The sequence below is a fragment of the Colius striatus genome, chromosome W (genome assembly GCF_028858725.1).
Source record: "Colius striatus isolate bColStr4 chromosome W, bColStr4.1.hap1, whole genome shotgun sequence".
NCBI classification, from domain to species: Eukaryota; Metazoa; Chordata; class Aves; order Coliiformes; family Coliidae; genus Colius; species Colius striatus.
In genome coordinates this window covers 8,830,629-8,900,061 of record NC_084789.1, presented here as the reverse complement: position 1 = coordinate 8,900,061, position 69,433 = coordinate 8,830,629, and the positions used below count along the sequence as shown (strand labels likewise).

The window sequence follows — 69,433 nt, the reverse complement described above, 5'->3', positions numbered from 1 at the left end:
TAATTTTGGTGATGATATCCATTGGGATATGCCAACAACCATCTTGCCATTTAATTCCTAAGAATTGGATCTCCTGTGCAGGCCCTTTGACTTTGCTTTGTTTTATGGCAAAGCCAACATTCAGTAGTATTTTAACTATTTTCTTTCCTTTTTCAAAAACTTCTTTTGCTGAATTGCCTCACACAATAATGTCATTAATATATTGTAGGTGTTCGGAGGCCTTACCCTTTTCCAGTGTAGCCTGGATAAGTCCACGGCAAATGGTAGGTCTGGGTTTCCACCCCTGGAGCAATTGATTCCAAGTGTACTGAATGCCTTTCCAGGTGAAAGCAAACTGGGGCCTGCACTCGGCTGCCAATGGAATTGAAAAGAATGCATTAGTAATGTCGATAGTAGCATACCATCTGGCTGCCTTGGACTCCAGTTCGTATTGGAGTTCCAGCATGTCTGGCACAGTAGCACTCAGCGGCGGCATGACTTCATTCAGACCACAATAGTCTACTGTCAATCTCCACTCTCCAGTAGACTTTCATACTGATTATATGGGGCTGTTAAATGGTGATCAAGTCCTGCTGATCACCCCTTGGCTCTCCAATTGACAAATCAGTTTGTAGATTGGAATCACAGAGTCATGGTTGGTACAATATTGCCGCCGGTGCACTGTTGTGGTTGCAATTGGCACTTGTTGGTCTTCAACTCTCAGCAACCCTACAGCAGAAGGGTCCTCTGGGAGGCCAGGCAGGCTGGACAGCTGTTCAGTTTCTTCTGTCTCTGAGGCAGCCACACCAAAGGCCCACCGATACCCTTTTGGGTCCTTGAAATATCTGATAGCTGTTGCTGGGAGGGATGCACACTGGCGAGAAGGGATGAGTTCTCTGTACTTCCACTGATGTTTCTGTTTCCTGAATGTAGTTTCGGACTTTTCTACAACTTCTTTAGCATGCTTATCTGTGAGCATTATCTGTGAGTTGGAAATATCTCTTCATCAGTAGAAAACACACCAGTTTTGCTTTCAAGTTTCCATTGGCCGTCTTGTTAAGTTCTTCAATTCTTTTAATGCGATACAGATTGCTGGAGGAATTTACAGCAACATGCGTAGCGCCACAGTTGACAGGTTTTATATTTTAATGGGGTGATGGATTGAGGGTGGATCAATTGGTTCTTTCCTCAAGATTGTTTTTTCCATTGATCTTACAGTTGTTAAGTCCTTTTGGTTGATATGGCTTGATCCACTTTGCCAGAATCTACAAGGGACCTTGATTTGTAATGACACAAGCATAGCCTCTTCCCCACGTTAACAGATCTGCAGGTCCTTGCCACTCTCCAGTAGAAAATTTGTCAATTATTGGCCCCATAGGTATCAATAACAGAGCTGCCACTATCTTGTCAACAATTTAATTGCCAACTGATAGGCCATCTTTTAAGCCTGAATGGCTTTGAATATGTCCAATATAATAAGCAGTTTGATGTTCATTTATCTGATGCCAGAGCTGCAGAAATAAGTTATACAGATTCTGATTAGAGATTTCTTTCAACAACGCTCTCTCTCATCAAGTGACAGCATCGACCACATAGAGGGAATCAGAGATGATGTTTAATGGGACATCTGGCCATTTGAAGTATTCATCACATAGGGTCTAATTTGCACACACCTATTTTATTCATCCTGTATTGTCCTGGTTTGAGCCAGGATAGAGTTAATTCCCGTGAGGAACCAGGAAAGGGCATAGCCTGAACAGCTGACCCAGGCTGGCCAGCAGGTATTCGATACCATCCTAACCGTCATGCCCAGGGTATAGGTGGGGGCTGGCCGGATGAAGCTCTTCCCCGGAATAAGCTTCCGGTGGGCGCGGACCCTTGGTCGCCGGTCCGGAGCGGTCGCTCACGTCGGCTCCCGGATGGTGAGCAACTGTATCACTCACCAGTTTTCTTTGTAATATCCCCTTGTCTTTGTTATACTTGTTACTCTTCAATTTTTCCCCAGTAAACTGTTCTTATTTCAACTTACGCGGGCTCTTTTACTTTTTTTTTCTCTCCCTCTCCGATCCCCTCCGCATTCCGTCGAGAGGGGGAGAGGGAGGAGTCGCGGTTTTCTTCCCCTTTGCTCCGGCTGGGAAAAACCACGACATTTATTGGCGCCCAACGTGGGGCCCGCGAGGTTGAAATAGAACAGAGTGGGTTTAAACAAAATCCTTGTGTACACTCCTGACACTAACTGATTGCTGATCACAATGTTGGTTGATATGCTCGTATGGAGGTATTACATGTCCTCTTATCTGCATCACGTATGTCCTGTGATAGTGTTTCTCTTCAGTGAAAAATGTATAAAAATTCTCATGCTACTGCACTGGATGGGATTGGCTTATGATATGATTTTGTCATGGGTTATTAAGTTGGGTTGGAATGTGTACATGGCTTTTCTGTCTCTTCCACATTTTCTCCTAGAACTTAATAATAGCACTCAATTTATGGGAAAAGCTGACATGTGTAATTCCTCTCACTATGTCACCCTCATTTCTTCAAGGTGCTTCTAATGGATTCTAACAATAATACTTGGAATGTTCTAATTACCATGTTTGTATTATTTTCCCATGTTTTTACCTCGGCTTGGATTGTAAAATTATTTTGAGAGCTGTGAGGAAAGGCATACAGAATATGGGCAGGTGTCCAGGGAGCTTTTTACCTGTAAAGATTTGGAGAACACAGGAACCCATTCCTAACTCAGCTGTGCCAGAACCAGTTGCTGTTCCAACTTCAGCAGTGGATGTTGCAGTTGCAGCTGTGAACACTCATACCCAGACTGCTGACACCGTTGCTGTTACCACTGTGGACACTCATACCCAGACTGTGAATATCGTTGTTATGTCCACTCAGACTGCTGCTACAACTGTGGATGCTCAAACCCAGACTGTTGCTGTTACAACTGCGGCCACTCAAACTGAGACAACTGATACAATTGCTGTTGAATCAGAGTATCAATCTGTGCCAGTATCAGTTGCCCCTGTACAGAAAAAGAAATACACAAAAAAACCAGTTCGCAGCACTAAGGATGAAGATGAACAAGGGATATCACAGAGGGAAGAAGAGTTGGAGCCAGAGATAATCAGCTGGTCCTTGTCCCTGAGTGAACTGCGAGATGTGCGGAAAGATTACAGCTGTCACCCGGGTGAGCACATTATCACCTGGATGCTCCGATGCTGGGAAAATGGAGCCCACAGTTTGGACTTAGAGGGCAAGGAAGCCAGGCAATTGGGCTCCTTGTCCCGGGACGGGGGTATTGATAAGGCTATGGGAAGGCCGTCACAGACCCTCAGCCTCTGGAGGCGACTTTTGTTGGGCATGAAGGAAAGATACCCCTTCAAGGAAGATATTACAAGCCTCCCAAGTAAGTGGACCACCATGGAGAAAGGCATTCAATATTTGAGGGAGTTAGCTGTGCTGGAGATTATTTATAATGACTATGCACCCACAGACCCAGATGAAATCCAATGCACACGAGTTATGTGGCGAAAGTTCCTACGAAGTGCACCACCAAACTATGCCAGTTCGTTGGCAGTTGTCTCCTGGAAAGAAGATGAGAGGCAAACAGTGGAACAACTAGCCGCTCAACTTCGGCAATATGAAGAAAATGTGTCTTCTCCCCTACAGGCTGTTGTTTCAACTGTAGAGAAAATGTCATGGAAGATTGACCAATTCATGTCTCGCTCTCCACCTGCCAGTACTCCAGCTTTTAAGAATTGTCCTGGTTTGAGCCAGGATAGAGTTAATTCCCGTGAGGAACCAGGAAAGGGCACAGCCTGAACAGCTGACCCAGGCTGGCCAGCAGGTATTCGATACCATCCTAACCGTCATGCCCAGGGTACAGGTGGGGGCTGGCCGGAATAAGCTCTTGCCCCGGAATAAGCTCTTCCGGGGGGGCGCGGGCTCTCGGTTGCTGGTCGGGAGCGGTCGCTTACGTTGGGTCCCGGGTGGTGAGCAACTGTATCACTCACCAGTTTTCTTTGTAATATCCCCTTGTCTTTGTTATACTTGTTACTCTTCAATTTCCCCAGTAAACTGTTCTTATTTCAACTTACGCGGGCTCTTTTACTTTTTTTTTTTTCCTCCCTCTCTGATCCCCTCCGCATTCCGTCGAGAGGGGGAGGGGGAGGAGTCGCGGTTTTCTTCCCCTTTGCTCCGGCTGGGAAAAACCACGACATGTATCCATACCGAAATCAGGTCTTTGCTAATTTTTGTCATCTGTGTGCCTCCTATTCCGACAACAGGGGTCTCTAAACTCTCTAAAGGCCAGCTTTTTGGCCAATAGGACAACAGAACAATGTTAACGTTTCTCCCGTATCCAGTAACATGTTGTACCCAACCCATGCATTCTAATTTGCGTAGCTGAGTTAATAAAGCAGATAGTCCTACACCTGGAGCAAATATACTAGGTGCTATTATTGCTGAGGGAGACCAAAGGGTAACATCGTCATCACATTCGCTAGTAAATGAGTGCACAAATCATTTTGGACCACGATGTTTCCAAATCATTGTGTGATTAGGCATCAAGATCATCAGTCGTCCCAAACTGCACGGTCCCCCTTGTCATCTCAAGGGTATTCCAGGACATGCCTGGTCCCCACAAATCAGAAAAATTCCCTTTGGTAACTGTATAGGCACAAGACAAGACCTGGATCTTTTTGGTGAAGTATAATTGCACCAAGATGTTGTGTTCTTATACACGCCCAGGATGGGATCCACGTTCTGTCTCAATTTTTTTGGTATGGCTGGTAAAATTAAACATAACACAAAAATCCATCTTTATAGATCCCAATAATTCTAACTCCTGTGGCTCTGTTGTCATTGTTGGTAACCATGAAATGATCAAATCCCAGTTGTCAACTTTGCCATTACCCTTAACTAAGGGATTGATTGCTTTGGCCAGTGTAACCCACATGTTTTGCTTGGGTTGTTGAAATTGCCTAAAACCATTTACCACAATCATTTGAAGCATCAACAGTATGACAAAATCCATTTTTTACTCCTGATAAAAAAAAAAAATCCTTCACCAATGAGTCCAAAACACAAACCACTTTTTATAAACCTTTTTCACCCTTTTTTTTTTAACGTGTCACTGACTTCTCAATGCCAAAATGTTCTATTCTTCCAAGTTCCATTCCTGACACTTAAAACACCTTTGAAAGTTTCCACTGTAAGAAAACCACTATTCATCATCACATTTACAGTAAAATGCATGACATCACAACCAACAGTTTTTACACTTGTTGAGGCAACGGATTGAGGATGGAAAGGATGAGCCCAGCTGTCCGTGAGGGCTGAGGCCGGTGGTGTCGGCGCACGGGGTGGAGGGGGGCACTCCAGAGACACTGACGGGGCGCGGGAAGCGGCTGCGCGGCGGCGGCTGCGGATGGAAGGGGTGGGGGGGGGTCTGGCTCACTCCGTGCCGGGCCTGGAGAAGGTGCCGGCGTCGGCGGCGCCGGATCCTTTTCGCCTCCTTGACTTTGTTAAAACTGTTATGTAGAGGAGAACTTTTTTTTTTTTTTTTCCTCGCAGCACGCCCCGCTCAGCAATGGGCTGCGCACCGGGCTGTGTTTCAGCAGCGACGGGCTGTGTCTCAATGGTCTCTAGTCGCTCCGATTTCTTTAATACTTCCTGCAGGAGCTTGTCCGTCTCCCTATCTGTCTTTTTCATCTTCGATGTAGCGGCTAACGCCTCGGTTGCTGCCATGGCCACACGCTGTTCTGTATTTATCACATCTCTCCAAACGAGACCTAGATCTTTACTGATCTTACTATTATCCTTATCGTCACTAATAGTGGCTTCCCAGAGAAGGTTTCCCACCTCTCTCCATTCTTCTGGGCTAAAGATCAAGGGTATATCTTGCATATGACCTCTCTCTCTTGCCCATTTAATCAGCTCATAGAGTTTCTTCGTGCTAGCCAACAACTGCACTGCCACCTCAGTCTCCATCCCTCAACTAGAATTCCCAGGTGCTGGGGGGGAGGCAGATTTCCTACCTTACAGGCGGTGAGTCGTGACCTCACACCCGGCTTCTGTGGCCCACTTACCACACAGTGCCAACTCCTGTCCAGTGTTCTCTGACCATCCATCACTTGCTGCAATTTGCCTGCAAGAGTCAATAGTCCCTGTTCAGGTGCCAAATGTCGGAGAGAGCACCACCGGAGAAATGATGAACATCAATATGGCTAGGTCATAACTCCCATTCTACTAACAAGCATCAGACTTTTATAATCAGCAGCAAAGCTAGCATGTTTATACTACTTCTAATTGGTCCTTTCTCTAAAAGCCAGCTGCACTTTTCTGTGATAAGCCTTGCGTTTTCATATACTGCTTCAGCCTCTGCCTTGCTGGAGCTTGTTATCACGTAGGCATTCTTTCTTCTTCTTTTCTCACATTTGAGAGCTGCTCAAGGACAATCCGCACATTAGTTCTCAAAGCATGGGTTGTTCACTGTTACCAGGCCATGGCCTCTTTCACACAGAAATTCCTCCACAGTCCATACCAATGGTCTGGATCGACATTGTTTTTTCACGTCCCATTTTTCTGCAATTGAAGCATTTTGGCCTCTGATTTCCTTTGTGCTGTTGAACTAATGGTTTCAATGCTGCTGCCATTACTTCAGCTAAATGTGCTGATGATCCTACTCGAGAGCAGACTTCTATCATGTTGACCAAAGTTGCTGTCTGTGGGAGAGCCTGCAGGATCTTTTTACAATCATGGTTAGTGTTAGCAACTGCCAAGTGCAATCCCATTTCAGCTTTTACTTCGGCTGACATATTTAGAACACGATCCAGAGCTGCTCTTAAAAGGTCTAGGAAAGTCATAACAGGTTCATCGAGCTTTTGTATGATGGTTGTGTACGGGGGAACTGGCACTCCCATGTCAGGGACGGTCTTAAACGCTTGACGAGTCAGTGTCTGTGTTTGTTGTAAAATAGCTTCATGGAGTTGGGCTTGTACCTGAGGGTCAGCAAACGGTCCTTTTCCTAACATCATATCCGCTGTGACGACTCGCCGGGGATCTCCCTGCTGTAAGTCCATATTTTCTACTGTTGCCACATCGACTCTTTTTCCCATTCAGATTCCCATAGTAATACCCGAGTGGGCTTCAGGAAGGTTTCTGCTAGCTTCCTGCAGTCAAATGGAGTCATTAATCTGCTGCTGAAAATGCGATCTAATAAGGTTTGAACATATGGATTGGTCAAGCCATATTGCATCACAGCTTTCTGGCCTTCCCTTACCAACTTCCAATCCAAAAGTGCCCATTGATTGCGGAGGCTTCTGCAATCAGGTGCAAGCCTCCAGTGAATCTAACAAGCCTTGGACCCTGGTTACAAAAAAAAGAAGGACAAAGGCTCGTCTTCAAAGCCCTCCTTCCAGAGTGCCCACTACAAACAAGTATGAGGCACTGGTGACAAGGGACTTCGATGAGCAAGTTCCAAAAGGGGAAAACCCATCAAACAACCCAAAAAAACAACCCATCAGCTGCTCCACCTGCAATAGGTAATGGACACCGTAGAAAGAGGCGACGGGTGCTTGTTGTGGGTGACTCACTGCTAAGAGGCACTGAGACCCATCTGTGGAGCAGGTAGGGAGTCGAGAGGTGTGCTGCCTGCCAGGAGCCAAGATCAGGGATGTGGCCGAGAGAGTGCCACGGCTCATCAGGGATGCAGGCTACTACCCCTTACTTGTGTTCCATGTAGGTATGAATGATGTCATGAGGCGTGACATCTCCAGGATCCAGAAGGATTTTAAAACCTTGGGGGAGCAGGTAAAAGGTAGAGGGGCTCAGGTTATTTTCTCCTCAGTCCTGTTCACTAAAGGGGGAGTCTGCAATGGAAAAATCAGTCAAGTGAACTCCTGGCTGAGAGGCTGGTGCCAGCAGGAAGGCTTTGGGTTCTTTGACAATGGATCCTTCCTTGGGGACTACAGCTTCATAGGACAGGATGGGATTCATCTCTCCCGTAAAGGCACTGGAATATTTGGGAGTAGACTAGCAAACTTAATAAAGAGGTCTTTAAACTAAGGGACTTGGGGAGTGGGGAGAGAAGAAAAATAGAACAAGCTGTCCCCTCTATCTGGGAAACAGGACAGGACAGGGAATGCAATGATAAGTGCCCTTCATCTGCACACTGAGCTGAGATGCGGAAGGCTGACCACCCTAAGAAAGAGCCAAACCGGGGAGGAACCTCCTGCACCCACCCAGGGAAACCTGTGTGTTTGAGTAAGCCCCTGCACTGCCTCTACACCAATGCACGCAGCCTGGGGAATAAGCAGGAGGAACTGGAGATGTGGGTGCGGATGCGGGGCTACGACCTCATTGCGGTCACAGAGACGTGGTGGGACAGCTGCCATGACTGGAGCACAGCCATGGAGGGCTATGGATTGTTCAGGAAAGACAGACTGACAAGGCGTGGAGGTGGAGTTGCTCTCTATATGAGGGAGCAATTAATGTGTACTGAACTGTGCCTGGGTGGGGATGAGGGGCAGGCTGAGTGCTTATGGGTAAAAATTAATGGGCAGGGCAAGGCAGGTGATATTGTTGTAGGAGTTTGCTACAGGCCACCTGATCAGGAGGAGGAAGTGGATGAGGCCTTCGACAAACAGCTGAGAGCTGCCTCACGATCACAGTCCCTGGTCCTCATGGGGGACATCAACCACCCTGATATTTACTGGGATAGCCACACAGCCAAGCACAAGCAGTCCAGGAGGTTCCTACAGATTGTTGACGACAACTTCCTGTTGCAGGTGATTGAGGAACCAATGAGGAGGGGTGTGCTGCTGGACCTAGTACTGACAAATAAGGAGGGCCTGGTTTGGGATGTGAAGGTCGGAGGCAACCTCGGCTGCAGTGACCATGAGATGTTAGAGTTTGAGGCACTAGGGTGAGAGATTGACAATCGGGACAAGTTAAGATTACGTTATAAGCTTGTTCTGTGGGTAATTGAAATTGTTTTTGCAATGCTCGTCTGTTTTGGTGAAAAAGGTAATGTGAAAGTTTAGCTTGTTGAAATAACTGAGGAGTAGCCAAAGCTACTGTAGCATGACCTGCAATACGATTACCCTCTGCCAAAGGTCCAGGCAAAGGTGCCTGTAATCGCACAAGTGATAAAATATGAGTGTGAACACCTTGAAACATAATCCCACAATCTTTTAAGCTGGATAAACAGTTCAGGATTATTGACTTCCTTCAAAAAAGAACCTTCCATCCGCTTCACTATACCTGTAACATAAAGAGAGTCAGAGACAATATTAAGGTTAGTTTTTGGAAATAACTGAAATGCTCAGGCTACCGCAAGCTCCAGCACTTGAGGTGAGCCTTTGATTATCTGAATGTCCTGATTCCAGTTGTGTTTCTGTCCTCCAGAGCACCACTGCACAATACGTTTTTCCCAGACCCATCAGTAAATACAGTGATACCTTCAGTAAGAGGTACATGAGACAACAGAACTTTCGCTCCTAGAGGAAAATCATTGAGAGAACTTAACGATACATGTTTAGGTAAATGTCCAGACATTTGCCCAGTAAAATCTGCAAGAGCAGTCTGCATGGTCAGTGATTCTGCAATCATCCAGTCGAGATGCCTTTTTATTACTAGGTATATAAATGACATCAGGATCTGATGCTTACAAAGCATGCAAATGGAACCTTCCTTTCTGGATCAACACAGAGTACATCTCTACTCGTGAAGTGATTGTTTTTTGAAAAAGCACGAGGCAAAAAGACCCATTCTATGATCAAAAGAAGATCTCTGCTTTCTGGATTCCATTGACACAAAAGAGCATAAGGTTGAAAATAATTTGGAATTAAAACCAAATTCACTGGTGGTGGCAGTACTGGCAGCGGTTGTACTGGCCGCGGTTACACTGCCGTTTGTCCACCACACAGTCATGGTTGTCGCGACAGGCGTAGATCACGTCCTTGCAGATGATGCGTTCAAAGAAGCCCTTGCAGCCCTTGCAGCTGTACACCCCGTAGTGCTTCCCCGAGGATCGGTCCCTGCAGATGGTGCAGAGCCTCTTGCGGGGTCCGGAGGGGGGAGTTGCGGGGAGGTATGACCCTGCCCACAACCTTGGAGGGGGCTTCATGACCTCGGAGCTGCTCGGAGGGGCAGGGGGTGGGAACAGCCCCATAGTCGAGTTGATCTGGGGGCTGCTGAGAGGGCCGTAGGCGATGGCAGGGGCCACAGGGAGCCCATGGACGAGCTGATCACCGGAACGGGGAGCCCAACGCCGTCATGGCCGAGCTCAGCACCGCGGGGGGGCCGCGGGCTCGGGCGGCAGGGGGGAAGGCGCTCAGGGATGAGCTGTCGGAGCTCCGGCAGTCGCGGTCGCTGTCACCCATCCCGCGCCGCCACCGCACGAACCGCTTGTGCTTTCGGTTCCCGGGCTCCTTCCCGCCGCACTGCTTGGATGGAGCGAAGTCCACGTCTCCCAACCGGTTAACATCTCTAGACTCATCATTGGGAGGAAATAAATCCTGTCCTTGCTCAGAATCAGTAGAGCCAGGGTCAAAGGGAAAAAGATTCTCCTCTTTAGAATCTGAGAGTCCCACTGCCTAAAACTGTGGCCGCTTATCTTTCGACTCTACGCATTTGCTCTAAGGCTTTGGACACCTGGTGCCACACTGGCAGATGTTGCACAGCTTTTTTATCTGTCCCAGTGGCTGCATCCCAGAGCTTTTCACCTATTTTAGTCCACATTCCCATGTCAAAAGTACCCGTAGGAAGGAAATCCAGCACATTCTTTTGAACACAATCAAGAAAAGTTACTAAAGGCAGCATAGGCATTGGCTGCTGATTGTCCAAGATGTAGTGTAACATGTAAATTTATTTGTTGTTCCCGGGTGACTGAATTCCTCATGACTCCCATTCCCAACCATTCACCTTCTGTCCTGCAGAAAGGTGTGGGCACACGTGCTGTGTGATCCTGATCCCCCTCATTAGGTCGATTAACTCTGTCCTTTTTCTGCATCATTTCCAGCATTAATCTCCAAGGAGATAACAATTCCACAGCAAGTTTATCTTCCCATGTCATGCGGTCCCATGGTCTCACCCCAGCTTCATCCCATATAGGAGTCATAAAGATAGAAATGGCATCAACCCCAGGGACCTCAACAAAGACCCATTTCAAGAGTTTTCCTAGGGTATTTGGGACTATGTGCACCTTATGCTTAGATAATAATCCTTCCATCAGTCTCAGGACCGATTTTTCTTCAGATGATAGGCTACAACTCATCGTCCACCACAGCTCACCTTGCTCTCCCCGCAATGGTGAATTGTGCCGGCGCCAGGCTCCTGATTCCTTTCAGCAGCTTCAGTTCTGTGGGGCTTGCCACTGGCTCAGTCTTTGACTGCAAACATTGTCCCCTCACATGGAGACACCATTTGTGTCAGCATGGGCATGGACAGGTGCAGGAACAGAATCGTTTATTGTACAAGCAAACCCTTTACTTATACCCCCCTTAGATCATTCTAATCAGGATTGGGTTTGTTCAGTGGCCTTCAGAGCAGCTGTGCTGATACCTTGTTTGCTACTTGCATCTCCTGTTCAGGCAGAGGCTCCTCCAATCAGCTACATGTGCTCGCTGTGTTCACATACCAGTCCACTTCTTTCTCTGGAACATCTTTCATATGAGGAAAGACTGCAGAACTGGGGCTGTTTACTCTAGAAAAGAGGAGACTGAGGAAAGATCTTATTAATATTTACAAATATCTAAATGGTGGGTGTCAGGAGGTTGGGGCATCCCTTTTTTCTATTGTATCTAGCAACAGGACAAAGGGTAATGGGATGAAGCTGGAACACAAAAAGTTCCATTTAAATATAAGAAAAAACTATTTTACTGTGAGAGTGCAGGAGCCCTGGCACAGGCTGCCCAGGGAGGGTGTGGAGTCTCCTTCCTTGGAGGTCTTCAAGACCCGCCTGGACACGTTCCTATGTGACCTGATATAGGTTTACCTGCTTCTGCAGGGGGGTTGGACTAGATGATCTCTAAAGGTTCCTTCCAACCCCACCATTCTATGATTCTATGATTCTCATGCTGTACTGAGTCCTGCATCTTGGTTTCCCACAGGGACAGACAGACTTGTCTGTGTCCTCAACAGTGGCCGAACTGGCCACGCTGAAAACTGTCGTGGTTTTGCCCAGCCGGGAACAAAGAGCCACGAGGGTGCTCGCTCACTCCTTCCCCTCCCGGTGGAGCGGGAAGGGGAACCAGAGAAAAAGGGGGAAAACCCGCGTAGGTTGAAATAAGAGCGGTTTAATAGAACAACAATAAGAAGAAACAGGTTCAGGGGGAAAAAGGAAAAAACAGTTTTAACAGTAAATGAGGGGGATATACAAAAGGAATGGCGCGTGCCGCGGCTGCTCACCACCCGGGACCCGACGCGACCCCTTCCGACCGGCAGCCCTGCCTCTGCTCCCGCAGCCCCGCCCCCGACTAGCTCCCTGCCTATATGTACTGAGCATGATGTCAGTATGGTATCGAATACCTGTTGGCCAGCCCAGGTCAGCTGCCCATGCTGTGCCCCTTCCTACTTCCTCATCAAAGTTAACTCTATCCTAGCCCAAACCAGGACAAAACTGGACAGTTTGTTACCCCAGTGCTTTGAGGTGAGGTCTAGGGACTGCAGCAGCTCTCTGGGTTCCCTGTTTCCCCCCGGCAGCCTCTTTCAGTCCTGCCTGGGAGAGGGGACACACTTCCTCTGTGGGCATGGTGCAGCCATGCCTCCTCTACACCATTGTCCTCACTATCTTGAAGGACTTCCCAGCGGAAAGGCTGTCCTTTCCGGAGCCCTCCGGGAACACCAGGTCCTCCTGCTGTCCCCCCAGGCTGCAGATCCTAGGCTCTGCTGCTACTTGGGGATTCCCAGCCTCTTCCCTGCTGGGGGGGCTGTTTGTCTTGGGGTGGATAGAGGGTTTGTTGCCCGTTCCCGAAGGAAAACACAAAACAACTGAAGTCGTTTTATGCGGTGCTTTATTGAGGGCCCTAGGGACCTGAGGACTAGTGTCCAAAGTCAGAGCCCCCTTTAACAGAAAATTTCACAGAGTTTATATACTTTTCAAAAATGATTACTTCATCAGGTCCATGTGCTGTTTACCAGTTTTCCTAAACTTTATGATTATATTGTGCTCTTTCATGCAGTTACTTGAGACTATAATTCTTACATGCTTGTCTAAATCCACAGTCATAAATTCTATAGATAACAAACGAGTAATCATTCGAGATAACGATTTCTTTGAGAAAAACAAGATTCTGCGTTCCGCATGCTTCACTAATCTCTTTGCTTTGTTTAAGCAAGAATGCACAAGCTCAGCATGCCCCACCAGTTCCCTAAACTGCTAGGTTACATCAACATTCCCACACTGCTCACTAGGCCTCGATACAGACCTTAGCCTACCTACTTCTAACTTTCCATATACAGTAATGCTAACAGGTTCAGGTGGGTGCCAAGGGTCCTTTGTATCCTTCATCATCACCTTAAAGCCCCTGGGGGATGAGCGCACTGGTGCCAGGCCTTGGGTGCATCATCTCCAGGATGTCCCCCTCCCTGCCTGGCACTGCTGTGACTCAGCTGGGCCATCTCTGCCCCCCACCCCGGGGGCCTGAGTCACCCCCAGAAGGGTGCTGCTTCTCCTAGGACCCCTGGTGCTGCCTGGAGGGAGGAGGCAAGCCCAGATCCTCCTTGGAGCTGAATGCGCATGTGCCCCTCCTGGAGCGGGTCCCAGCTTCCCCTCCCCACTCCAGGGGGGGTTCTCTCTCCATCTGGGACACCCAGTTCTTGGTGGCATTCCCTGGTATGGCAGCAGGAGCTTAAGCCTGTCCACCAGACATGCCGCAGCAGTGCCGTAGGCACAGGTTAGCTGGGAAGGACTGCGGGTGTTTACACAGGTGTGGGGGCCCCAGCAGCGGCTGTCTCTGCCAAGTGACTCCTGGCACAGCGAACAGGGGGTGTGAGAGTCCCTGGCATCATCTCGACCCCCTGTTCCTGCACCCCTGTACACTGGGATGAGGGACTCAGCCATGAGCCCAGGCAGGGATTGGGTCCTGCAAGATGGGGGCAAGGAGTGTGTCGCTTAGTTTGTGTCTCCCCCCAGGGTGAGGGTCTATCTTTTCACTGTCCTGTGAGACCTTTCAGTGTGCTTGTGCACTCACGTGCTGGGGGCAAGAGGCTAGTTGATGCCAGTACCCTGAGGAACCCCAGAATGCACTCCCCAGCACCTGGCGGGCTTTGAGGGTGGGAAGGGAATGTCCCCCCTCTCAGGCTGTTTCCTCCTTGCCCAGGTGAGCCAGACAAGGCCATCATCGATTACATAGCTGGGGGTGACAGTGGCCAGCCAGCAGCAGTCAGCTGGGAGGGTGTTGGTGAGTGCACATGCACCCCAATATTTCCCACACACATGCTGGTGCCACACTGCCATCTCACATGACTGCACCAGAGAGCTGCTGGTGGGCCTTTCGTGTAGGCCTCACACATGTCCCCAGCACGGTGGCAGTGGGCAGGGGGTGGTGGCCCCTCATTTTTGGGGTGCTGAGGCGGGCACAGCGCTGTCCCGGCAGGCCTGTGCTCACCAGTACACAAAGGTGCTGTGGGTCGGGCAGCGAAGACCAGCGGCGCATGGTGAGCAAGTGCTACATGCAGGGTAATGACCTGCGCCTCAACATCAGCAACGAGTGGCAGACCTACCACAACGAGATGTGCAACTCCGACACCAACAAGATCGGCATGTGCCAGATGGGCACCAGTGCTGGCTTCACTGCCAACATCATCTACTTTGAGGCGTCCAGTGCCTATAACTGGCAAGGTGCATGTGCTGAGGAGGGGCAGGACTGGGCAGCCCGTTCCCTGGGGACAACCGACGCCTGTGCCACAGAATCCCACAGGATCATTATGGTTGGAAAAGACCTTTAAGATATTCAAGTCCAACCACTAACCTCACACTGCCAATCCCATCACTAAACTAAACCATATCCCTCAGCACCTCATCTATGCATCTTTTAAATATCTCCAGGGATGGTAACTCCACCACCTCCCTGAGCAGCCTGGGACAGTGTTTAATAACCATCTGCATGAAAAAGTTCTTCCTAATGTCCAATCTAGTTGCAGAGAGTGTTCATGTCTCCCCTCAGCCTCCTCTTCTCTGGGCTGAACACCCCCAGCTCCCTCAGCTGCTCCCCATCAGACTTGTGCTCCAGCCCCTTCCCCAGCTCTGCTGCCTGTCTCCGGACATGCTCCAGCCCCTCAGTGTCTTTCTTGTAGTAAGGGGCCCAGAACTGAATACAGTATTCAAGGTGCAGCCTCACCAGTGCCCAGAACAGGGGGACAATCACTGCCCTGGTCCTGCTGGCCACACTATTTCTGATACAAGCCAGGATGCCATTGGTCTTCTTGGCCACCTGGGCACACTGCTGGCTCACGTTCAGCCACTGCTGCTTAACACCCCCAGGTCCTTTCCCTCTGGGCATCTTTCCAGCCCCTCTTCCCCAAGCCTGTAGTGTTGCCTGGGATTGGTGTGACCCAAGTGCAGGACCCAGCACTTGCCCTTGTTGAACCTCATGCAATTGACCTTGGCTCAGTACCCCCACAGGGCATCCTGTTGTGTGTGCACATCGGAGCATGTGTGCGCGTGCACACACTTATGTGCCCTCGTGCATGGTGAGTGTACACGTTTGCATTTTTGCATGTGAGGACGTGCCTGAAGCTGCCCTACACATATCACCCATGTGCACCTCAGTGTGTGCTTATCTAAACACTCTCTGTGCGTGGGTGAGCATGTCTGTGTGCACACACATGCATGCAGGTGGGTGAGGGGAGCAGGGCCAGGGTTAACCCCCCCCCCTTCCCACTGTTGCAGGTACCAACTACATGCTGCAGCGGGAGATGTGGGGCCTTCATGACTTCTCCTACCCCAACAAGAAAAATGGCAATACTTATATAGGTAGGGGGCAGTGAGGCAGGGGGCCTGGGGCCATTTGGGGTGAGGAGGAGGTTTGGGGATGTGGATTTAAGGGAAACCTTGGGGATGATGTTAAAGGGGTTTAGGGGGACTTGGAGACCCTCCAGGGATGCTGTGAGCAGGGGCACAGTGGTTGACAGCGCAGTGTTCAGAGGCTGGAGGAAGTCACGTGGGGTGACACAGGGACTGGGGGCGTGATGGGGCTCTGTGCAGGCCCCTATCTCACCGGGGGCTTTGGTGCAGGGCACACAGCAGAGGTGGGCAGCACAGTGCTGCAGCAGGACATAGTAACAGTGGTGACAGGTGCTCCCTGGTACCAGCACACAGGGGCCATGTACCTGCTGAGCTGCAGCCCCCAGCAAACACTGCAGAGGAGCCTCCTCCTGCCCGGCCATCAGGTCAGCTCCTACTTTGGCAGCACCATGACCCTGTCAGACCTCAACAACGATGGGTGAGGGCAGTGGACCAGGACAACCCCAGCTCCCATGGTAGGGGTCTCACCTGGGGCATCCTACAGCTTGAGTGAGGTCTCTGTGGATCATAACATGGGGAGGGGTTTTAGGGGGAAACATCTTTTCATGTCTTTGGGGGTCCTCACTCCTTCTGGCATATCAGAGGGGTTGTCGCAGCCCCCAGCCCAACTGGCCCCTCAGCTCTGCAGGTGGCAGGACCTGGTGGTGGCAGCCCCCTACTACTTCCAGCGGAAGCAGGAAGTGGGAGGTGTAGTCTACATCTACATAAACAAGGTGTGGGGCTTCTAGGCCCACCCCATCCTGGTCCTCACTGGCCCCAGCTACTCTGCCTTCAGCTTCAGCACGGCCAACATCAGGGACATCAACCAGGACAGTGTCCAGGGTGAGGTGCTGGGGGCCCTTGTGAGGAGAGCCATGGTGGGGCAGTGTTGTGGTTTGGCCCTGCTAGCAAAGAAGCATCACAACCATTTCTTGCTCACTGCCCCCCTTCCACCCACACACGTGTTAAGATGGCAGAGGCCCCAGTGAGATGGGAGGAAAAAAAGATAACTAAAGTTGTTGTGGATTGATACAAGGGCAGGGAGGGTCACCGCCAACTACAGTTCCAGGCAAAACAGACTCCACTACTCAACTTGGAGAGAAAAGTTTATTCTACCACCTACAAGAAACAGAACGTAATAAAAGCAAAAAGGGAGCAAAATGATGAGAAAATTGAAACCAGCACTTTAAGATCTCCCTCCCCCCTCAACTGCTCAGGGGGTAGGGAATGGGGGATGTGGTCAGTCTCTCACAGATGGGCTCTGCCCCTTCTCTCTTCTCAGATGAAGTCAACTCCTGGCATTCTTCCCCTGCTCCAACACAGAGTCCCTCCCACAGGACACAGTCCTTAATGAACTTCTCTGGTGTGGGTTCTTCCCAACAGCTACAGCTTCTGCCAATACAGGGTCCTTCCCACAGGACAGTCTTCAATGAATATCTCTGGCATGGATTCCTCTCTACAGTTGCAGCTTCTGCAGATACAGGGTCCCTCCCTTGGGATGTGGCTTCTTCTGGACATAATTTTAATGAGCTTCTTTATTGTGGGTTCCTCCCCACAGTTACAGCTTTTGTGAATATTGGGTCCCTTCCACGGGACACAGCCTCCTCCAGCCATAGTCACTGCCCCAGCTCAGGGTCTTCTTTAGCAAAATGAGCCTCTGCCCTTGATGCAGCATCTTCAACAAAATGCAAACAAATCACTGCTTCACCAGTCCTTTCCTCACTGACCTTGGAATATGCATGGTTGTTTCTCTCCCGCCACTCCTTGCACCACCACCAGCTGGAAAAGAAGGGGCAGAAGAAGGAAGAAACAGAAAGAACCCTCCTCTTTCAGATTCTTCTTAAAAAGTGATTGTGGAGGCTTCTAATTGGCTCAGCCCTGTAGTGAGGCAAATGATGGTCATGCTGGCATGCACACAGACAGCACAGTATAATCAACAAGGTTGACTCAAAGCTGCCTTTCACTTGCCTTCTACTTCCTTTTATATCCTACTTTTGCCCATGTGATCACACCAGGCTCAATTGATTACTCTGTCTTCTTCACATGCTGAGCATGCAGCACCTGTTCTTAATGATTGGAAACAACTTGCTACCATCAGCCCCTGCATCAACTCCCTTGTTATACAATACCTTATTTATTCAACCACCACCTTTCTTCAAACTAAAGAAATATCTGGCTGGTCCAAATCATATCCTTTTTCAATTAAACACACACCCACACAGTCCCAGAAGTGGATCTGGCTCAGAGCTGGGGAGAGTTTTGAGCAACTTCTTACAGGAGCCATCTTTACAGCCCCTTTGCCTTTATGAGAAATGACTCTCGTGTCAAATCACGATAGGGGGCTGCATTTGGGTGGAAATGTCTCCAGGTAAGATGAAATCTCACTTGAGGGAATGTGGTGAGTCTGTTGAGAGGTTTGGGGTGAAGAAGAGGAGATAGGGGACATCTTGGGGGTGTGCATTCAAGGAGGAAAGGGGCTGGGTGAGAGTTAAGTGCAGAGAGGGTCAAAGAAGGGTTGAGGTGTGAAAGGACTGTAGGGCAGCCCTCACCCTGTCTCTGTGGGGCTGATCCTGCTCTTCTCCCTACAGATATCGCTGTGGGGGCTCCTTTTGAGGGGCCTGGCAAGGTCTACATCTACCACAGCAACACAGAAGGGCTGCTGGACAAACCCTGGCAGGTAACAGCCCCATGGGGAGCCCCTCACTAGGGCAGCAGGGGTCTGGCATGGGGTGCAGTGGGCAGATCCTCGGATCCACGGGGCTGGTAATGGGTGATACCCCCACTTCCCCCAAATGCAGGTGATCAGCAGGTCAGACCTGGGTCTCACCAGCATGCGGACCTTCAAGTACTCACTGAGTGGGAGGCTGGACGTGGATGGTAACTCCTACCCTGACCTCCTGGTGGGCAGCTTGGCAGAGAGGATTGTCCTGCTCCGGTAAGGGAGGGGGAATGGAGGCAGTCCACAGCCCTCTGCACTCCCTGCCACCTCCCAGGGATGGATCCTGCCTCTGCCAGCATCCCCAGGGCAGTGAGATGGGCACGAAGGTGGGCACAAAGCGATGTGCCAGGCAAGGGGAGCTCAGCTGACCCCCATTTCTGCCCAGAGCTCGGCCTGTGATCAAACCTCTTGGACAAGACCTTCAACGGTGACCCACAACAAGGTGGACTCTTCGTGATGCATGCCTGCCGCCTGGTGACTCCCAGTGCAGCCGGTCCTGCTTGTGGCACTGTGGGGACGGCGACTCCACTCATCGCCTCTTTCGCCCCCCAGCATCACCATCACCATCTGCTTCTACAACCAGAGCACTGGAGACCCCCATTACAGGAAGAAGATCAGGAGAGATCCAGCTGAGCTGCTCCATGATCCTGTTGTGCTGCAGGCAGAGGTGATCATCACCTTGAAGGCCATTGGGATCATTCTGGACACATGGGAGATGGTATGGCTGGACCTGTCCACGTGAGTGTTTCCAGGTGGGTAGAAGTGGGCTGGGAAGAGGGTGCCAGGAATGATGTTGGTTCTTCTTTTGCTTAGTGGTGAATTAGGATTGTATCCAGCAGCATTGCTGGTCCAGGAAGGACAAAAAAGCAAGCAGGGCTCTTGGGGTGGGCAGGAAGGGGACCCCATGACTCCCGTTGGGGGGTGGAGGCTGCCCCATGCTGTCTGGGGGCTGTTTGGTAGTGGGAGATGCTGACCCCGGTGCCTTGGCAGGCAAAGCACCAAAGAGGACCTGCAGCCTGTGCTGGCCAAGCTGCTGGTGGCAGCATCCAGTCCTCGCTAAACATGTGAGTATAGCCAGGCTGTGCTTCCTGTCCCTCTGCATCCCCCCCAATCCACCTCACCTGAATTTGGAGTGGACACAGCCTGCCGTGTCCCAGGAACAGGCAGTGGAACACCCCAGAGGTGCTCCCCATTCACTCTGTCCCACTCACCATGCCTGTCCGCCGTTCTGTCCCCAGAACACCCTCCCACGCCCAGTCACACTTCAGTGGGATGGTGGTGGGCGAGTCAGCCATGCAGAGAGAGCAGGACATGGGCAGCCCCTCGCCTTTGACTTCCAGGTGAGCTGAGGGTAGCCAGTACCTGTGGGGAGGTAGGGAGTGCTGGTCTCCATCTCTTGCTCTGCTGCCAAGGGTGAGTTGCTGGGCACCCTGGGCACCATCCTGGTGGGCTTCGAATGGCCCTATGAGATCCCCAATGGGAAATGGCTCCCTCTACCCCACTGAGATCCTCATCAGTGGCAATGAGACCTGCTGGCCACCTGGAGGGGTCATTAACCCCCTCAACCTCACTGTGAATGACCTGATCCCTCCTGCTTAGCAGGGACATGTCCCTGCCCCACTGCATGGGTACTACCAGCCCTACCAGCCCGGGGTGGGCAGAGCTGCCCAGGCTCTAATGGGTCTCTGCGTGTCCCCCCTCTCCCCCCAACTGGAGGACCAGGCTCCATCCTGTCAGAGGTGGGAGCTGAAGGCCCCTGAGCCGGCGGAGCCCCCCATCACCCTGGCCACTGCCAAGGCCAAGTCAGAGGTAGTACTGGTGAGTGGGGGCTGCAGGGGGTGAGGGAGGTCCAGCAGCACACTCACACACCCCCAGAACCACCCTGCACGCTGCCTCTGGGCACTAGCATGGCGTGCTGGGGTTCTAGTTCCCTCCTTAAACCCCCCTTATCTCCCAGAGCTGCTCCAAGGGCACCACTCACTGCATCTGGTTTGAGTGCCTGCTCTTGCACACCCAGCACTCCACCACCTTCAGCATCCGCGCCTGCGTGTGGAACAGCACCTTCATTTAGGTCAGCATGGCCTGGGGATGAGGGGCAGGGCTGGGCTGCTCCCTTGGTGGTGGGGGCTAGATCAGGGCACCGAGTTTGCCAGGTCTCAGCTCAGCAGCTAACAGCCACCTCTTCCCTCGTGGGCTGTCCCTGCCCTACAGGAGTACAGCGATTTTGACTAGGTGAAGGTGGATGGCACAGCGATGCTTTTCCTCCAGACCCACGTCTGCACCATCAACATGAGGAACCACATGGTGCAGGTGAGCGATGCTAGAGCCTCTTACTGAGGCAGGCTGGGTGGGACTTGGGGCCACTGAGAACTCTTTCCCTGATGAGGCTCTCCTCTTTCAGTTCTCAGTGGACATGGACTCAGAGCTGACGGAGGAGCAGCCGGCAGAGATCACACTGTGGCTGGTGCTGCTGGGGCTGATCATCCTTCTGCTCTGGAAGGTGATGGGGTACCCAGATGCCTCTCCCAAGAGGGTGCAGGAGTCATGCTGAGACCTGACGGACTTGTGCCACCAGTGGCTGCCATCCTTCCCGCCTGGCTGCGGGACCCTCAGGAGGTGCCCCCCAGGTGGAAGGTGCCTGGCTGCAGGGTGATGAAAAAAAGGAGCAAAACATTTTGGGAGCTGCAAAAAAAAAACCCCAAAGTGGGGCTGGGCCCCTCCTTGTACTGTGGCTCCCACCTCCCCCTGTGCTGCAGGGACTAGGGGGTCTCCAGCCCCCTGAGGTCCCCCCACTCTGTCCAGAGTGGGTTACGTGGGTCTGTAGGGCCACCCCCCAGAGCATCCCCAGGGTTAAGGGTGCAATGGGGCAGCTTGCTGCCCCACTTCCTCCACCCTGCAGGGTGCCCAGGAGCTCCCCAGCCCCTCTCACATCCCCCCCCCGACTCCCCCCCATCACCTCCTTCCTCGCAGTGCAGTTTCTTCCGGCGGGCCAACACACAGGCCATGTACAAAACCAAGGGGCAGAAGGTGGAGACAAGGATCCAGCCATCGGAAATCAAGTGGCTGACGGATGACTACTAGGCAGGGGGCAGCCCCCTGCCCTCCCGGGCACCTGTGCCACCCGCTTGGTAATGCCCCATGGGGGCTGGCTGCAGCGGCATCCTCCTCCTCTTCAGTCTCCTCTTCCTCACTGACTCATCTCTCCTGACAGACTCTGTAGGGTCCCTCTAGGACATAGTGGTCTCCATGGGTCTCTCCGGGCAGCTCCAGGACTGCTGCTCCCTTTGCCTCTGCTCTCGCCAGCTCTGGGGTCTCTCCCCACTGCACTCCTGCCCCATGCTGACTCTCTCCCCTCCTTCCCAGTATGACTTCTTCCAGCAGATCCGCTACTACTGGATCATGCCCAAGTACCATGCAGTAAGGGTCTGGCAAGAACAGCGCTGGCAGCCTCCTGCCCTGGGTGCAACACTGGGTGACCAAATGGCAGGAATCAGAGAAGTTCTACTGACCCCCACACACCCGGCCCCATGCCAGGGGAGCATGAGGCCAGTGTGTGACTTTGCACAAGTACCATCTCTCTCCCTGACCCAACCTGCCTCCTGGTGCTGGCTTCTGTGCACTCCTTTCCACTTCCCTAGGTTTGCCAGCGCACAGCCTGGCTCTTGCACGCTTGTGCCTGAAAGCTTCCCTTATTTCGGAACTTTCGCTTTAAACACCGGCCGGCGATCACCTCAAGGAAGACGAGAGACCAGCTTGCTGCAAAAACACGAGGTGGCTTTATTTCGGAGCTCCGGGCCGTCTCATACCTCACGCAGGAGATAGAGGAGGCGACCACGAGGCCCGGCGGGGAGGGTTTATATAGAGAGGGGAGGAGGCGGAAAATTCCAGCACATCTGCACATCAATAGTGTGGGGAAGGAGAGTGGAAAATCCCAGCACACCTGCGCAGTTCCATTCGATACAAACCCCAACATGTCCAGACATGCCCAAACGAGCCAAAACCCAAACAAGCCCCAACCATACCGAAACAAACCCCAACATATCCATACATGCCCAAACGAGCCAAAACCCAAACAAGCCCCAACCCAGGTCACCCTGATAGCGTGGGGGGGAGGGAGCAATGTCCCCAGTTTTACCCTGCAGTTTCTGACGCCATTTTAGTTCAATTTTTTCCTTTCTTTCAGTGCCTTGCACATTCGTGCCTTGCATGCTCATGGGCCCAAACCCTAAATGTGCCCCTCGCCCCATTGCCCAACGTGACTGCTGCTGGTCTCACCGAGTGCCTTCCTCCCACACAGACACTCCTCCTGCCGTGGCCCACATGTGGCCTCGCACACGGGGACATGCTTGCATATCATCTTCCCTGAGTGCGGGCCCCATCTGCTTTCACCAGAGCTATGAGATGCTATGGGGGGGAGAGGGGCAGGGGGAGCTTGTTCCTTCCTCCCCTGCAGCATAGGAGCCTGATCCTGTGTAAGAAATGTTAATGTTGTTTTTGCAGGAATAGAGCCAAAGATATTAAGACAAAGAATTTCTACCATTATCTGTTTCTTTGTAGTGTTAACCAGATGACTTATGAGTCTTAAATCTTAAGACTGTGGGGGTATGGGTGATAAGATACAAGAACCAGACATCCCGAGGGGATTGTAGGCGCCTCGGGAAGTTGTAAATCTTGGAGTACCTAATCAATTGGGAAACAAGGGAGAGATCTCGCGGCTGGGATAGGGAAAAAAAGCCGAACGTTGTATCCATCAGGTGTGCCTGCTAGCTAGGACACCCGCTCTTGCAAGAACGCTTAATAAAAGTGCTTCACGGCAGAGTCTGACCTGAGTCGCGAGAAAACTTGTTTTGTTTCTTACATCCTGCATGTTCACCCCCCTCCCCTCAGTCTGTGTCAGAGGCAGCTTGGGCTGGGGACGCGCAGCGCATGGGGCTGTGTCCCCCCCATCCCGCAGCCTTATCCCTTGGAGGTCTGTGTCCCGTCGTTCTCCCCCCGGACGTTGCCCCAGGGTTAAGTTATTCTGTGTCTCGGGTTGGTGTTTTAGTGTTGAGCCCTGAAGCGTGGTCGGTACTGGGGACTGGCAGCAGGGGGAGTGGTTCCTGTGCCCCTCTCAGGCCCCTGTTCCCCTTCCCCTGCCCACAACACAATAAAGCCTTGCTCTGGGATTTGTAACCTCTCGTCTCCATGTCAGTATGAGGGGGAAGATGGGCTGGGGAAAGAAAGGGGTTGTGGGGGTAAATACGCTGAGGAGGACAGGGAATGTTGGAGGGGGGGCGCGATATCCCAGGAGAGCAGGGGGAGGGAGGGGGGCGATGCCGGGACCGAGGCGGAATCAGCCTCCTCCCGGGCAGCGAGGGGTTAAGTACGGCGGCTCAACTCCCAGCTCGAAGGGGGTTACAGCTGTGGAGACGAGGCTGGCGGATCGCGGGTGCTGATTGGCGGTGGGGTGGATTGTTTGCGCGCGACGGGGTGAGGTGGGTAGGGTGGTTGGGGTTGCCGTGCGGCTGCTCGCTGGGGTGCCCACCTATATCGAGCACTTCAGCAAGTTCTCGCCTTCGCCCATCTCCATGAAGCAGTTCCTGGACTTCGGTAAATACCTCCCTCCCCCCCCCCGCTCCACACACAGTCAACCAACACCCCCCTTCACCGGGCGGGAAGCCCTCGCCCTCTCTCCCTCCCCGGGAGGGAGACCCTCCCTTCCACCCGGGATATCCCCAGTCCGGGCCGATACAGCCCTCCGCGCTGAATTCCCAGCCTAGGGGCTGAAACATATATATTTCTCTCCCTTGGGACAAGTTCCATAGCCATAGACTACTCTTCCTGTCTTGTCGCCAAGATTCTCAGCTACCCAAAGAGTCAATCCCGCTGTTTGGCATTTTTCCAATTGAGTTCTTTTATAACACCCAGCATTTATGTGGATATGATAGGCCAGAGTTGACACCGTTTGTTTCCCATATGCCACTTGTTGGTAGCATTTGGAGCACGAATCGGCTGAAACTCCATGTATGATTAGGTTGATCCATACAAACAAAATCAAACCCCACCTTTTTACTCCTCTGCCTCCACCGCCTACTGGGGTGCTTCCAGCAGCGGGGTTATTCATCTTCACGGCAGCAGGGGTATTCTTCAGGGGTCTCATATGAATCATGCTAAATGAGACTCGTATGGTTTTTGCCAAACTTCAGTATTAAAGGGATTTCCTGGTTTATTTAGTTCAGTTTCTAACACGTGGCCTAACAATCCTTTAAACTTGTGTGGAGTTTCTCCCTACCTTATTGTAACAGCACTTTATCTTCAAAGTGTGCTTAGGTGTTGAGGGAGGGAATTTTTCGCAAAATGATCTTACCACCACTCTCAGTTATGTCATAAATTAAGACCACAGTGGATCATAATCCAATTATAGTTTTATTAATTGTAGCAAGTAGAATATGAGCAAAGACAGCGCTGGACGACAGGGGAGTCTGCGCTCCACCAACTGCCGCCCTGATCAGTTCGAACAGTCCCTTTTTATACATTTTAAATTCGTGGACGTGAAGTAATGTAGGTATTCTGTACGTGCTCCAGGTGTTGTGAGATGGTCGTTTTCCTGTGAGGGGGTCGTTTTCTGCCTTCCGGTGGTTGTTGAGCAAGGAGTCTTCCTACATTGTTCCATAGTTGATTTCTCACTTGTATGTCTTTATATGGAGTCGTTCGTCCCACATCTGCCAGTTTCTCAGAACATCCTATGGTTATTTTTGACCAGTATATCCCCTGCTTGCATAATCGATATCCGTTTTATATATGCCATTGCAGTTATCTTATCTCACACAAGGATGTCTGGTAGCTGTTTGCATAAGCGACTTCCTGTCTTCTGTTGTTTAACCTTTACATCGAGCCCAACATAAATTTTCAATAAACAATACCCTGATTCTTAGTTTCTCACAATCCCCCCTTTTTCTTTTATCCTATTATTGTTTATTAGACGCTATTTTCATTTTCAGAACTGCAAGCAAACCTTTTTCCACAATTCCTACATTTATCATAACACTCACAATATAATGCCTTACAATTACAATCATAGTTTTCACGTGGCATAACACATTCACAACAATCTTTATCATCTTCATCTTCATTAGTAGATACACTGTTATACTCTATCTCAGATCTCGTGGTTAGAATAAGTAATTTAGCTACGTCAAACCGATCCTTAATAAAATCTAAAATATAGCGTAATATGCATGGTCCAAATACAAGCCCCAGAATCAATATAATTAGTGGTCCTGCTAAAGCAGATAACAAAGTGGTTAGCCAAGGTGAAACGTTAAACCAGTTTTCATACCATGATATGCCCACCTCACGATCTTTTTTACGTTGATCTAACCTTTTCCGAAGTTCAGACATTGTGTCTTGGACGATTCCCGTATGATCAGCAAAAGAACAACATTCTTCATTGAGAGCTACACATAACCCTCCTTCCTTTAAGAACAATAGGTCTAATCCTCTTCTGTTTTGCAATACTACTTCTGATAAAGACTTTACTGAAGTGGCTAAACTTTGAATAGATTGTTCTATTTTTGCTAAATCCTCATCTACAGCCATCTGCAAACTTTGTAATTCCTGACCTTTTACTAGGGAGGCTATGCCTGTACCTGCTCCAACTCCGCCCGCTATCAGCAGCGTAGCTAAGGTTACTACTGTAATTGGCTCTCGTTTTTGTCTATTCAGATTTCCTTCAAAGTGGTGCAACACCTCCTCAGAGGTGTGATAGATCAGACGAGGAACAATAATCACCTGTACGCAAAACTGAGATTGATTAAACACATCTAGGGATAAACAAGGCGTTACTCCGATGTCTGAGCAAACCCACTTAGCTCCTGGTGTCGGGATAACCCATTTGTCATTTTGGTTCTTGTGTCTCTCTATATTAATATTAGTGGCTGTTCGGTTGCACAGGGGCTGATATTTTTCGGGCACTGTACCTATACATTTTCCTTGACCTGTTATTAATTGAATAGTAATTCCTTGCGTATGATTCCTCTGGTCATCCCATGGACATTCTCGTGGGTTTGAACCATTAGACCATTGAATTTTACCTGGTTTTCCAATTGCTTCAAAATACGGTGGTCTAACATTATAACATAACCAGCATTCCTTAGTTAAATTTGGTTTGCTTTCATTAAGAGCATGATAAGAGGCTTGCATTAGATTCCATAAGGGGTCCTTGGATTCTGACAACCCTGCATTCCTGGATAAGGAGAATTCAGTTACAGTGTCATTAGTTGTTTCCGAAAAGGAGTTTGGAGAAGTGGTTGTGACACTTACGGGGGCAACCTTTTCTTTAGAGAAAGTGGGTGGATTCAGGACCAGATTTGGTCTCATTGGCTTCTCTTTAGGGAGAGTGGGTGGATTTAGGACCAGATTTGGTCTCATTGGCTTCTCTTTAGGGAGAGTGGGTGGATTTAGGACCAGATTTGGTCCTATTGGCAAAGGATCATGAGGAAGCTTTTCTTTGACTATTCTAAAGAAACTTCCCCTATCTGTTCCTGGTTCCCAATATCTAATTCCCCAGATACGGCCAATTAACCATGTGTCATCTTGGGGTTGCTTGACTTTAATTTCTATTTTATCACATTCTGATGGGGATGATTTCATTCCCCTTACGGACCCCCAGACCCCGGAGCCGTCAGATCCATGCTGTGGTGGACTGCATCCTGGGGGACCCCAAGTAATGTTTATATATCTATCTCCTGCTGTTTTCCAATCTGAGGCTATTGTCTCGCACCCCCAATAACCACAATAATAATGGCCTGGATAATTACAATAACTCTTCCCAGGGTTGGAAGCTGGACACACATAGAATGCTTTAGAGTTGGCTTACGTTTCCTCCCAACCTCTTTTAATATCGACAGGAATCAGTGAGACTAATGGCACAGTAAAATTCCAGTCTCCTGGAGAGGTTTGACTTTGGACTAGTTTAGATTCTTGTAGGTTATATAGTTTCCAGAGCATCGGCTCATGGGGGTTTCCATCTGCTTGAGTTAAGATCATTATCAAAACTAACAGTATACCAGGAAAAACGGTATTTGTCAATTTTACCATTTTAAATATAATTTTACCAGTCCTAGGGAAGTTCGACCATGGTTGCATTTGCATCCCATTGTTTTGGTTCCTTTCTCCACGGTTTGTTTCTCCTCTGCCTCGCCCGTCGACTCGGTTGCTTCGAGCCACGGGGTATACCATCTTCTTGGCAGCAGGGGAATTCTTCAGGAGAACAGCTGTTTCGGGCTTTCTGCCTGTTTACATAGGCTTCCCACTTCGCAGCTTTAACTAATGGGACAAAGCAAGACACAGTTAGCACTCCCCTTCTGCACTTTATAGTCAAGGTTTTTGCTACAAAAGGGAACTGGTTTGTTGGAATTGTTTTAACTTTGCTCAATGAAAGTTCTTTAGATTCTCCAATACTGTGTGCGAACTTTAATATTCACAATGTGTCTGCCATTTATCCTGGCATACTTTACACCTAAAACAAGCAAATGGATAGCAATTGTGATTCATTTAATTCATATATCTTGTATATATATATTCATATCTTCTATATTCAATATTGTATGGTCACATAAGTTTAGCAATTTCCCTCACCACACTTTGTATGTTTCCATATATAATAGATAAACAAAGAAAAAATTATTGCGAATATAAACAACAATACACACTTTACAGCAAAAGGTAACTCAGCAAAATAATCAAATAAAGTCTCTATCATTGTATTATCTTTTCAGAGTTATCCTGGTGTCACCTGGAGTACTGATTACTTTCCAGTGGGGTCTTGTCACTGGACCTTTAATTCGACTGGCATGAGTCCATCCACGCTCAGCAGTTCGAACAGCCGTTTCTGTTGTAAGCAAAACAAGATAAGGTCCCTCCCAATTGGGTTTTAGGGTTTCTTCCTTCCACACTTTAATCAATATCCAATCGCCAGGTTTAACATTGTGAATTTTTAGGTCTAATGGGGGTCGTTGCACAATCAATCCATGTTCCCAAAGCTCTTTACGATGTTCTGCTAATTGCGAAACATATTCATTAATTACACGATCTCGAATTAAAACATTTGTTTGTGGGCTTTCAATTCTATAGGGCATTCCATACACCATTTCAAATGCTGATATTCCTACATCTGCTCGGGGCCTGGTTCTGAGAATTAATAGTGCCATAGGTAGGCACTTAATCCATGATAATTTGGTTTCTATCATTAATTTAGTCAAAGTAGTTTTGATTTCTCCATTCATCCTTTCAACCTTTCCCGAACTTTGTGGATGCCATGGTGTATGGTATTCCCACTTAATACCCAAGTTTTCTGTTAGATCCCTAACAATTTTTGACACAAAATGTGTTCCTCTGTCTGAGTCGATTACATCAGGCACTCCATATCGAGGTATAATGTGTTCAAGTAACATCTTAGTAACTTGGTTAGCAGTTGCCTTGGAGGTAGGAAAAGCCTCAACATAATGTGTTAAATGATCCACCATTACTAATAAATATTTATAACGCCCTACCCTAGGTAGTTCAGTAAAATCCACTTGTATGTGTGAGAAGGGTCTGTATGCTGGGGAACGTCCTCCAAGAGGTTTTTGTCTCATGTTGTTTCGATTTACCCTTTGACAGGTCTCGCAGGCTGCTGTGACCGTTTTTGCTATGTTATATACGCCTATACAGGCAAACTGTCGATTGAAGTGATCAACTAACGCCTGGGTTCCCCAGTGTGTTTTACTGTGTATTTTTGAAAATATTTCGAGTGCTATGCCCTTTGGTAGGACTTCTCTCCCATCTGGCAATATGTACTTACTATCCTGTTCTTTAGCTCCCATTTGTTCTAGTTTTTCCTTTTCTACAGGCTCAAAACTCAAATTTTTACTGACAGGTACTTGTTGCACAGTCAAAATCGTATTATAATTGCCTGCCACTCGTTTTGCTTCTGTGTCAGCTGCATTATTTCCCCTAACTTGATAATTTGTACCTCGCTGGTGTCCCTTTATATGTACAACTGCTATTTTATTTGGCAATTTTAATGCCCCCAGAACTCGCCGAATCAATTCCGGGTGTATTAATTCTTTTCCCTGTGAGTTAACAAATCCTCTTTCCTCCCATATTTTTCCAAAAGTGTGTACTACTCCGAACGCATAACGTGAGTCTGTATATATAGTTCCATCCTTTTCCTTTAGTGACACTAATGCTTTCCACAATGCATATAATTCACAAGCTTGAGCCGACCAGCTGGCACTCAGGGGGCCTGATTCTACTGTCTTAAACTCTCCTTTTTCCATCTTAACAATGGCATATCCGGACAGTCGTTTACCTTCCACTATTCGTGATGACCCATCTATAAATAATACTTCCCCATATTGTAGTTCTTCTTCTTCTAAATCGGGTCTAATGCGTGTCTGCTGTTCAATTGTTTGAAAACAATCGTGCAATAATTCATTACTTTCCCCTGGGTACAAAAATTCCGCAGGGTTAACTGCTCCAATAGTTTTCAAAGATAGTTTAGGGGATTCTATAAGTATTCCTTCATACTTTAATAATCGGCTATCTGTAAGCCATTTCTCTGCTTTTTGTTGTAACACTCCTCTGATGTTATGAGGCGCATATAGGACAACTTCTCCATTAAAGGTAATACGATTTGTTTCCTCAAGTAATAAGGCAGCAGCAACAATGATTTGTAAGCAGCTCGGCCAACCCCTGCTCACAGGGTCTAACAGCTTTGATAAGTATGCCACCGGTTTCTTTTGTCCGGCCCATTCCTGAGTTAATACTCCGAATGCCGTCCCTTCATGTATGTTAACAAATAAATGGAACGGCCGCTTTAAGTCTGGTAAGCTTAAAACTGGTGCTTGACTTAACTCCCTTTTGAGACTGGCAAACTGCTCTTGATCCTGAGGGGTCCATTTGGGTATTCTGTCTTTAGACAATTGTTCATATAAGAATTTAACTTTAAAGCTATAGTTCTCTATCCATTGCCTACAATACCCAAATAGCCCTAATACCTGCCGAATTTGTCTTTTAGTGACAGGCATAGGTAATTCCAGAATTCCTTTAATACGCTCTGGATCCAATATCTTTTTCCCATTAAACAAATAATGTCCCAAATATTTCACTTTTTCCTCCACAAATTGTAACTTTTCTGGTGATACCCGTAGTCCCTTTTGTGCAAGAAAGTTTAGGAGTCGAATACTTTCTTTTCTTACATTTTCCTTATTATTCCCTGCTATGAGCAGATCATCTACATACTGTAGCAGCACGTTTCCCATTTGTACCTGATATTCTTTTAAGAGCTCTTCCAGGGCCTGTCCAAACAGATTAGGGGACTCTGTGAACCCTTGAGGGAGCACAGTCCATCTCAATTGCTGTCTACGGCCTGTTTCTATGTCTTCCCATTCGAAGGCAAAATAATCACGGCATTCTTCTGCCAGTGGACAGGCCCAAAAGGCATCCTTTAAATCAATCACACTATACCAGGAGTTATGGGGTCCTAGCTTGCTTAGTAGTGTGTATGGATTTGCTACCACAGGGAACCGGGTAATAGTTCTTTTGTTTATTTCCCTTAAATCATGCACGAGCCGATATTTCCCATTTGATTTCTTTACAGGCAGAATGGGGGTGTTAAAGGGTGACATACAAGGCTCTAAGATTCCTTGTGTTAATAATCGATCAATTTCTGGTTTTAATCCTCTCCGTCCTTCTAGGGATATGGGATATTGCTTTACCCTCACAGGTATGTGGGGTTCAGAAATTTGGATTTTAATCGGTGGGATTTCCAGTTTACTAATTGTGTCCGGAGAGTACCAGACGTCAGGGTTAATTTGTTTTTGATCATCCACGGTCAAAGGATAAGCAGACACTGTTAGCTCTTGATTCTTTACTTTGATTTCTAATTGCAACTCAACAATTAGATCTCGTCCTAGCAAATTAAATTCTGCTTCAGGAACGAGCAAGAGTTCACCCATTCCGAATTTATTTTCTGTTTCAAAGACCACATTTTTGATTTTATTTACCTTAAAGGGTTCTCCTTTTGCTCCAATCACTTGTACTCTTTCAGGGGATACTTTACATCCCTCAGGTATTTGCCTAATAGTCGATTTCTCAGCCCCAGTGTCTACTAAAAAGGTGAACTCTTGTTTATGGGGACCTACTTTTAATTTTATCAAGGGCTCATGATGACTCCGGTCCCCCAAAATATAGAGCCCCTGACTTTCCTATTCCGCTTTCAATATTTCCTCATCCCTGATCCTTTCTCTGCAATCCTTCTTTATATGTCCTTTTTTTCCACAGTAAAAACAACATCTCTGTTCCTTCTTTACTACTACATTCCCTTGTTTTATTCCAGCAGACTTTTGTCCATTAGTCCGTTCTTTACGGTCCTCTCTGACCGCCGCAACCATCATCTTTACTTGCCGCTTGCTATTCTCTTCTTCTCGCCTTACGTAAACTTTCTGAGCTTCCCTCAATAATTCATCCAATCCTCTACTCTGCCAGTCCTCTAACTTTTCAATCTTCTTTCTAATATCTTCCCATGATTTTGCCACAAACTGAATCTTGAGAAGCGCCTGCCCTAAAGGGTCGTCTGGATTCATTCCAGAATACAGCTGAAGGACTTTTCTTAGTCGTTCCAGCCACTCAGCAGGACTCTCATCTTTCTTTTGCATTGCATTAAATGCTTTATTGATATTTTGGCCACGGGGTACTGCTTCTCTAATTCCCTGTATTACTATAGTTCTCAGGTCCTGCATATGAGTTCTATGCACCGGATCCTGATTATCCCAATTAGGTCTTTGGAGTGGCCATTTAATATCTGCTTGAGGTCCCTGGGCATGTTGGGTATCCCACAATCTCATTCCTGCTCGTCTAATCATATCTCTTTCCTCGGTAGTAAATAATTGACCAAGGATAGATTGCATCTCATCCCAAGTATAAAGGTTTGGTCCCAAGAATTGATCTAATTTTTCAGCCACTCCGAGTGGGTCTTCAATTAAATTTCCCATCTCGGTTCTTTTAAAATCTCTTAAGTCTGCCGAGTTCAGGGGTACAGCAATATATCCAATCACGGGTTGAGGTCCCCCCATGGGCATTTCCCTTAGGGGGTACATCTGAGCTGCCCCTTTGTGGCTTCTAGTTACACGTCTAGGAGGAGGGGGAGACTCTTGTTCCGACTCCGGTGGGGGAGTGGGCGCTCTGGGGACCTCTGGAGGGGTTGTGGGAGCAGGAGGGGAAATGTAAGGAGGGGGGGTTAGAAGGATTTCGTCTATTTCTTCCTTCTTTTTCTTTTTATTTCACCCAGTGGGTAAAGTCTAGCTACTGGTCTTTTTAGCCACACTTCCGCATACTGACTTTCTTCCGGGTTAAGGGGTTTTTTATTATTAACCCAGAGATTTAATTGTTGTCTTATCCAATCTTCTTCTGACCCATAGACTGGCCAAAAGACATTTTTAGAAATCTTCTTCCCTCCCCATGTCTTAGTACAGTATTCTATCATTTTCTGCTTATCTTTCCCTAGGGTTTCAGGGAAATATCTCCAATTGTCTAAGATATATGCCAGAGGGGTATGCTTAGGTACAGTAGGTACCCTCCCCATGGGTGTCGAAGGCTTGCTGCCCTTCGCCCCCATCTTCTGGATTATCCACAAACACACACTCACTCACTCCCCTTGTTCCTGGCCCAGTCCCTCGCGGGAGGTGGGAAACGCAGTACTTAAGGGTCCACACTCGCTTGGTTCAGTGTATTGAACCTCTCATTCGTTATAATCCAGGATACCCAATCCCGCCCGAACGGATAACCCGCGAACCAATTCGCAATATACTTACGCGTCCTGCGTCTTCGTCCGGACTCCCGTGCACAGAATTTTTATGGGATTTTACCGGTTTTCCCTTTGCTCATTATTCTAGTATTTAGGTTCGTCGGTAAGGTTGAGGTAGGCTGTCAGTCACGGGGCCGCGGATTGCCGCGGGGCGCCTCCCCGGAGGACTGAAGCTCACCGTTCCTTATCCGAGTCACGGCACCAGGAAATTGTCATAAATTAAGACCACAGTGGATCATAATCCAATTATAGTTTTATTAATTGTAGCAAGTAGAATATGAGCAAAGACAGCGCTGGACGACAGGGGAGTCTGCGCTCCACCAACTGCCGCCCTGATCAGTTCGAACAGTCCCTTTTTATACATTTTAAATTCGTGGACGTGAAGTAATGTAGGTATTCTGTACGTGCTCCAGGTGTTGTGAGATGGTCGTTTTCCTGTGAGGGGGTCGTTTTCTGCCTTCCGGTGGTTGTTGAGCAAGGAGTCTTCCTACATTGTTCCATAGTTGATTTCTCACTTGTATGTCTTTATATGGAGTTGTTCGTCCCACATCTGCCAGTTTCTCAGAACATCCTATGGTTATTTTTGACCAGTATATCCCCTGCTTGCATAATCGATATCCGTTTTATATATGCCATTGCAGTTATCTTATCTCACACAAGGATGTCTGGTAGCTGTTTGCATAAGCGACTTCCTGTCTTCTGTTGTTTAACCTTTACATCGAGCCCAACATAAATTTTCAATAAACAATACCCTGATTCTTAGTTTCTCACAGTTACCGTCACAAAGTCTCCTTTGTTGCGTGCTCTTTCAAGATCGTCTGAAGGTCAATTTAGTCTCTCCAGGCTCAGATGCGACTTTCCATTCTTTCACTGGACCTTTTACTCGTGAAACGTGGGTCCATCCCTTTTCAGCAGTTCTCACAGCCGTCTCTGTAGTTAATAAAACAAGAAAAGGTCCCTCCCAGAGAGGAGATAAGGTTTCTTCCTTCCATGCTTTTATTAGAACTTTATCTCCTGGTTCTAATTGGTGAATTGCAAATCCAAGCGGTGGAGTCTGGGCTAACATCCCAATTTCCCTTAATTCTTTTAATCTTTTCCCAATGGTTACCACATATTTCTGGATAGTTTGATCCTCAATTGTATTGTTCTCTAGAGGCATCCCTTGGGAATAGGGCATGCCATATAACATTTCATATGGTGATAATCCAGTTTCACTGTGAGGTTTAGTTCTTATATTCAAAAGTGCCAATGGCAAGCACTTTGTCCAAGACATTTGGGTCTCAATCATCAATTTAGCTAGCTGTTGTTTTATTGTTTGATTCATCCTTTCTACTTTTCCTGAACTCTGTGGGTGCAAGGGAGTATGGTATTCCCACTGGATACCTAGTGATTGGCATAATAATTTTATTACTTTAGAAGTAAAGTGCGTGCCTTGGTCTGAATCTATGTACTGGATTATCCCATATCTAGGTACTAAGTGTTCTAATAAAATTTTTACTACCATCTGTGCCGTGGCTCGTGCCACAGGGTAAGCCTCTACCCATTGTGTTAAGTGATCCACGATTACTAGTAAGTATTTTACCCTTCCCACCTTGGGTAATTCTGTAAAATCAACTTGTACTCTTTCAAAAGGTCTATAAGCTGTTTTTCTTTCTCCAGTTGCTACTTGTCGAAATATTTTCTTATTTATCTTTTGACACGTTAAGCAACCCCGTGTAATTTGCTTTGTTATTTCAAAGATTCCAATACAGCCAAATTGTTTAAGAAAATGATCACTTAAGGTTTCTGTACCCCAATGCGTTTGTGCATGTAAGCGTTCCATAATGTGTCTAGCAAGGGCTTTTGACAACATTTCCCTCCCATCAGGTAACATCCACTTCCCTTGTTCTAATTTGGCCCCTATTTTCTCCAACTTATTTAATTCCTCAGGGGTAAATTTCTTTTCTCTTTGTTCTTGTTCCTTTTCATTGTTGCCTCTCTTAGTTTGTACTACACAGACTTTAATCGTCTGAGCCCTGAGAGCTGCTTCCTGAGCTTCCCTATCTGCTAAGTTATTTCCTCTAGTTCGGTAATCTAATCCTTTTTGGTGTCCTCTTACATGTACTATGGCTATTTTCTTTGGTTCCCTTAGAGTTTTTAGGATTTTTATTATTAATTCTTGATGTATTAAATTCTTCCCTTGGGTATTAATTAAGCCTCTTTCTTCCCAAATTTTTCCAAAAGTATGTACTATCCCATATGCATATTTAGAGTCCGTGAATATAGTCCCGCTCTTTCCTTTCAATAATTCTAAGGCCCTATAAAGGGCATACAACTCACAAGCTTGAGCTGACCATGTTGGGCTCACGGGTCCTGACTCTACTATGTCTAACCCTTTATTTATTATTGCATACCCCGATTTTCTCTTTCCCCTCACCATTCGAGAAGATCCGTCGATGAACAGTATTTCCCCTTCTTTTAGTTCAGTATCTCTTAAGTCAGGTCTAACTTTTGTTTGGGTCTCGATTATTTCTAAACAATTGTGTTGTAGTACCTCTAATGGTTCTCCAAATAAAAATTGTGCTGGGCTCTGTGCAGATGTTACTTTTAATTCTAGGTCAGGGGAATCTATTAATATTGCTTCATATTTTAAAATCCGACTATCCGTTAACCATTTTTCTGCTTTTTGTTGTAAAACTGTCCTAACATTATGTGGGGTGTACACCTTTAAGGGTGCACTGAAGGTAATTTTCCTGGCTTCCTCTATTAATAAAGCCGTCGTGACTAGGGCTTGGAGACAAGCAGGCCATCCTCTGCTTACTGGGTCAAGTAGTTTAGAGCAATATCCCACAGGCTTTTTGGTTCCTGCCCAGTCCTGAGTGAGGACTCCATACGCTGTTTGATTTGAGGTATTTACAAAAAGATAAAAAGGTTTCTCTAAGTCTGGGAGACTCAGTACAGGTGCTTGTATTAATGCACTCTTTATTTCCTCAAATCTCTGGTCATCTTCTGCAAGCCACTTAAGTTGGTTGTTAGTTAATTTGTTATATAAAAATTTTACTTTCTCACTATAATTTTCAAGCCATGGTCTGCAATATCCTAACAATCCTAATATCTGCCGAATTTCTTTTTTTGTTTTTGGTGGTCTTAAAGATAAAATCCCAGATACTCGTTCAGGGTCTAATTTTTTTCTTCCTCTATTTAGCCAATGTCCTAGGTATTTTACTTCTTGTTCTACAAATTGTAATTTTGACCGGGACACTTTCAATCCTCTCTCTCCCAAAAAGTTTAACAACTTTATGGTAGCCTTTCGAGTCTCTTCCTCAGTTTCCCCTGCCACTAATAGATCATCTACATACTGCAATAATTTAATTTCTTTGGGTATTAAAAAAATCCTGCAAAATTCTTTCTAAAGTTTGTCCAAATAAATTTGGTGATTCCGTAAACCCCTGTGGCAGCACAGTCCATCTTAGTTGTTGCTTTCGTCCTGTCTCAGGATCCTCCCATTCAAAAGCAAAATAATCTCTGGACCCCTCGTCCAAAGGACAAGCCCAAAATGCATCTTTTAAATCTATCACACTATACCAAGTATATTTTGGAGAAATATGACTCAATAGAGTATAAGGATTTGCCACCACAGGGAATTTAGTGATGGTTCGCTGATTTACAGCCCTTAGATCTTGTACCATTCTATATGATCCATCTGGTTTCTTTACAGGGAGGATAGGTGTATTATGGGGTGACATACAGGGTTCCAAAGTCCCCTGTTCTAAAAGTCTGTCAACCACTGGTTTTAACCCCTTCCGACCTTCCATGGATATGGGGTATTGTTTGATTCTTATTGGACGATGTGGGTCTATTATTTGAACACTTATGGGGTCCATTTGTATTTTTCCAGTTTCACCCTCTTTATACCATACTAAGGGATTAATATTTTTCTCATCTTCTTGTGTTAGGGGATATAACTTAATTTGTAACTTGTCCCCTTGACTCTGGATGCTTAGATTTAATTTCAGGATCAGATCTCTCCCCAGTAAATTATATTCTGCTTCAGGGAGTAACAACAAATCATTAAGGTAAATTTTCTTCTCTGACTCTATTTCTACATCTTTTAAAATGGGCACTTTAAAGGGTTCTCCTTTTGCCCCAATTACTGAAATATAATTTTTCTCTTTTTCTATCCCTTTTGGGAGCTTTTGGATAGTTGACTTTTCAGCACCCGTATCAACTAAAAATAAAACTTCTTCCTTATGGGGACCTATTAGTGATTTTATCAAGGGCTCTGTTGATGTTGACGTCCCCAACAAATATAGCCCCTGACTCCCCTATTCCTCTTTAAACATTTTTTCATCTTGTTCCCGTTTTCTACAGTTCTTCTGAATATGCCCCTTCTTGTTACAGTAGTAACAGACAGGAATACCAGACCTCTCTCTAGAAGGTCGTCCCTGGGGTGTCATCTCTATTTTCTTTTTCCCTTTCTCCCCAGATGAGATTTCAGTTTTCTTACTCTCTCTTATGGCTGCTACAAAAATTTTTGCTTTTGCTTTTTGCTTTTCTTCGTCCCTCCTTATGTAGACTTTTTGAGCTTCTCTAAGCAATTCCTCTAACCCTCTATTTTGCCAGTCTTCTAATTTTTCCAATTTTCTTCTTATATCCCCCCATGATTTTGCTACAAATTGTGTTCTAAGGAGTGCAGTCCCAGCCACTGTATTTGGATCTATTCCAGAATACATTTGTAAACTTTTTCTTAACCTTTCTAACCATTCCGTTGGTGATTCGTTTTTCCCTTGTTCCTCATTAAATGCTTTATTAATGTTTTGTCCTCGGGGGACCGCTTCTCTTATCCCTTGGATAATTAATGTTCTCAGGTCTCTCATGTTCTGCCTCCCTTGGGGTTGTTGGTGATCCCAGTGAGGGTCCATATTTGGCCATTTATGATCCCCAGGAGGTCCAGCCTGATTTTGTCTTTCCCAAATTCTCATTCCAGCTTGTCTAATCATACCCCTTTCCTCAGCAGTAAATAAGATCCCTAAAATGGATTGTATTTCTTCCCAGGTATAAGTATTGGGGCCTAAGAATTGGTCTAATTTTTCAGCTACCCCAAGGGGATCATCTAATAGGGTCCCCATTTCTTTCTTAAAATTTCTTACATCTGTGGTATTTAAAGGGACTGCCACAAACCCAATGCCTCCCTGATTACCTCCGAGGGGTACCTCTCGTAAGGGATATAGAGAAGCTCCCTCAGATGTGGCAGTCCTACTGCTCGTACATGCAGCCGGAGGTAGATCTAATTCCCGTGCTGTTGGTGGTGGAGACAGGGGCAACGGTGGCGCTGGTGGAGGTACTACGGCCACTAGAGGGGGAGCCGCTGCCGGAGGTGGATTGTTAGGATATGGAGGCAGTAAGTTATCCAGTGGCTCCCATTTATCATCTTTTTCCTTTACTTTTCCATTTTTATCCCCTTCTTCTTCCTCAAACTTTTCATCTGCTTTCAATGTAAGTATTGAGGCCGGAAAAGGACGTGAAGTCCTCATCCATAATCCTGCATAATCATTTTCCTCCTGACAAGCAGGTTCCTTTGAATTAACGTATATATTTAAGGCCTGGCAAATCCAGTCCTCAAAAGATCCAAAACCAGGCCAAAAGATATGTGGCTTTAAAGGTTTCTTTGGCCATTCAATCATACAATATTGGACTAATTTTAATTTACTTTTTCCTTTTCTGGGGCCCCTTTCATTCCAATCCCTAATCATTATTCCTAATGGACTTTCTGATGGTATGTCTGGTAATTTGCTCCCTTTCTTTAGGTCCTGGGTCTTTGACTTTTTCTGACCCATCTAGGAATTTTACTGTGGCAATTCCTACAGCCCTTGGTTACCAGTAAGAGTGTCTTGCAGGGGGTTTTAGGACCTATCACCCACCCCCGAATACTATAGGAATCGCTTTGGTCCTTCACCGGCCAAGTCCCTCGCGGGAGATTGGAATCGCGGTTAGAAGACCTCCACACTCGCTTCGGAACCAGGTTCCGAATCAATCACACTCTTACACACACAGGCAACCGAAACCCACCCAACCAAACGGGATAAGCCTTAAATACTTACGACTCCGTCGTCTTCGTTCGGATCTTCGCGCGCAGAATTATGGGCAAAATAAACTGCTGCAGCCGGCAAGGGAGCTCATAAAAATCCAATTCTTTGCTTGCCCCTATTCAGGTTCAGGCTGGTGTTAGTCCTGACCCGACCTGATCAGGAGCCACCAAATGGTGGGGCGCCCCTCCTAAATCAAGTCAGAATTCAGGAACCAAGACCATCCCGGAGGAGCCCCCAATTGTGATAAATGAAGTATCCCCGAGCAGGATTCCGGTTGAGTTTAGGAATTTATTGGATGAATAAGAGCAAGCAAACAGCGCTGGGTGCACTGAGAGCCTCTGCTCTATCAGGACGCACACCCGTCACATCCCGAGTTCGCATTAAGTAGGGTAGGCCTTATACGTATTCATGGCTTTTCCTCGAAGGGGCTGAAAAATGTTAATCATTTCTGGGAAAGGGTCCTCTGCTTCTCACGAATGCTTTGTTCCATCTCGGAGGGGGGTCTTTTTCACCCTCCCTAGGTGGTCGTCGGAGGAAGTCAGTAGTCTTCCTCACGGTGTCCCCCAGGCGACCTCTGCAAAACCGGTTCAAGCTAATCTCCCCAAAACATCTGCCAAGCTGCTGTTACAAGAAGCAGAAACACCCTCCTTATCAAAACCTGGTTCAAACTAGTCTTCCAGGACACCTGTCAAGCTGCTGTTACGAAAAGCAAGAACAAGTTACACAAGAACAAATAAAGTTACCAAAAATTATCATCCATATTCGTTGATCCACATTGACACGAATCAAGGGAACACATTTCACAGGGCGGTGCTCCGGGGAGGGACCTCCGTGCCGCCCCCCTTGGTAAATAGACCCCACTCCCTTTGCCGGTAAATAAACAGACGAGGGGGGGCGTCTGCCCCCAGGAGAGACCTGCTCCACTGGCGATCTGGGCCGGGATAACTATATCCCCGCCCATACTGGGTTATTGTTTTAAGGGGGTTGTTACCCTCCAGGTGCTCCCCGGGCCGGGTAAACATCTCGCCGCGCCCACTGCGGCGGGAAGACCAGCTGCTGGATAAATAACGGGCTGGGAGTGTGGTCTGCTGGTGTGCACCTGCGGGAGGGGAGGTGTCTCCCCTCTGCCCCCCCCAACCACCTACGGGGGGAACAACTTGGGTAAATACTCCCTTAGGAAATGGCTGAGTGGATAGTCCCCCTTCCTCAGGGTAAATAGCCCCCCATGGGGTACCTCCTGCCCCCACTGGGTAAATAACTCCGTGTGGGTAAATACCTGCCTGGCCCCCCAGTCTATCCCCCAGCATGGGCGAATTGTATTCCCCCTAAGCAAGCACCCTGGGTGAATACCCCAAGGAGGTGGAGATGCCCACACCGCATCACTGTCACCTGCCCTGGGCCCCTCCTGCCATCCCCCCCCCCAGTGATTTTAATGTCATCACTATATTTACCCGCTGCCTCCTCGAGCCTAGGCTGGCAGCTGTGCCTTGGGGTTCCCAGAGTCCCCTGTCCTTGGGGATGTGCCTCTCCAGGGCCTCAGGGCTACCTTTGTGCCCTCCCACCTTGCTGAACACCAGCTCCTGGTTGGGAACCCCCTGCTGTCCTGGGGATACCCACCATATCCCCATGGCAGAGGCTCTCTGTGCCCTGGTGCCACTGGGACGAGGGTCTGGTTTGGGTTATCCCCATGTCCTTATCCCCTCGGGGGGGGGGAGCTGTACTTCCAGCCCCAGTTTGCACTGGGCTTCACTGGGCACCCAGCCTGCCCTCCTCTGTGGACTAAGCCCCTCTGACACTCCCACCCTCTCAGCATCCTCCTCCAGCCCAGGGCAGGGACCTGCTCCTGCCTTCCCTGCCCCAGTCCTCTCGGTGCTCCCAGTCCCCACTGCAGAGGAGCAGGCATGGAGTCAGCTGGGGGACTGAGCCAGGGCTCAGCCAGAACCTACTCCTTGCAGGTTCCAGCAGTGCCTGTGAGAAGACCTCCTGCGACAGGAGCTGCCCATCTGCCTCTCCAACATCATGAAGGAAATCAACCTGCTGCCAGACCATGTCTTGCACACCCCCTCTGTGCAGCTGGTGCAGAGCTGGTGAGATGGGGGGGGTCACCGCCACAGTGAGGAGCTGCCACTCCCAGAGCCCACAGTCCCACATGGTGCGGAGTGTGGAGGTGCCACCACCACCATCCATTCAGGTCCTGCTGCCACCACAGGCCCCACTGTTATAGCTCACAGAGGTCCCACTGCTGGCACTTGTGTGGGTCCTGCAGCCCAAGGTCCCGCTGTTGTCGCTCTGAGGGTCCCAGCTCCATCACCTGCCTGAGTGCCTCTGAGGGTCCCACCACTGTCACCTGCACAGCTTCAGTTGCCGCCACACTCCTGCCATCGTCCCAGAGACTGCCACTGCAGGTCTCACTGCTGACACAGACTGTCCTTCCCAGAGGAGCTGCTGGCAACTGGGAGGGGTGGCTGCAGGACAGCCCCCTTCTGGTCCTGTGCCAGACCCTTAGGTGACAAGAGCTGCAGGCCTTTTGGGGACATCCCCATGCCAGCGAGGTGTCCCCAGCCATCATGGGATCACCAGTAGTATCTCCATGTCCTGTCCCAGCCTCCTGCCCCACAACAGGGCCGAGTCCCAATGGCCGGAGGGTCCATGTCCCCAGTAAGGGGGGGATCTGGGTGTCCCTTTAAGTGCCACGTCCCCCTGCCAGCTTGGGCAGTGTGAACCTTCTCCCAGTGCCAGCACGTGACTGATTGTTTGTGCAGTGTCCTGGGCTCTGCCAGTGCCAGGGGCTGACTGTCATGCATGTGCTGACCTTGGCCTGCATTGACCCTCATGTCCCCAAGGGCCACTGTGCCCGCAGGGTGGTGGGACAGCCTTGGGCTCCTTGCCAAGCACAGGGTGATTTCATGGGGCAGCAGGTTTTGGGGAAGGGGGGAGTGTCCTGGCACAGAGTGGTTTGGCAGAAAATTCTAATTCTCTTCACCAAGGTGGGAGGTTAGGTGTGGGTGGGTTTAAATTCTGAGTGATGCCCAATTTGCCACGATCAGTCAGGCGTGTTCACCTCCTGTGAACTATCATGACTCTGGATTTACTGATAGTGGACTGCACATTCAGTCCAGTCATGCTCATGAACCAGCACAGCCACACTCCAGGGTTTGGTCACGCTCAGTGAGAAACTGTGACGACAAGTGTCGTGGTTTGGCCCAGCTAGCAAAGAAGCACCATGACAGTCTCTCACTCAGTGCCCCTGTTATGGTTTGACATGATAGCCTTTTCTGGTAAGGGGGAAGGGGCTGTAAAGATGGCTCCTGTAAGTAGTTGCTCGAAACTCTCCCCAGCTCTGAGCCAGACCCACTTCTGGGGCTGAGCCAATTAGACGCCTCCACAATCACTTTTTAAGAAGAAGCTGGAAGAGGAGGCTTCTTTCTCCTTCTTCATCACAGACCCCGAGCCAAGGGCAGTGATACTCTTCATTAAAACTATGGCCAGAGCAGGCCGTGTCCCAAGGAAGGGACCCAACATTCACAGAAGCTGCAACTGTGGGGGGGAACCCACGAGAAAGCAGCTCAGAAGAGGCCACGTCTCAAGGGAGGGACCCTCTATCTGAAGAAACTGCAACTGTGGCAAAGAATCCACACCAGAGATATTCACCAAGGACTGCATCCCGTGTGAGGGACCCTGTATCGGCAGAAGCCGCAGCTGCTGGGAACAACCCACACCAGAGAAGTTTGTTAAGGACTGTGTTCCGGGGGAGGAACCCCGTGTTGGAGCAGGGGAAGAATGCCAGGAGTCATCCTCATCTGAGAAGACAGAAGCGGCAGAGCCCATCTGTGAGAGACTGACCACATCCCCCACTCCCTGCCCCCCTGAGCCGTTGGAGGGGGAGGAGGTAGAGATATCGGGAGCGGTGAGCTGGGCCTGGGAAGAAAGGAGGGATGGGAGAGGGAGATCTTAAAGTGCAGGTTGTGATTTTCTCATCACCGTACTCCCTTTTTGCTTTTATTCTGTTCTGTTTCTTGTAGAATAAACTTTCCTACTTTCCTCTCTAAGTTGAGTACTGGAGTCTGTTTTGCCCAGAACCATAATTGGCAGCGAGCCCTCCCTGCCCTTGTCTCAATCCACAACAACCTTGCTTACCTTTTTACTCCCATTTTGCTGGGGCCTCTGCCATCCTAACAAGGGTGGGGGTGAATGGGAGCACTGAGCAAGAAACTGTTGTGCTGCTGTGCTAGCTGGGCCAAACCATGACAGCCCCCCATCCATTTCGATTGGCAGCATCGACCCGCACTGCAATGTGGCCAATGTAGTGCAATGTCAGTGGAGCTGGGGGGTCCCACCCCTGCAAGGACATGGATTGGAGAGGTGGGCTTGGAGGTCTTCCCAATCTTCCCCCTGCCCTGAGGAATACTAGAAACTATTCGTGTCATGAGTTGGGGTGGGCCTCAGCCAATGTGTCCATGGTGCCCTGTACTTTGGGATCACTCCAGAGGACCCCAAAAACTTCCTGGATCTGTAGGGTGGAAAATATTTGAGGAGAGAGGCCTCAAGGGCTCCTTCTGCCGTGGTGCTGGGGGTGCTGACCCTGCTGCCTTACCCTCCCAGATGCCTACAACATGGCCAAGCTCCTGTGTGACAAGTACTACACATCCTCATCTGATCTGGAGATCAAGGAGGTGAACGGTGAGGCCGAGGGGAGGGTCCCTGCAGCGGGGATTCTCAGGTAGCTCGTTTGGGGCTGGGGAGGATGAGGATGCTGACAGCTTCTCTCCTTCCTGCAGTGAGAAACTCCCAGCAGCCCATCAGCATCGTCTATGTCCCCTCCCATCTCTACCACATGCTCTTTGAGCTCTTCAAGGTATCCCCAGCCAGGTGGGAGAGTGGATGGGAGTTGTGGTGGAGGAGGTCCCCTAAACCTGTAGCCATCTCCATGCCCTCAGAACGGCATGTGAGCCATTGTGGAGAGCCATGAGAGCAGCCCACGGCTGCCACCTGTCAAGGTGATGGTGGCCCTGGGTAAGAAGGCCCTCTCCATCAAGGTGTATAAGAGAGACCACCAGTGCCAGCTGGGTGAGAGTGGGGTCCCTGAGCCCGGAGCGGGGTTGTGACCCCCTCCCTCGCCATGTTCCACAGATGAGTGATTGGGGCATGGGTGTCCCCCTGCGCAAGATCAACCGTCTCTTCAGCTACATGTACTCCACAGCACCCACACTACAGCTGGGCAAAGGGGGGGGCTCCCCTGGCTGGTGCCCCTCTGGTAGGTGCCATGGGGGTCTTGCATGGCCCTGGGGCAGATGGTGAGGGCGTGAGACAGGTCAGTGGCTGGGGGTGGTGTGGGGATGTTTGGGGGTGATGTGGGATGTTTCAGGGTGCTTTGGAGGGGTGCATGGGGGGGTTGAGGGGGCATGGGGTGGTAAATGGAGACATTTTTGGGTAGCTTGGGGAGATCTTGGGAATACCTGTGGGTGGCGTGGGGACACTGGGGTGCCTGGGGAAGTGTGAGTGTATAGTGACCACTGTGGGTGCCTGGAGGTGGAACATGGACACTCCTGGGTACACAGGAGCTACTTGGGGTGCATGGGGAGGGTCAGGGTTCCTAGGGGTGCTGACCTCAGCACTGGGGAACCCGTACCCCACCTCACTCCACCAAGTACTTCCAGGGGGACTTGCAGCTCTTCTCTATAGAAGGCTTTGGCACCGACACTGTCATCTACCTGAAGGCGGGTCTTTACCCCAGGATGGGGAGTCCCCAGGCCCAGCGAGGGTGGTGCAGGGCTGTCTCCAGCCCCTTGTCTCCCACAGGTCCTGTCCACAGACTCGGTGGAACGATTGCCTGTGTACAACAAGTTGACATGGCAGCACTACCAGACGAGCCAGGAGGTGGGGGACTGGTGTGTTCCCAGCACCGAGCCCAAGAACACATCCACCTACCACGTGCCCTAAGGCCTCCTCCCTGCCTGCTGTAGCCCACGGGTTCCCTGTCTGCCCCCCAGGGGGATGTTTGATGCCAACATGGTGTTTCAGGGTCCCAGTTCTGCCTCTCACTGACGCCGCAGCTGTTGGGGCTCATTGGGAAGTGTGGTGAGGTCTCAGTGGAGTGGGGGGGGTCCCAGCACTCATCCCTTCCGCCTTGGTGGCACTTAGGTACGTAGCAGGGGGTGGTGTTGGAGCAGCACGGAAGGGGTAGAATCCCTGTTGCTCCCCCCCATCCCCCCAACCTTGGCACCCACCCCAGGGGGTGCACCCCAGAGGTATCCCACAGGGGTAGCAAGAGACTGGTCCTTTCCCAGTATGACCAGTGGCACTTGCCTGCCCCTCCAGCCCTGGCAGGTTGGGGGGACTGGGCCTGAGTCCCCCCACCTCCAGCTCCCTGCACCATCCCTGGCATTGCACTACTGAGCTGTTCTCACCTGCCTGTGCCCCCCCACTCTGCACTCCCAGGGTTGTTTCCCCACATGTGCTCTGACCTGCTCTGGACCCTGCCCTCCCAGACTCCCCCAGTGCTGTCACTAAATTGGATGTTGACTGAGCTCCTAGTGTGGTGTTTTAGAGTCCCAGGAACCACCCCTGCTTTAACCCCACCTGGCTGGGTCACTGCCTTCCCTCATGCCTTAGTTTACCCACCCCAGGCAGTTACAGGGTGGCACTTGGTGACACAGGTCCTGGGCAGGAGCTGTGCTCTGTGCCCCTGCTCGCATTGTCCCCAGCCTGGCACCAAGTTCTTCCCCCTCCTACCTGTTCCCCAGCCCTGTCCCAGTCAGGCTCACACTGCTCACACTGGTTTGCACTGGCCCTCAATACCCTTTTATTTCCTGGGGTGCACCCAAGGTCCCGTAGTTGGGGCTGGGGGGGGCAGGGAGGGAGGGTCAGCATTCACTCCCCACACCCCAACTGGGGGATGTGCATGTCTGGAGGAGGTCAGGTCATGCACTTTCCTCAGCCAGGGCTGCGCCACACTGAGGGGCTGGGGTGAGAGGGGTGGCTGTGACCTCCTGGACCCCTCGGGGTAGGGGGGTGATGGGACAGGAGGTTGAGTGGGTTCAATGTGCCATTTGAATCCAGAAAAGGGGCCTGTGGAAGGTCTGGACTGTGCCAATGGGGTGTGGGGGTGCAGGCAGGGAGGGGGCGGCTGGAGCATGGGGGCCTGTGCCACTCTGTGCCCATCTCAGCCTAGTACTGTTGTCCCTTGGCCGCAGCGGCGTGTCCCGTGCTGGAGCTGGGTGTCCCCCAGGTGTCCTGGGGGGCTGTGGGTGGGGAGGGGGTGCAGGGGCGCTCCCAGCCTCTCCCTTTAGCTCCAATGCTGCTCCTGGTCCCTTTTCTTCTGCTTCTCCCGCTGCTTCTCCGCTTTCTCCTGGGCCTTGTGCTCCTTCTCTACAGCCACACTCAGCTCCTTCAGCTTCTGCTTCAGCACGGCGCGGTCCTGCGCGCTGCCCATGCCCAGCGCCTGCCCACACGGGAGCACGGCTCAGGGAGAGCACCATGGCCCTCACCGTGGCCTTGGGGTACCCGACACCCCTGCCCCATAGAGCAGCCCTCACCTGCACTGCCCAGCCTCGGGATCATCCCACTGAGGTACCCACACCCAACCCCACACACCAGCCCCTTGGGGTACATAGAACCTCTCATCCACTCCATTGGGATACATGGAACCTCCCCCAACCTCCTGCCCTGTGGAGCAGCCAAATAGGACAAGAGGTTTTAGGTACCCTGTGATGAGCCCATTGGGGTACCTAGAACCTGCTTTCATCTGCCACATGGAGCAGCCTGTTAGAGTACCTAGAACCTGCCTGCGTTTACCCCATGGAGCAGCCCATTGGGGTACCTAGAGCCTATTGTCCTGTTATGAGTCCACTGGGGTACCTGGAACCCACCCAGACCTCCTGTCCTCTTGAGCATCCTGTTGGGGTACCTGGAACCTCTCGCCCTACAGCTGAGCCTCTTGGGATACCTGGAGCCCCTGCAGCTCAGCAGAAGAGCCCCCCCAGCCCTGTATCTCGAGCTTGGCACCATCGAGGTGCAGGAGCCATGGCCCATCAATACCATGGGCCAAGAACTCCGCCGCATACCACTCCAGGTTGAGGGTCTCCAACCACTGTCCCACCTGTTGGCATGTCCAGCCTGTGACCACACTGGGGGGCTCATCCAGGAGCTGAATACAGGGGGATGAGCGTTAACGGGGAGTCCCCGATCACACACATCCTTCCCTCCCCGGGACTCACCTCATCTGAGGACTGTGAGAGGGTGTGATAGGGGTAGGAGCACATGGTGGCCAGGGGCCCGGGCAGGCACAGGCTGGCACTGGGTGGTGGGATTTCCTCACTCAATGTTGAGTCCTGGGGTGGTGGCAGGGGTTGAGGGCGGGGCTGGCCCTGATCCCCCAAAACAGCCAGCAGCCCCCTGCACCCTCCCTATAGCCATCCTCCCCACAGGGCTCTGACTCCTACAGGGCTACTAGACCCCGTGGGGCTTTGATCCCACCTAAAGCCATCTTGAATAGGGCTTTGATCCCTCTCCCCATAGTTACCCAACCCTACAGGGCTCTGAGCCTCCTCGTAGCTGTTTAACCCACAGAGTTTTGACTCCTTCCCCTATCGCTATCCTGACGGGGCTTTATCCCCGTCCCCAGAGCTGGCTTTGACCTCTTCCCCTAGTTACCTCACCCATAGGAGCACTGACTTCCTTCCCCAGAGCACCCTGGCCCTACAGGGCTCTGTGCCCCCCCCCGTGCCCACCCCCAGGGCTGTCAGCCCCCTGTTCCTGGGTACTGATCTGGGAGGCTGCTTTGGCAGGGCTGAGATTTGCATGCTGGGGGGAGCCAGTGGGCAACACAGAATCTGGGGAGGCCAAGCCCCTCATGCTGTCCGAGAACCAGGAGGGCAGGAAGGGTGAGCTTGAGGGGTGGCCGGGCCCCTCCACTGCTTCCCTGGGGACAGAGCGGAGTTAGGGTGCGGGGGCTGTCCCCATGAAGCCCCCCTGCTCCTCGGCCCCTCACCTGCCACCCATGGACAGGCAGTTGCTGCCCTTCTCCTTCAGGTTCTTGATGGAAGACACCTGGCGTGGGGTCACCCTGGGTGGGAGGGAAGGAGGTGAGTTGGTGGGGAGAGGGGTTCCCAATGGCTGTGCTACCCCTGTGGCCTCCAGCCCCATCTCCATCCTCAGAGACCTCTCTGTCACCTTCAGAGGTCCCTCCATGAAAGCTGTCCATCCAGCTTTCTTTTCCTCCAGGCATCTCCATCCATCTATTCCTCAATCTTCCCTTTGCACCTCTCCCTTCCTTCAGCCCTCCTCCTGCCATCCTTCCTGCATCCCCTTATCCCCCTCCAGAACTCCTCTGCCCCCCCCATCTCCCCCCTCCCAGGGCCGAGTCTCACCCCAAATCCAAGAATTTCCTCCGTGTTTTCTTGTCGAGCCCCACGGTGGGACTGGCCGGCTCAGGGGGGCTCATGTCCTGGCTGTCATCTGCAGGAGGAGGAAGAGGAGGGAGATATCACTCACTGTCCCCCGTGCAGGTCCTGGGGATGCTGGGGTCCATTGCAGGGAGTTGGTGGGGGGGGGGGGGGGTCTCACCTTCACTGTGCTGCTGCAGCCGAGTGTCACGGCGGGCAAAACCAGGTGAGCTGTCGGAGCTGTGGCAGGACTTGGGTGAGGGGGTGCCCACCAGTCCCTCCTGGGATGAGGTGATGGTGAGGGGCTGGTAGTGGCTGAGGAGGGGGCCAAGGGGACCCCCGGCGCCCACCACACCACCTTCGCCTCCAAGGAGAACACGGCGGCGTGTGTGGGAGAAGTGAAAAGGGGCCGGGGACCACCATGGCCCTCGGCTCTAAGAGGGGGCACACAGTGTGGGGGGTAAAGCCCTGCAGCCCCCTGGCACATCTCCATCCCCTCCCTCAGCAGCTCCCAGCCCCGCTCACCGTCTCGGGGCCCTCGTCGCCCTCAGAGCTGGCGCTGTCTCGCAGGCGGGAGCGGGAGGGCCGGTGGCGGTGGCCCTTGGCCAGGAGCCGGGCTCGGGCCTTCTGCAGGCTCGTGTCCAGGCGTGGCGTCTCTGGAACCACAGCGGTAAAATCTGGGGGTGAGAGACCGGGGCAGAGAGAAAGACAGACAGCAGGGATGGGAGAGGGGGCAGGTGGAGGGGGGCAAGCAGGAGGGGAGGATGGAGGGACAGGCAGGGAGGAGGAAGGTGTGGAGGGAGGGAAATGGAAAGAGGGATGGTCGAATGGAGAGGTAGGGACAAAGAGATACGTTGGAAGGATGGATGGAGAAGTAGGGAGGGAAGATGTGGGTGACAGACAGATGAGTGGGTGGATGGATGCATGCATGGACAGACAGGTAAGGAAAAGGAGATAATGGACAGATGGGTAGGGACAAGGAGATGGGGATAGACACAGAGGGATGGACAGACAGATACACAGGTGGGGACAGCGGAGATGGACAGATGGATGAGGAGGGACAGGGAGATGGGATGGAGGGACAGTTGGCCAGGCAGGGTCAAGGAGAAGGGGAGAATTGGAAGGAGGAAGGCAGGCAGCCAGTCAGGAACACGCCAGGCCAGTGGAGGGGACACAGGGACAGTGGGACACAGGGACAGGAGGAGAGTCAAAGGACAGAGGAAATCCCAGTGGAGACGGGAGAGGGGGACGGAGAGAGGAGCATTGGGGACATGGATGGATAGGGCACCCCGGTAGGGTGGGACAGGGGACAGAGGGACAGAGAGAAGTGTTCAAAGAGATGCCCCAGCACGGGGGGAGGAGCATTAGGGTGTCCCCAAGGATGGAGTGTCCCCATCCACCAGGATTTGACCAGGATCACCCTAACATCCCTGCTCTGCTGCAGCCTCCCACATCCCATTCCCAGTCTGAGTGGTGGCTTTGGGCCATGTCCCCACGTCACCCTGTGCCCATATCCACTTGCCTGTGTGCCCTATGCGTGTCCCTGTGTCCCCCTGCACATCCCCATGCCACCCCATCCCCTGCCCCACATGAGCCCCTCTGCAGATGGCTGCCTGCCCGGTGCCTGTCCCCATGTCCCTAAGGACATGTTGTTCCCAAGTCCAGCTGTGCCCTCCTCTCCCATCACTGCTGGCAGACAGGAGAGCACTGGGGGAGGGAGGCAGGGGCAGCAGCCAGGGGTGTCTCTGTGCCCCATGGGCCCCCGGGGACTCACCGAAAACCCCATCCACATCCTGCAGTTTGGAGACTGACATGGTGAGACAGAGCTGGGGACAGAGGGGACAGTCAGGGAGGGAGGACCCCATGCTGGAGGAGTGGGTAAGGGAACCCAGACCCTGATGCACCCAGACCCTCTGCAAGTAGGGTTGGAAAGGTGTCCCCCCACCTCCCATCCCAGTGTCCACAGCCTTGTAGCTTGTGGGTGGCCTAGGGACTCAGGGTCAGGCCCCTCCCCCAAGGGGATGTGGGGGTGGTGGGGAATGAGTGTACGGGAGTGCCAGGACAGACAGGAAGGGATTAAGTTGCTCCCCCACCCCTCCCCGGTTCTGTGAAGGGGGGGTCTCTCCGGGGTGGGGGTTCCTAATGCCTCGGCTGCATCACGGGAGGTTGGTGGGGTAAGGGGAGGCAGACCCGAGTCCAGCCCCCCTCAGCCCCTCCCTCCCCCCGGGGAATCGGGGCCACCGCGGGCTGGGGGGGGTGGGGGTCGCGCCGGGAGTGGGGACGCTACCGGGAAGGCACAGCACCGTCGGGGGGGGGGGGGGAGAACAGTACCGGAGGTAGCTCTTACCGGGGGTGTGGGGGGCTGTACCAGTGCAGTACTGGGGATGCTGTACCGCGGGGGAAGGGGGGGCTGTAGCAGGGATGCTGTGGCGAGGGTGGGGCCGTACCGTGACTATACTGGGGGGCCGGGGTTGGGCTGTACCGGGCCGTACCGCGGATGCTGTACCGGGGTGGGGGGGCCGTACCGGGAATGCTGTAGCAGGGGAGAACCCGCCCGGGGGCTACGCCCTGGTGTCCCCCCGACTCACTCGCGCTCCTCGGGCATCCTGGGCGCCTCCCGCTAATGGGCCTGACCGGGGTGGGGGGACGACGACGGGACAGGAACCCGGAAGCAGCCGGGGGTGGGCCGGGGTCAGCCCCGCCTGGCTCGGCTCGGCTCGGCCCGGGAGCGCGCGTTACTGAGCGGACAGTGCGCGGAGAGGAACACGCACCACGCGAGCACACGCACACACAGTGCACACCCTCCGACACACACACGCCGTGCCTCCCCCAGCCATCGTGGGGGGTCTCATGCCTCCCCCATTCTCCCGACTCTCCCCACTCACCCCCCCCCCCCGTGCCCCGGAAGGAGGAGCAGGCCGTACATAGGTACATATATATATAGTATATACACCCGCAGGTACACGTGTGAGATTAAATAACCCACAGCACCCCCCCCGGGGCTCTCGCTCCCGCCCACTCTCTTAAATACCCCCCCCCCGCCCCCAAATGGCTCCAATCCAGTCGGATCCCCCCCTCATTCCCCCGTCTGCACCCTTCCCCCCCTAGTATAACCAGCTCTGGCTCCCAGTTGCCCCCACATCCAGTTACTGTCGGAGGCTTCGGGGGAAGGGGGGGGGGGGGGGAGAGGCAAAACATAAACGAAAAAGAAAGGGGTTCCCCCTGGGCCGAGAGTCTGAGTCCCCCCGACCCGGCTGGGGTTGGCCAGTGTCCCAGCCCCAGAGAAATACTGTGATTTATTTTGGGAGGAGGGGGGTAGTATTTACAGCTTGAGAGCAGGTGAGAACATCGCCCCCATCCTGTAGGAGACCCCCGTGTGATTTCCCCCCCCCCCCCTCGGGAAGACAAAAGTCCCGGACTCGGGGAGGGCAGTGGCAGCTGCTGGGGGGCACTGATCAGTCATGCCCCCACACTCCCGCTGCAGGGGGTCTCTCCTACCCGGTGGTGGTGGCACTGGCGGGGGCTCGGGGGGAGGGCACTTGGAGTCCTCCCTCCACAGCAAAGGTCCCGGGCACCTCACTGTAGGTCCAGGGGGAGGGCCCAAAGGCAACCAGCACACCCCTCCCCCCGACAGTGCTCCAGGTGAGTCCCAAGAGGAGGAGTTGGGTATTGCAGGCAGGGGCTCTTCCAGCGTACCCCTCCTTGCTCCCCGGTATGGCTCACATTTGGGGGGGCATTTCTGCCTCTTCCTCCCCCCTGCAGTGTCCAACCATGGGGCCGTCTCTGTGTCCAAGGGAACGGGGGTCACACTGAGGGGAGAATGTGCTGGAGGAGGGGAGAAGCCCGGAGGGAGTCAAGCATCCCCAGATCAGTCCATCACATTACCACAAGACTCACATTGGACAGAGATACGAATGCGGGGTGTCTGCCCCCTCCAATTCCCCTCCCTGAGATACACCCTGACCCCCCTGCGCTGTCTGTGCCCCCGGGGGGGGCTGAGGGGCACCAGGAGGCCTTGGCAGGAATCTCGCCTCCTCCCCAGTGGGGAAGGGGTTGGAGAGAGGGACAGGGCTGGGGGAGACTGCTCCCCTCCCCACAAAATCGCTGTGATTTGAGGATGGTTTTAAGTCGGGTTGGAATTTTTCAAAGTCTGCAGCTTGGCCTCCAGTTCAGAGATCTGAAAAACAGCAAAGGGGAAAAGTCTCAGCGGGGGGGCAGGGAGGCACAGGGGTCGGGACAGGGGTACAAACACAGGGTGGAGAGGTTGACAATAGGATGAGGACAGAGGGATGGGAACACAAAGATGGGGGGGACTGGACCGGAGGGGGGGGCCAAGACATGGGGGTGCTTGGATGGGGGGAAGTGCAGGGCTGGGGAACAGAAGGGGATGGGGAGCAGAGAGACAGCACAGGTGGGGCAGGGGGCTAGTATGGGGCTGGTGCACACAAGGATGGGGCAGGCGGAGCTGGCTGCAGGTGGGTGGGGGGTGAATCTTTGTGGGGTGGCAGAAGGACATTTTTGGGTATGGTGAAGGAAGGGGCACATGGGAGGGGCTCTATTGAGACCCCTCCCCACTGTGATCCACAGCAGCTGCTGGGTGCTGTTGGACCCCAGGGATCGGGTGATCCCATGGCTCTTCTGCTGTGAGCTAGCACAGCTGTGGCCCTATTGCCACTGGGATCTGGTGTGGGATCTGGCATGGCCAGCATGGGATCCAGCTCCCAGCGGGGGATCAAGCATGACCCCACTGCCTCACACAGATCCACCAGGAGCTACTGCAGGAGCCACCGCAGGATCCCACGTGAGTAGCCTGGGATCCAGTGCCCAGGGAGATCTCTTTTGATCCATTATGGGATGTCAGACCCTGAAGCAGGATCCACCATGACCTAAACCCCAGGCAGATCCACTGCATGGGAACCAGTGGCCGGAGGAGGCTCAGGCATGCGCCAGCTCCTGAGCAGATCCACTGCGACCAGGTACAGGGCATGGCAGTGGCAGCACAGTCTGCTGGGAGACAGTGCTCAAAGCAGATCGGCCGTGACTCATCCCGGGATCCAGCGTCCACGGCTCAGTCTGGCCACCCAGTGCGGGATCCTGCGGCTGCCGTGAGATCCAGTGGCTGGTGCGAGCCGGCACCCAAGCAGATCTACTGTGATCCATCCCTGGGATCCAGCGGCGACGGTGGGGCAAAGCAGAGCGGAGCAGGTGGTGGGGCAGGCGTTGGGGCTGGCCGTGCCCCTGGGGCTCAGGGGCAGCCCGCGTCCCGGAGCCCGGTGCCCACCTTCTCCTGCAGCTTCTCCATCTCCTCCCTGTGTGCCAGCTCCGACTCCTCCAGCACCTGCTGCTGCGCCGTCTCCTTCTTCAGGAACTCTATCTCCCTGTGGGGATCAGTGCAGGGGGGGCACGTCACCCCCTGCCCAGCACCAGGAAAACCCCAGGAGGAGCGGGTCTGAGGGGCCCTGGCATGTGGCATCAGGGAGGGACTGTGCTCAGTGGGGTGGGGGTGTCTGGGGGTCTCACAAGGGGCAGTCCCTGCCCAGGGATGGGAGCTGCCCAGACATGAGGGATGTTCAGGGATGTTGAGGGATGGAGGGTGCCCAGGGATGAGGGATGTTGTGGGATGGAGGATGCCCAGGAAGATACTGGTGCCCAAGGGGTGGGTCCATGTCAAGGGTTCCCTGCCTTGGGGAGGAAGTGTGCCCAGGAAGGACTGGGTGCTTCAGGGATGGGTTTCTGCCCAGAGGATGCACTGTGCCCAGGGAAAGGTTCATGCCCAAGGACAAAGGGTGCCCACAAAGGGGTCAATGCCCTACGGGTGGGCCTACACCAGGGGCATGGTCTATGCCCAGGGCATGGCTTGTACCCAAAGGACACTCCATGCCCAAGGACAACAGGTGCCCAGGAAGGGGACAGTGCCCCAGGGATGGGTCTGTGCCCAGGGGAGGATGGATGCCTAGGGCCCAGCCCTGCCCTCACTTTTGCTGGTACTCCTTGATGAGCCTCTTGGCCTTGCTGTACTTGCGCTCCAGGGTCTGGTACTGGGCCTGTGTCTCCTTGAGGTGCTCATCCACAGCCTGGCAGAGGTTCTGGGCCTCCATCCAGTACCCCTCCAGTTTCTCCATCCGCTCCTTGTTCTCCTCTACGCTCTGCTCCAGCTGGGTCTTCTCAGCCCGCCAGCGTGCCTTCTCCTGTTCCAGGCAGTGCAGCTGCGGGACAGGGGGTCAGGGAGCAGGCGTGGCATAGGGGGGGAGCTGGGGGTAGCTGGGGGCAGCTAGGAGGGGGTGGGAGAGATGGGGATCCGGGGAATGGGTGAGATGGAGGTCCAGGGGGTCAGTGGAGATGGAGATCCAGAGGGTCTGGGAAAATGGAGATCCAGGGAGATGGAGGAGGTGGAGATCCAGGGTAAGACAAGAAAGATGGAGATCTGGGGAGATGGAGATCCAGGGGGATGGGGGAGATGGAGACCCAGGACCTGCTCACCTACCTTCCTCTTCAGCTGCTGGATTTCAGCCTCGGTGATGGCATGCTTGATCTGGAGCTGTGAGAGAGGCCAGGCATTCACATGGGCAGGCACATCCCTGCGTCTCTCCAGAGCCTGCACATGCTGCCACATGTGGGCACGCTCCCTGGGCACCCCTCATCCCCTCCTCACCTCCTTGAATTTGTGTACAAGCTTTTTGGGGTCCATCTCCATGGGGGAGTGTGTGTCCTCGTTCTCAGCCAGCTCAAACACCTCGATGGCCATCTCTCCACTGGGGAACATGGGGCTCATCTCCTCCTCCTCATCTGTGGCATACTCACCAGTCTGCAGAGGGCACAGAGTGGTGTTGGCATGTGGTGGGCCCCAGCCTTGCACCCCCTCACCATCCCACCTGGAGAAACTGAGCCACCAGCCCTAATTGGAGTGGAGGGACCCCATCTGTCCCCTCATGAGTAGGTGCTGTCCCACTCACCTCCTCGTCGTCCTCCGTGTACTGGGTGTACTGCTGCTCCATCATCTCCCGCTGCCACCGTTCCTGCTCCAGTGTCTGCTGGATCAGCTGTGCCACCTCGCTCTGCTCCCCTGGCTTCTCCCGCCCAATGAGGAATCTGCAGGGTCAGGGTGCTCAGTGGGAGGGGGCTGCAGCTGCAGGGGCTTGGGGCAGGGATACCCAAGCGGGAGACATCCCTGCTGGGACAGGCAGTGCTCCTGGGGGTGGCTATGGGGCCTGGAGATGATTGGGGGGATCCTGGTCTGATGTGTGGACATTTTGAGGGGCACTAGGGAGGCACAGGAGAGGCAGAGGGCATGGGGACTGGGGGGGGGGGGGGGGCAGAGGTGGTTTTGGGCAGGGGGACAGCCCAGCCTGGCAGCTAGGATGCTCTGGAGACAGGCTATGGGACCGTGGGCCCAGCACAGGCTGTGAGGATCTCCCAGTCCCCCAAATCCCCAGCCCCAGGCCCTACCGGACGCAGCCTTTGGTGTTCCTGAGGACAGAGGCAGCAAAGCTCTGCGTCACCCCCACCAAGCTGGTGCCATCCACCTCCACGATGAGATCGTTCACCTGGATCCTGGGGTCAAGGGCACCATCACAGTGGGTCACTCACCTCCCCAGCATCTCCCCACCCGGGAGGACACCCACACAGGGGTGTGCCCACTCCCACACAGGGGTGTGCCAGAGGTGTGCAGCAGTGGGGTTTGGCCGGGCAGCCCTTACCTGCCATCCCGATCGGCTGCACCACCTTCTGTCACTGTCTTAACAAAGATGCCCAACTTCTCGAGGCCCATGTCGGCCCCTGCGCCCATGCCGATGATACTGATGCCCAGCCCTTCCGAGTCTGTGGAGACAGCACCCACTGAGGCACCTCCAGCCCGTCCCCGAGGTGCTGGCGGAGCCCCAGGGCACAGGATGCAGCCAGGACCCACCTTTCTCCAGCTCCACGGGGAAGAGGTCAAGCCGCTCCACACGCTTCTCCAGCTCATACTCGGCCGAGGCAGCCATGGGGTCGACATCTTCATTGCGGCGGTCATAATCTTCATTGGAGTAAGTGCTGAAGACCTGTGGGGTGAAGGGAGCTCAGCAAGGCAGCGGGATGAGTGGGAAACACCACTGCCATTCACTGCCCCAGCACCAGCAGCCTCTGGGGCCAAGGGAGTCCCAGGCAGGGGCATTGCGGATGTTACTGAGCCTACAAGACACTGGAGAATCCCTCCCCAAGTCGTGTCATGGGGTGAAGGGAAGTTTGAGGAAACACAGAGGGTTTGGGGGTAGCCCTGGAAGCAGAGATGGCACCATGCCCTGCAGTCCAGGGACGGACAGACAGATGGTTGGGGGATGGATGGATAGAGAGATTGACAAAAGGAGGGATGGAAGAAGGGAGGGGTGAGTGGGTGGGTGGGTGTGTGGATGGATGGATGGACAGACAGACAGGGTATGCAATCACTGTCTGCTCTCAGTCACACAGTTTGGGGAGGGCAGAATGGCCTTGTTCCCCTCTCCTCCTCTCACCCCTTCCCCAGACAGGGGCTCCCAGTTCTCAGCCACCATCCTCTCATGGTCCAAACCTCTCCAGGAGAGCAGGGAAGGGCTCTTCTCTCGGGCAGCCTCACCTCCTCTGCCTTTGCCCACATGTCGCCTCTGCCTGAGCACCTCCATGCAGGCCTGAGCTGCCAGCCCGGAGCACAGGGACCCAAAGCCCTCATTGTGCCCAAGAGAGGTAAATCCCACCATAAATCCAAGGTTGGTTTATTCCCCTGGATTCCCACCTGCCAGGTTCAACTTCTGCCCTCATGTGTTCTCCCAGAGGGATGCCTGGTTGCAGGGAGCACCAAGGACCTTGCAGGCCTTGGGAGTCCACAGGTCACCCCCATCCCCAGATCTCCATCTCCCCCATGCCAGGCACTGAAGTGCTCTGGGACGAGATTGGACATGTCACTAAGATGATGTCCTGGGCTCGGAGCTGGAGGGAGAGGAGTGCCATGTCCCTCCCTGTGCTGGGAGGTTGCCAGCATCCCTCTCCAGATGGGCCTGGCGGCAGAGCCTGGCAGATGTCTCTGGAGGGGCCACAGCCCAGCGCTGCCGCCAGGGCTCTAAAGCCTCACCATTAAAGAGCATTAGGGATCAGTGTCAATGGCCATTGCACAAAGCCTGGTGACACCCACAGACAGGCAGGATCCACCAGGATGGCACTCGTGGTGCCAAGGACAAGCAGGGCAGGGGCCCAGCCTTCATCCACCACTTGCATGTGGTCCCTGGGCAGCTGCAGACACTCAGCTGTGTCCCCCAGCCCTGTCCCCCAGGTCGTGGAGGGGCTGGGATGGGCCGGAAGCCTGGAGCGGGTTCCACAGAAAAGCAGCAGACATCAGCACATGCCCAGGGGAAGGGACTGGCAGCGTGTGCCCCCATCCCTGGGTGCAGAGTGCCTGCACTGGGGCTGGGTGAGGGTCCCCAGTGCTCTTGGCCCCAACCTACAGCAAGTTTGGGGGGCCCAGCATCATCCATGCACCCAGGATGCTTGGACATCTGGGTCCCCCACCCACATGCACATGAGACCCTCACCATCACCCTGAGGTGGGACATGGGTCAAAGCAAGAGGCTAAAGGCCATGCTGAGGGGAGAAGAATACCCCAGAAAGCCCAGCTGCCCATTCGTGGCAGGGAACATCCCTCCCAGAGCCAAGCTGCCCAGTTCCCACAGGACCATCCCCCCTGTAGCGTGCAACCACCCAGCACATGGGCATTGCTGTCCCCTGCCTGGGCCATGGTGGTCCTGTACCCCAGTCCCAGGAGGGGCCACCCATCCGCTCTGACTCAGAGCCAGAATCATAGAATGGTAGGGTTGGAAGGGACCTTTAGAGATCATCTAGTCCAACCAAGAATATAGGCCAGAGCTCTAAAAATAACCCAGCTCTAGCACAAAGCAATTGCTGCTCCTCTGGTTGAGGGGATTTGAGCAGGAGAGAACACCCTGAAATAGCTGCACAGCCCCTTCTCCTCATCACCTGGAAAGCATCCCAGATGGGTATCCCAAACCCAGGTGGGATGCCTGTCTGGGAACGGTGCGGGAGATGGGCAATGCTGTCCCCCACCCAGCTATGCTGCCAAGGCACTTCCCCTTCCTCCACTTCCCAAAACTGTCCTGGGCACCGGGCTGGGCCCATGGCAGGGGGAAAATATCCCCTCCACTGCTGCCTCATCCCTGGGAACCCCAGTATGGGAGGATCCTAAGCACCAAGAGACCCCTGGGGATCAAGGGCAGAGGGTGCCACACCCAGCAACCCATAGCCAGACCTTCTGGGCATCCCCACAAAATGTACAGGGTGGGTCTCAGCCCGTCCTGGGCATGGTGATGGGTGGGCACAGGGTGCTGTGCACAGCCCACCCCAGTGGGTCCTAGTACCACTTTTCCCCATCACATTGGCCCCAGGGTGGCCCCTCGCCAGCGCGGGGGATGCCCAGGCCATGCCAGCTCGTTAGCCAGGCCCTGGTGGCCACCTCCGGCACAAGGGCATGCTCAAGTGGGATGCCATGCCCCATGGCTGGGGGGCAGGAGGGCACAGACTCCCACCCCACATCCCTGTCCCTGACACCAGCCACTGCAAAAGGGTAGCTTTGGGGGATCACACAGCCCACTCTTGGCTGCCCCTCACCCTGAGGTGCCCCCTCCTCCCCAGCTGCCCTCACATTCCCAGGCGGTCTCACCTGGATGGGGGCCGTGCTGAACTGGATCTTGCGGTTGGGGATGGGCTCCTCTTCCTCAGACAGCCCGGGGATCTCCACGCAGCCTGACTTGGGCTCATACAGCTCTTCAGCCTCCTCCTCTTCCTCCAGCCCGCTGCCTCCTGAGTCTTCCCCAAGCCCGCTGTAGGCACTTATGTCCACCAGGTCTGCCTCGGAGAAGTCCTCCTTCTTGGCCTCCTCATGGGCATCGCCCTCCTCTGCCCGTTCGCCCTTGACATTCTCCTCTCCTGCAGCCACCCCCGAGCCCCTTTCCAGCCAGGGGGCGGTGGGCGCTGGGCTCTCGGCCCCCTTGGCTGGATGGGGAGCAGGCACCGCTTTGTTCGCTGCCACCTCCTCTTCAGCCTCACCGCTCTCCTCCACCTCCACTGGCTTGATCTTGCAGACCTCCTGTACCCGTGGGGCGGCCACCTCCTTTTCCGCCGGCCGGCCGCCCTTTCCTGCTGCCTTCTCTTCTGCTGGCCTGGCCCGTGCTGGAGCAGCGTGGCCATCACCTGACCGGCCGCCCTCGGGGCTCGGCAAGAAGACCCGAGGCCGCTTGCCCACCACCTTGACGTTGAGTGGCCCTCCCGCTCGCCCCTGTGCCTTGTGGAGGTTGTTACGAAGGTCGGCCTTCTCAAAGACAGCGCTGAGCTGGCTGACGGTGGGCGACACGGCTTCAGTGTCCAGCTTGTCCAAGGACTCGGTGCTGCCGTTGAACCTCACCACCACGTCCAGCTTACGGTCCTGGAAACCGGCTCGTTCCTTCTGCAGCAAGAGCTTGGTGGTGGTGGCCTTCTCCTGGGCACTCCTCTCGAAGATCTTGCGGGTCTCCTGCAGCTTGGAGAAGGGCTTGTCAGGTTTGGAGTCGAAGCGGCTGACCCTCTCTGAGACGCTGGTGCCCAGCTTGAGGAGGCTACCCTGGTCCATGCTCTCGTTGAGGCTGCCGGCCCGGGGCAAGGAGAGATGGATGGGCTTCTCCTTGGCCTTGGCCAGGTCGCAGGCTCCCTCGGAGCCGGGCGCCGTCCCCATCTGCAGGAACATGTTCTTGATGCGGTGGACGTTGGAGCCATACTTCTTGCCCCGGCTTTTCTTGCCATCCTCGCCATCGGCCTCCTTTGTGGGCGCCAGGGCCTGTATGGTGGTCTCGTAGGCGTTTCGGTGGGGGGAGGCGCTCCGGAGGCCGTCGCCGCCCGCCGCCCCGCCGGCGGCCTCCCCGCCACCCGCCCCGCTCCTCAGCATGCCGCCGGGCCGCCCCGCCGCATCGTCCGCCGCCGCTTCCTGCTCGCCGCGGCCCCTCGCCAGCTACCGCGGCATGCGGCGGGGGAGAATGCCGGGCGCCGCCGGCACCGCTGCTTCGGCCCGCGGGGACTGCGGGCCCGTCAGGCCATGTCCATCCCGGGGACCCTCCGCCCCGGCCTCCTTCCTCTGCCGCCTCCTCCTCCTCCTCTTCCCCTTTCTCTCCGCCGGTGATGGAGCCGCCGCCCGCGATCCGCCCGCCCCGCTGTCCGCGGAGCCCGCTGGGTCTTAGCAGCGCCCGCTCTTCCTCTTCCTCGCCGCCACCGCCCGGCTCGGCCGCAGGAACCACCCCGAGACCCCCGCCAGCCTCCAAGATGCCCGTGGCCCCTCCCCGCACCCGGGCGGGGGTCCCCTCCCTCTGGCACGCTCCGCCCCCCCACACACATCCGTCCCCCGTTTTGCCCGGTGTTGACACCCCCCCAGCTCTGTCCTCATATCATTCCCCTCCAGCTCTGTCTCCATGTCTCCCCCAAGCTCTGTCTCCATGTTATTCCCCCCCCCCAGCTCTGTCCCCATGGCCCCTCAAACTCTCCCCACGTTGCTCATCCCCCTAGCTCTGTTCCCCACCATGCTTCTGCCCCTGTCTCCCCACTTGTGTCCCCAGTTGCCCCCCAGGGTGGTCCCTATGTCGTACCCCCATATCCCCCAGGTCTGTGCCCACATCCTCTGGATCTGTCCCCCATGCTGTTTCCATATACCCCTAATTTTGCACCCATGTCCCCCCCTCCCATCCTATTCCATCCCATCCCTTCACATTTGTACCCATGTCTCCCCATCCTGTCACCAGATCCCTCCTCCTGTCCCCATATCCCCTCATCTTATCACTGTATCCCCCCAGGTTTGTACCCACATCCCCCCATCTTGTCTCTGTGTAATGTTTTTGCCTGGGACAGGTTTTTAAACAAAGATCTGCCAGAAGCTTCCCCTGTAGCTGATAGGGCCAGGGCCAGTCAATTCTAAGATGGACCCACAGCTGACCCAGGTCTGGCCAATTAGTGACTGAGGTAACGCCTCTGTGAATAACGTATTTGAGAAGGAGAAGTTGCTGGCTAAACTGCAGCAGCAACAGGGAGTGAGAATGTGAAAACATCTCTGCAGACATCAAGGAGGAGAGTGCTTAGGCCCTGAAAGAAAGACTCCCCTGTGACCTGTGGTGCAGCCCATGGTGAGGCAGCTGTGCCCTTGCAGTCCATGGAGGCCACTGGGGAGCAGAGATCTACTTGCTAGTCCATGGAGGACCCCACACTGGAGAGGGTGGATGCCTGAAGGAGGCTGTGACTCTGTGGGAAGCTCACCCTGGAGCAAGTTCCTGGCAGGACCTGGGAGTCTGTGGGGAGAGAGGAGCCCATATCAGAGCAGGTTTGCTGTCAGGACTTGTGATCCTGTGAGGGACTTGGGCTGGAGCAGTCAGTACCTGAAGGACTGTTCTGCTCATTCCCTGTGCTGCCCTTTTATTCCCTATTCCCATGATTCATAGGTAGATAGGCAAGTTTAGGTTATGGAAGCTTGCTTATTAAAACTTAAAATATTAGTTAAAAAATCACACATATAGTTTTATGAAATTACTAGCCTGGTAAGCCCACAAACAGAGCTATTAGAAAGACATAGCTATTTCTTGTAACACAACTATTGCTTAGTGCTGATAGTTTCAAGGCTGGTGTGTTCCTAAACGAAGTTACTATTGCTTAGCGCTGATAACCACAAGGCTGATTTTGTCCTTTAGTTGTAAACAGAACTAGTATCTAGAGATGACAGAGCTAGTGCTTAGGATGACAAAGCTATTTCTTAGGATGACAGATCATTAGGTCAGTTCTACAATTTGGACATTGCTTAACACTAATAACTACAAGGCCAGCTTGGCCCTAAATGGCATTACTATCTGAGGATGACAGAGCTTTTACCTAGGATAACAAACCGTTAGGCCATTTTGTCCTGTTCTGTGGTTTGGACAAACATCAGAGACCCAGAGGTGAAAAGTACACTGCAAGGAAGACTCGGATCTTAATTCAGCAGTGACCCCCGGCGACCACCGAAGAAGGTGAGAAGATACCAAAAAATGTGTGATGGAGGTGTAACTTGGACGGACCAAGGCAGGATGATGGGTGGGCCCTTTCCTGGAAATGCGATAAATATTCATGTTTGTTGTAAATATAAACTGAAAATCCAAAGGCTGAAGTGGGCATGTTTGGTGAAGAAATCCCCTGTGTTCCCCAGCACTGCAATAAAGAATACTTGTTTAATAGTTACATTGGCTATTGAGTCCTAACTGGCTTCTTCACGGCATCAGGGCCCATCCTTCCTCATTATATGTTCCTTCTGTGATCAATTTCTTGTTCTCTTTAGTATAATTTGGCTTACCTTCCAGGGAGATTTGTCCATCTGGAATCTGTGATCAATTTCTTGTTCTCTTTAGTATAATTTGGCTTACCTTCCAGGGAGATTTGTCCATCTGGAATCAAGGCTCCCTCAAACCTTACCTCTCCTTTTGCAGCCTGTTTTGCCTCTCTGTTCGCCAGCTCTTTCCAACTCCGAGCTTACTTTTTGGTGCACCCTCATATGCATAATAGCCACCTTCTCAGGGAGTTGAATGGCATCAAGTAGTTTTAAAATTTCTTCAGCATATTTAATGTGCTTCCCTTGAGAGGTTAAAAGACCTCTTTCCTTCCAAATTGCTCCATGAGCATGGACAACTCCAAAGGCATACTTTAAGTCTGTATAAATGTTAGTAGCTCTGCCTCGTGCTAACTCCAGTGCACGAGTAAGGGCAATTATTTCTGCCTTTTGTACAGAGGTTCCTTTAGGTAGTGATTCTGATTCTATCGAGGGACAGAGAACTTCTGGAGAGAGTCCAGCGCAGGGCCACCAAGATGATCGGGGAAACGGAATATCTTTCATACGAGGAAAGGTTGCGGGAACTGGGGCTGTTTAGTCTAGAAAAGAGGAGACTGAGGGGAGATCTTATTAAAATTTACAAATATCTAAATGGTGGGTGTCAGGAGGTTAGGACAATCCTTTTTTTCTATAGTAGCTAGTTGTAGTGGGTCTGAGATGGTAGTGATTTTCCACAGCAGCTCCTGCAGTGCTGTGCTTACTGTTGATATCAATATTATGACTACCGCTTGCACAGCATCAGGGCTGTCCCTCCAGCATTCCTTCCCCCACCTTCACCAATAGCTGTGGGTGGGCATGATCTTGGGAGGGACTATGGCCAGGACAGCTGACCCAGGCTGACCAAGGAGATATTCCATACCATATGACGTCAGCTCAGTAATATAAACTGGGGGAGAGGAGCAGGAAGGGGAGGCAAGATTCATTTCTGGCCTTCCAAAAGCAACCGCTACGCGTACCGCAGCCCTGCTTCTCGGGAGGTGGCCGGACATCGCTGCTGATGGGAAGTAGAGAGTAACAGCTTATCTGCTTTTGCTTTGCTTCCTGCGCGCGTGGCTTTACTGCTTATTTATTAAACTGCTTTTATCTCAATCCACGAGACTCCCATCTTATTTTCTCCCCTTCCCTGGCTTGCTGAGGAGGTGGGGGATAAAGCGGTGTGGTGGGCACCTGGCATCCAGCCAGGCTCAAACTACCACAGCCCTTTTGGCACCCAACGTGGGGCGAGATAATAGCAGATTTACATTAACTGCATTGCAATTACAGTAAGCCAATGAGTGCAAAGTTCCTGTGCTGGTCACGGAGCCTTGCTGCTATGCAGCTTATCTTACACTTTCTAATGTTTGGGAACACGATGCTACTAACATTGACTCTGTGCTGTGCTTTAACCTTAATAGCTTTGCTAAGCTGGCTATATAATTTTGTGAAAAGGATGAAAGGGCCTGGGAACATGATGGCCCAAATAATAGTAGCAAGTCTCATTCTGTTACTGATGAATTTACCGTGCTGTGGGAGCTATCTTGTGGAGGCCATGGGGCAAAGCACCTCTTTCCCCTCAGCTCGGACTGATGTAGACAATTTTGTTATACAGACTTCCCAGGTCCTTAGTCACCCTTATATGAGAGTTTTAATATTACTAATTAACATGGTTGGTATATTATATATCTTGTGGAATCTGGACTCATTTGGGTATCAGAGAGGACAAATTTGCAATGGAAACATGTTAAGATGCCCCCTGAAGCGGCCAGTCCCTGGGTGGCAGGGTGTGTGGATGAATCTGGGAAAATTCCTAGGACAGTTATCACCTCCTGTAACCTGGGATTTTACAGCTGAACAGATAAAAAACCCTGCTTTACTGGCACGCCACCTGATAGAAGGGTGTCTTACCTACCCTAATGAGGCCCATCAGGTTCAGGCACTATACTGGGGCCTAGTCTCTGCCTACCGAACTGCACTCCAGTCCTCTCAGAGAACTATGATTGAAGTGGAAACTCAAACGGTACCTGAGACCAACATGGTTGAGTCAGTCGCAGTCCAGTCCTCTCAGAGAATTATGGCCGAGGTGGAAATTCAAACTATACCTAAGACTACCATGGTTGAGTCAGGGAATCAAACAACAACCACAGTGGTTGCCCCAGTAGTGAAAAAGAAGCAGTGGATAAGGAGGTCAAGTCCATTAGTAAGGGCAGAAGAGGAGGAAGAGGAAAGGCTAGAAGAAGAAGCTGGTCCTTCGGTAAGGAGATCAGGAGAAGGAGTGAAAGAAATCGAAAAGGAAATGGAAACTACTCGGTCCCTCACCTCAACAGAACTTAGAGATATGCGAAAAGATTACAGTCGCCAGCCAGGTGAGCGGATTGGTGCCTGGCTGCTCCGATGCTGGGATAACGGGGCTGACAGTCAACAATTGGAAGGCAGAGAAGCCCAACAGCTAGGATCTCTTGCTAGGGACCGGGGAATTGATAAAGGCATTGGAAAGAAAACCTCAGTTTGTAGTCTCTGGAAACGACTCCTCTCAAGTGTACGGGCAAGATACCCATTCAAGGAAGACCTTGTAAATGCCCGAGGAAAGTGGACTAGAGCTGATGAAGGGATCCAATATCTAAGGGAATTAGCTGTGTTGGAAGTCATCTATGGTGATCTGGATAATGTCGAGGCCTCCACAGATCCAGACGATGTCCAGTGTACACGGGCCATGTTGAGAAAAGTGATTCAGAGTGCCCCAGCTACATATTCTAATATCTTGGCAATGGTGTATCACCCAGACATGGATATACCAACAGTGGAGAGGGTATCTTCTTGGTTACAGAACTATGAAGAGAGCCTCTGCACCTCCTCATCAGTGTGGGATGATGGCCTGACTGTCAGATCTGCCTCAAGAATTCAGTCATACACTGTCCCGACCAGGGGAAAAGGAAGTCCCAGACACAGGAGTACACCGCAAAATGAACTCTGGCTCTTTTTGCGTGGCCAAGGAGAGGATATGAGGAAGTGGGATGGTGAACCCACTTTTAAGCTGGAAGCGCGTGTACGTGAACTAAGGGGGAAGACAGCTGTTAGAAAAGGACCACCCAAGAGGGCTGTCAGCATAGTAGCTGCCAAAACAAAAGAGGACAATCAACAATCTCCAAGACATAGAAGAACTGCAACTACTTCCTTCGATGCCAATGAGGAGACTTCAGGTCTAAAATTGCAAGGATCAGATAGCGAATATTCTGATGAAGAACAGAAATAGAGGGTCCCTGCCTCCAGCCAGGAGGAGGAAAGGGATGACCGAATCTACTGGACTGTGTGGGTTCGATGGCCTGGCACATCAAACCCACAAAGGTATAAAGCCTTAGTAGACACAGGGGCACAGTGTACATTGATGCCATCAAGGTATAGAGGCACAGATTCTGTCTGGATCTCTGGAGTGACAGGGGGATGTGAAGAATTATCTGTATTAGAGGCTGAAGTGAGCTTAACAGGGGACAAATGGGAAAAACACCCCATTGTGACTGGTCCAGAGGCCCCTTGTATTCTTGGCATAGATTACCTCAGGAGAGGGTACTTCAAAGACCCCAAGGGGTATCGATGAGCTTTTGGTATAGCCACTGTAGACACAGAGAAAATCAAACAACTCTCTAATTTACCTGACCTCTCAGAAGACCCTTTTGTTGTGGGATTGCTGCAAGTTCAAGAGCAACAGGTACCAATTGCTACCAGGACGGTGCACCGGAGGCAATATCGCACGAACCGAGATTCCCTGACTCCCATCCGTGAGTTGATTCAGCAACTGGAGGCTCAAGGAGTAATTAGCAAAACTCATTCCCCATTTAATAGTCCCATATGGCCTGTGCAAAAATCTGATGGAGGGTGGAGGTTAACAGTAGACTATCGTGGCCTGAACGAAGTGACACCACCACTGAGTGCTGCTGTACCAGACATGTTGGAGCTCCAGTATGAACTGGAGTCAAAAGCAGCCAAGTGCTATGCTAGAGTTGACATCACCAATGCATTTTTCTCAATTCCATTGGCAGCAGAGTGCAGGCCACAATTTGCCTTCACATGGAGAGGTGTCCAATATACCTGGAATCGATTGCCCCAGGGGTGGAAACATAGTCCTACTATTTGTCATGGTCTAATCCAAACTGTACTGGAAATGGGTGATGCCCCTGAACATTTACAGTACATTAATGACATAATTGTATGGGGCAACAGGGCAGAAGAAGTGTTTGAGAAAGGGAAAAGAATAATACAGATTCTCCTAAAAGCTGGTTTTGCTGTAAAAAGAAACAAAGTAAAGGGACCTGCACAAGAGATACAGTTTTTGGGCATAAAATGGCAAGATGGGCTTCGGCATGTGCCTATGGATGTTGTAAACAAAATAGCGACTATGTCTCAACCGACTAATAAGAAAGAAAGACAAGCTTTCCTGGGCCTTGTGGGATTCTGGAGGATGCATATCCCAGGTTATAGTCAGCTTGTGAGCCCTCTTTAGAGTAACCAGAAAGATGAACTGTTTTGAGTGGGGCCTTGAGCAACAAGCTTTTCAACAAATTAAACAGGAAATAGCTCGTGCAGTCGCCCTTGGGCCCATCCGTACAGGATCAGATGTGCAGAATATCCTCTACACTGCCGCTGGAGAGCATGGTCTCACCTGGAGCCTCTGGCAGAAAACATCTGGAGAAACCCCAGGTCGACCATTAGGGTTTTGGAGCCGAGGATATCGAGGATCGGAAGCCCACTACATCCCAAATGAAAAAGAAATACTAGCAGCATATGAGGGACTTCGAGCTGCTTCAGAAGTCATTGGCACAGAAGCTCATCTCCTCTTGGCACCACGTCTGCCTGTGTTACACTGGATGTTCAAAGGGAAAACCCCTTCTATACATCATGCAACCAGCGCTACATGGAGTAAGTGGATGGCGTTGATTACACAACGATCTTGGCTGGGGAAATCTAATCACCCAGGAATCCTGGAAGAAATCATGGACTGGCCAGAAGGCAGAGATTTTGGAGCATTGCCTGAGGAAGTAGCTCGGGCCCAAGAGGCACCACCATATAATGAACTATCAGAAGATGAGAGGCATTATGCTTTGTTTACTGATGGATCCTGCCGCGTGGTAGGAAATCATCGTAAGTGGAAAGCTGCTGTGTGGAGTCCCACACGACGAGTTGTTGAGGCCACTGAAGGAGAAGGTGAGTCAAGTCAATTTGCTGAAGTGAAAGCTATCCAACTAGCTCTAAAGATTGCAGAACGAGAGAAGTGGCCAGTACTCTATCTTTACACTGACTCCTGGATGGTGGCTAATGCTCTATGGGGATGGCTACAGCAATGGAAGAAGACCAACTGGCAGCGCAAGGGTAAACCCATCTGGGCTGCTGCATTATGGCAAGACATTGCTGCTCAGGTGGAAAATATGACTCTGAAAGTACGTCATGTAGATGCTCACGTGCCAAAAAGCCGTGCCAATGAAGAACAATGGAACAACCAACAGGTAGATAAAGCTGCCAAAATTGAACTAGCTCAGGTAGATCTAGACTGGGAGCATAAAGGTGAGCTATTTATAGCTCGATGGGCCCATGAAACATCAGGACATCTGGGAAGAGATGCAACATATAGATGGGCTCGTGATCGAGGGGTGGACTTGACCATGGAAGCCATTACACAGGTCACCCACGAATGTGAAACGTGTGCTGCAATCAAGCGAGCCACACGAATCAAGTCTCCCTGGAACAGAGGCCGATGGCTGGGTTTTCAATATGGTGAGGCCTGGCAAATTGACTATGTTGGACTGCTACCATGAACACATCAAGGCAAGCGTTATATACTCACCATGGTGGAAGCAAGTACCGGTTGGTTGGAAACATACCCTGTAAACCATGCCCCTGCCCAAAATACTGTCTTGGGTCTTGAAAGGCAAGTTTTGTGGCGACACGGTACCCCAGAAAGAATTGAATCAGATAATGGAACTCATTTTCGAAATAATCTCATAAACTCCTGGGCAAAGAAGCATGGCATTGAGTGGATATACCACATCCCCTATCACCCACAAGCCTCTGGAAAGATTGAGAGATATAATGGA

The 69,433-nt window shown here is 51.9% G+C and overlaps 4 protein-coding genes and 2 pseudogenes across 14 annotated transcripts in view; 3 read left to right on the top strand and 3 right to left on the bottom strand.

Annotated features, from left to right (window-relative positions):
- Positions 1–4,044, top strand: part of LOC133628607 (uncharacterized) — a 15,715-nt gene extending 11,671 nt beyond the window's left edge. Inside the window, exon 6 of the mRNA XM_062016990.1 lies at positions 2,631–4,044. Coding sequence (XP_061872974.1) covers positions 2,631–3,801 — 1,171 coding nt within the window. The 3' untranslated portion in view covers positions 3,802–4,044. The remainder of the gene's footprint in view (positions 1–2,630) is intronic.
- Positions 4,045–9,670: 5,626 nt separating this feature from the next.
- Positions 9,671–10,467, bottom strand: LOC133628666 (retinoic acid receptor RXR-gamma-A-like). The gene has a single exon (XM_062017092.1). It carries the CDS (start codon positions 10,151–10,153, stop codon positions 9,839–9,841), a length of 315 nt encoding a protein of 104 aa, XP_061873076.1. The 5' UTR covers positions 10,154–10,467; the 3' UTR covers positions 9,671–9,838.
- On the top strand, positions 10,258–22,215 carry LOC133628606 (integrin alpha-3-like; annotated as a pseudogene).
- Positions 22,216–24,019: 1,804 nt separating this feature from the next.
- On the top strand, positions 24,020–45,542 carry LOC133628605 (pyruvate dehydrogenase (acetyl-transferring) kinase isozyme 2, mitochondrial-like; annotated as a pseudogene).
- A 452-nt stretch (positions 45,543–45,994) lies between these two features.
- Positions 45,995–51,629, bottom strand: LOC133628620 (sterile alpha motif domain-containing protein 14-like). 9 transcript variants are annotated; one of them, XM_062017029.1, is made up of 8 exons: positions 51,574–51,629; positions 50,760–50,811; positions 49,511–49,662; positions 49,167–49,225; positions 48,971–49,058; positions 48,592–48,666; positions 47,701–47,748; positions 45,995–47,043 (listed from the first exon to the last, which is right to left on the bottom strand). In XM_062017029.1, the coding sequence occupies exons 1-8, from the start codon at positions 51,588–51,590 to the stop codon at positions 47,004–47,006; spliced, it is 531 nt and encodes a 176-aa protein (XP_061873013.1). In that variant the 5' UTR covers positions 51,591–51,629; the 3' UTR covers positions 45,995–47,003. The 9 variants fall into 9 exon arrangements, with proteins under 9 accessions (XP_061873013.1, XP_061873016.1, XP_061873011.1 ...); XM_062017032.1 differs by having other exon boundaries at positions 49,511–49,641; XM_062017027.1 differs by having other exon boundaries at positions 49,167–49,266; positions 51,574–51,623.
- A 1,232-nt stretch (positions 51,630–52,861) lies between these two features.
- On the bottom strand, positions 52,862–61,305 carry LOC133628619 (neurabin-2-like). 3 transcript variants are annotated; one of them, XM_062017024.1, is made up of 10 exons: positions 59,667–61,305; positions 56,892–57,024; positions 56,683–56,821; positions 56,432–56,536; positions 55,939–56,074; positions 55,638–55,790; positions 55,470–55,523; positions 54,962–55,191; positions 54,267–54,363; positions 52,862–53,162 (listed from the first exon to the last, which is right to left on the bottom strand). In XM_062017024.1, the coding sequence occupies exons 1-10, from the start codon at positions 60,921–60,923 to the stop codon at positions 53,109–53,111; spliced, it is 2,358 nt and encodes a 785-aa protein (XP_061873008.1). In that variant the 5' UTR covers positions 60,924–61,305; the 3' UTR covers positions 52,862–53,108. The 3 variants fall into 3 exon arrangements, with proteins under 3 accessions (XP_061873008.1, XP_061873009.1, XP_061873010.1); XM_062017025.1 differs by having other exon boundaries at positions 56,683–56,803; XM_062017026.1 differs by lacking the exons at positions 54,267–54,363; positions 54,962–55,191.
- Between the last annotated feature and the right edge of the window lie 8,128 nt (positions 61,306–69,433).

Bases quoted from the DNA above. Each gene is read 5' to 3' on its own strand.
- LOC133628666 (XM_062017092.1), bottom strand. From the start codon at position 10,153: ATGGGGCTGTTCCCACCCCCTGCCCCTCCGAGCAGCTCCGAGGTCATG.
- LOC133628620 (XM_062017027.1), bottom strand. From the start codon at position 50,799: ATGTCAGTCTCCAAACTGCAGGATGTGGATGGGGTTTTCG. The intron at 49,267-49,510 runs GTGAGCGGGGCT...ACCTCATCCCAG, and splicing joins GCGACGAGGGCCCCGAGACG to GAGGGACTGGTGGGCACCCC. The intron at 47,044-47,700 runs GTGGGACAGTGG...CCGTGTGGGCAG, and splicing joins CAGGCTGGACATGCCAACAG to GCGCTGGGCATGGGCAGCGC.
- LOC133628619 (XM_062017024.1), bottom strand. From the start codon at position 60,923: ATGCTGAGGAGCGGGGCGGGTGGCGGGGAGGCCGCCGGCGGGGCGGCG. The intron at 57,025-59,666 runs GTGAGACCGCCT...TTCACCCCACAG, and splicing joins TCAGCACGGCCCCCATCCAG to GTCTTCAGCACTTACTCCAA. The intron at 54,364-54,961 runs GTGAGGGCAGGG...TGATCCCCACAG, and splicing joins ATCAAGGAGTACCAGCAAAA to GGAGATAGAGTTCCTGAAGA.